Source organism: Oryza sativa, chromosome 3, assembly GCF_034140825.1.
Source record: "Oryza sativa Japonica Group chromosome 3, ASM3414082v1".
Taxonomy (NCBI): Eukaryota; Viridiplantae; Streptophyta; class Magnoliopsida; order Poales; family Poaceae; genus Oryza; species Oryza sativa.
In genome coordinates this window covers 16,094,477-16,166,565 of record NC_089037.1, presented here as the reverse complement: position 1 = coordinate 16,166,565, position 72,089 = coordinate 16,094,477, and the positions used below count along the sequence as shown (strand labels likewise).

Genomic DNA, 72,089 nt, shown 5'->3' with positions numbered 1-72,089 from the left:
ATCTTACTAACCTGGAGATAGTCTATATAGGAAAACGAGGCAATGGATTAGAGAGTTATAGATACCCATATAGACATATTATTGAGGTGGTTTACTATTAATCTAGTCTATTGCTGAGATGTACATGTTTTATAGATAGCACCTTACTTTACTATTGCGGGGGCTCTTACATCCCCAAACTCCATGCACCTATCATATAACCTGAGCGCGTCACCAGGCCACTTCATAGATATATTATAAATTGGTCCCGGTGTCCAATAGTTTGAATGGGGATGTGAACCCATCCAAACTAGCCTATCAAACGTAACTTCTCTCGTTCGTCCTCTAAAAAATTTCAGTTTTATCAGTCCGCTAGATTGAACAAACTAATAAAATTTTGGGTGGAGTACAAGATAGAATATAGATGTCACCGTGATATTCTTCAAGTAACATATATGCATACAAATAATGACACAAAATCAAATTATATATCGTTTATCAAGAGAGTGTAAATTCCAAGTATTATTGATTAATTACGTGGAGGTAATGAGTCATTCACATCGATATATCATGACAATGTTAGTCCAGTGGATAAATCAACGCCTCAGCCACAGACAGGGCTGCTTGTGAAATCACTGATGGGGAAGGAGATGCTGCTGGTGCCGACCTTGAACGTCAGCTGGTTACCAGCATGGTCGACCTGGATAATCGCCTCGAACGCGTACTTAACGTGAACCCTCACACCATTTACCTCGCTGATAGACCCTGACTTGATGAGTCCTCTAAAAATTTTTCAGCTTCTCTCGTTCGTCCTCTAAAAATTTTTCAGCTTTATCAGTCAGATATAGATTGAACAAATTAAAGAGATTTTGGGTGCAGTACAAGATAGAATATAGATGCCATCACTTTTTTTTTTGGTAACATATATGCATGCAAATAATGACACATAATCAAATTATATATCCTTTATCAAGCGAGTGTAAATTCAAAGTATTATTGATTAATTACATGGAGGTAATGAGTCGTTCATATCGATATATATCCTGACAAAGTCAGTCCAGTGGATATATAAATCTAGCCTCAGCCACAGACGGGGCTGCTTGTGAAATCACTGATGAGGAAGGAGATGCTGCTGGTCGACCTGGACAATCGCCTGAAACAAATACTTCACCTGAACCCTCACACCATTTATCTCGCTGATAGACCCTGACTTGATGAGTCCCACGAATTTGCTGTCAAAGCGAAACTTGTACGGCGAGCCTCCGACGGTGACGGCAAAGTTGCACTCGCTAGGCAAGGTCACCTCAAGGTGGCCATCAGGGTGGAGCACGTACGACGTCACTCCTTGTGGGATGAGACCACGTGGCAGATTGTTCTGTTGGAGGACATCGTACACCGTCGCTGAGGACACCGTATGAAGAATGGAAGCCACGAGGACGATAAGGAGGAGACGATGGGCCATGGAGCTAAGCTACCTGGTACCTTAATTTCTCTGTCTATCTCTAATAGCAGAAATGAACAAGTGTAATATTGTGACTAGAGCAATTCTACGGTGCTTGAGGAGGTACCATGAGGTACCAAATTTTTAGTGTAAATTTTGGTACCTCATGGTACCTCATAGTATCTAGGTAACATGAGGTACCAAATTTACAATAGAAAAAATGGTACTTCATGGTACCTTCTCAAGGACCGTAAAATTGCTCTTGTGACTATGAAAAATGAACTCGGTCTGATTGGATAATGCATTAGAAAGGCATGCAGACATGCATATATATAGCTGACTCGCGGCCACAATTACCATCCAAATCCCAGAAACACCGCTATTTGATAGCGTTTCTTTATTAAAGAATCACAAATAATTACAAAGAATAACCATCGTTTATTCTGCCTATTTAACTTTCATTCAAATCATTGATCACATATACAAAGCTTGATATACGGCACACCTATCCTATTGACTTTATATTTTTCTGCCTAATAAATTTTCACTCAAAACATGGATCACATATAGAAATTAAAGCTAGACATACGCGCCAAATTAACTTTGTATCAAAACGTTTATCTCTCTCTCTCTCTCTCTCTCTCTCTCTCTCTCACACACACACACACACACACACACACACACACACACACACACACACACACACACACACACATATATATATATATATATATATATATATATATATATATATATATATATATATATATATATATATATCATACTATAAAATTATAACCCACTAATTCTAAAGCTCAACATGCAAACATGCCACCTCATCATCTACTAGCAATAATTACATACAAAACTTATGCAAGCATGCAACATCATTTATAATTCATTGAATTCTACAAATCAACATGCAATCATATTTCTTCATATTATTTTTCACAATATTTTTTACATATATCCATCATTTTTATAATACTTAACATATATTCATCCATGCGTATAATCAAGGGAAAATTTGAACCATGCCACACAAATTTATAATCAAAGTGCGGGATATCATATTTTATCTACAATCTCATACAAAATCAACTAAATTTATTTCTCTCTTAACATAGTTTGACAAACCAGTTAATAACTAATTTTTTTTACTTTTAGCTTGATTAATAAAAAATATTAAAAGTTAATTAGTAATTTCCATATCAAAGTACGGGGAATCACTTAGTGTGTGTGTCTATATACATATGTGCGCAGACACGTTTTATAAATGTTTTGATACAAAGTTAATTTGGCTCGTACGTATATCAAGCTTTAATTTCCATACGTGATCCATGTTTTGAATGAAAATTAATTAGGAGGAAAAATATAAAGTCAATAGTAGGTGTGACTGTATATCAAGCTTTTATATGTGATCAATGATTTGAATGAAGGTTAACTAGGCAGAATAAACGATGGTTATTCTTCGTAATTATTTGTGATTCTTTAATATAAAAACGCTATCAAATAGCGTTGTTTCTGCGATTTGGATGGTAACTTTGGCCAGCGAGTCGGCTATACATGCATGTCTCCATGCTCTTTCTGGTGCATTATCCAATCAGACCTAGTTCATTTTTCATAGTCACAATATTACACTAGCTTGTTCATTTCTGCTATTAGAGATAGACAGAGAAATTAAGGTACCAGGTAGCTTAACTCCATGGCCCATCGTCTCCTCCTTATCGTCCTCGCGGCTTCCATTCTTCATACGGCGTCCTCAGCGACGGTGTACGATGTCCTGCAACAGAACAATCTGCCACGTGGTCTCATCCCACAAGGAGTGACGTCGTACGTGCTCCACCCTGATGGCCACCTTGAGGTGACCTTGCCTGGCGAGTGCAACTTCGCCATCACCGTCGGAGGCTCGCCGTACAAGTTTCGCTTTGACAGCAAATTCGTGGGACTCATCAAGTCAGGGTCTATCAGCGAGATAAAAGGTGTGAGGGTTTAGGTGAAGTATTTGTTTCAGGCAATTGTCCAGGTCGACCAAGCTGGTAACCAGCTGACGTTCAATGTCGGAACCAGCAGCATCTCCTTCCCCATCAGTGATTTCACAAGCAGCCCCGTCTGTGGCTGAGGCTAGATTTATATATCCATTGGACTGACTTTGTCAGGATATATATCGATATGAACGACTCATTACCTCCACGTAATTAATCAATAGTACTTTGAATTTACACTCGCTTGATAAAGGATATATAATTTGATTATGTGTTATTATTTGCATGCATATATGTTACCTGAAGAATATAGTGATGACATCTATATTTTATCTTGTACTGCACCCAAAATCTCTTTAATTTGTTCAATCTATATCTGACTGATAAAGCTGAAAAATTTTAGAGGACGAACGAGAGAAGTTAGGCCTCATAGGCTAGTCTGGAGAGGTTCATGTCCCCATTCGGTCTACTAGACACTAGACACTGAGACCAATATATCTATGAAGTGGCCAGGTGATGCCCTCAGTTTAGATGATAGGCGTGGAGTTAGGGGTGTGTGGTTAGCTGCCTAATAATGGCCCGTCCTAGTTATAGGGTTCACATACCTACTATGTGTGGGCTTTTGCCGGGATATTAGTAATTGAAATGACTTGACTGGTCAAGCGTATGAGTGTGCATGGCTTGTAAGTAAAGCGGATACATCTACATAGTGTAAACTATTCAAATAGTTGTTCACTAATATTGATAATGTTGAAGAGGAAGAGCTTTCTTGTATATTACTTGCGGTGGCAAGCTGAGTACTTTTATTATCTTTCATTCACTAACCATATCAACATCGTGTATATAATTTCGTGTACGTGTGTACCTAGCATTATTTATATTGTAACAACCCGCCCTCCAAAACTGTGCAGCCTAGCTCATCTGACGGGCGGATTCACCTACACATACCACCTCATTTACGCTTTCGTCTTCGCTTCACGTAAAAGGGTTTACCTGAGAGTGATATGGTTAATTTGAGGGAAAGCCCTTATATGTTGGTTCCACCCTTCTTAAACTAGCAATGTGGTATTAATATGTGCACACAATTCTCATTGGTTACACATGCATCATCCTAATTGGCCCAGATATGTCACATATATCTAGTTACTTAATTAGCGCATAATAATATTATAAGAAGTGCCTCCACACATGTTAAAATACCTCAAGAAAATGATTTTATATATGAAGCAAATTTAGTGTTGAAAGCATACCTCATATGAAGCAAATTCTAGACAATGTTTAAATTCATGTAGAAAGAGTCTCTACAATTTAGAACTATCTATTCTAAAATAATTTGAAAATATTCTCTCTAAGAATGTGCCTCGATCTACATGAGGTTTTTTACCTGCCCAGCACAAATTTGTGACGCGATTTTACCAGCAGCCCTGTGTTCAGCAGAAGCTCTGATCGATCATACTCCGAGTTTCTGATCATGATACATGCATGCACATTTGTATTTTCTATCACTTTCGTACATTATGCGTAACAACACACCTTCCCGAACCACATAGCCCAACTCATCCGACGGTTGAGCGCACTTACACATATCATCCCACTTACGTTTTCATCCTTATTTCATATAAAAAGGTTAACTAGCAATGATATATATATATATATGTATATCTATATATATACATATATATATATGTATATCTATATATACATATATATACATACATATATATATACACACACATATATATATACATATATATATATATATATATATATATATATATATATATATATATATATATATATATATATATATATATATATATATATGTGTGTGCATGGTTGAAGTGACAAGCCTTATAAATTGACTCTACCTTGCTAAATTAGCATTGTACTACTAAGCATGCACACACAACTCTCATGGGCAACATGTACATGCTACATCTAGATCTAGCTAGGATGTCACATTCTGCTTTTTCAACATGTATTGCAAATGCTACCTCTCTTATATGTGCATCCTAGTTTGTCCGTTGACGTACTTCGATGTTGAGTAATAATAATTCAGGGATTGCAAAAAATTATGGCGCCATAATTTTCATTTAATTTCTGTTACTTTTTCCTATGAGACTGCCATATCTTTCATATATGTAAGTATGCTTATATTCTCCTATCTCCTCTTTTAAGTACATAATAAATTACTTTTAATACTAATTATCTTTATACTAGTAGATAGTGCCTATCTATTAGAAAAATCACAATATAAATATTGAAACTGACAGTATAATTATAATTACTATTATAGTGTAAGTTTTGAAATTTACAGTGTAATTCCTCCGTTCCACAATGTAAGTCATTCTAGTATTTTTCGTATTCATATGGATGTTATAACGAATTTATATAGATGTATATGTCTAGATTCATTAATATCAATATGAATGTGGGAAATGCTAAAATGACTTACATTGTGAAACGGATGGAGTAGTTACTTACTACCACAGTTATAAATACTAATTAATTTATAGTGAAAAAATAATTTGATTACTTTCTTTGAAAAATAGAGCACCACGGATATAGCTACTCCCAAATAATTTTTCTTTTTTTAAAATCATTTCAAGTGGGCGGCGGAACCGTGGTTATGCTTGTTTCAGCTATTGATGGCCAGCTTAGAGCATGCCCAACAGATTACTTATTCTATTCCCTATCCTTTAATTAAAGAAATTTTAACCAAAATTCTCATCCAACAGATTCCCTAACCAACATCCCAATAATCCATGTTCCCATATCCGTATATGTCGTTACTCATTTGCAGGGAACCATTTTTTCTTCCCAATCACGATCGTCGCTGCCTCGCGCGTGTAGGGGGAAAATTGTTCCCGCGCTCCTTTTCTCGCCCTCCTCGCCAGTCGCCAGCAACAAAATTCCTCTTTCTCCCAGGCGTCGGTAGCGGCTTTCCAGGCGGCGAAGCAACGGCCAACCCCTTCCTCGCAGGCGTCGTCGACTGAGTTCCACGCGGAGATGCAGCGGTCGTCCCCTTCCTCTCGGTCACAGGGGTCGGCGTCGGTGTTGCTCCAGGCAGCGATGTAGCGGCCATGCCCTTCCTCTCAGGCGCAGGCGCCGGCGTTGCTCCAAGCGGCGATGCAGCCGCCGTCCTCTTCCTCGCAGGCGTCGGCGGCGGTGTTGTTCCAGGGGGCGCCCGCACGTCGACCACCGCCTCCTCGATTTGGGGCCGACGGCCCTCTGCGCCCCGCACCGCCGCCTCACCGTTGTCTCGGTCTGCCTCATCCTCAACCTCCCTACTCCGGTGTGCAGGCGACAGAGTCCATGGAGGGACATGCTCCATGGGAGACACTGAATCCCCTCTCACACGAAGCTCCTGGCGTTGATTTCTCCACAGCTTATTCTGTGGTGATGAAGAATTCCTCCATAGGAGCAATTTCGGTAAGGCTGTCCCTGATTCGTTCGATGTTTAGATTAATTTTCAGAGTGTTGCAGCCTGATCTGATGTCCATTCTGTGACTGACTTCCTCGGCTAGAAATTCAGGAATTCAGGATTCAGAACACTTAGAGGAAAATGTCAGAAAGTCTGAAATTTGTACTGTATTGAATGAAAGTTTGAAATATGCAGGATATGCTCTAAATTTGAAAGTCTGAACACTTAGAGGAAATCAGGTTTCAGAACATTTAGTAATGAAGGATATGCTCTAAATGTATGGTATGCTCTGAAAATCTGAAATATGCTGTGTCAAATATTTTTTCTATGTCAAATGTACTCCCAAAGTCTGAAATATGCTCTGAAAGTCTGAAATATTTTTCTCTCATCACAACATCTTTGAAATATGCTCTGAATTTTTGCATTAAGATAATGTTGTTAGATAATTTGACAGATAATGCAACAAGATGCAATCCATAGTCTATTTTTCAAGATAAAAGAACCACCTGCTTTTGCCAATCAGACTTTCAGTTTCATGAAAGCTGCAACTGCAGAATTCTAAGTACAACAGCATAGGTTCAATAGGATTATAATAACTTGTACAGTTCATAGCTCTAAGTACAACAGCTGCTTAATTGAAGTGATCATCTGCATTTAGTATGCCTCACTTTTTAGATTAGCAGATGAACAACCACATGCTTGTGCCAAATATTGAAAATAGTGTCTGAAAGATTCAATTTCAGTATGTATGTGCCACTGACATACATACTAACAAGGTTCACTGTCACTGATTAATTACTGCATGACCTATAATAGATTCACCATGCTTTGGAACTTCATCATCGTCAAACTCTTCGTGCACTATATCAACCGCCGAAGAAATAAATTCTTCGTCACCATCCGATGAAAACTCATCCAATAGCATTTGAAGGAGGGTGCTTCGACGACTCATCTCCTCTTTTTGTTTGCCACGGGGTTGGAGCGTTTACCACAGGGATGAAGTGCAATGGAGGGAACTAATGGCAGGAATAGAACAATAATCAATCTGCAAAATTAATTATCAGATCAAACTTAATATTTTCCAACAATATATATCCACATATCAAAATACAGACATAGAGATTGACTACGGCACAAGAGATCAATGGGATTTGCTAACGATTACCTCCTTGATGACACGAATTGCTACGGCATCTCCTTGGTGTTCCGTTTTTTAACAAATCACAGCAGTCAGGACACTGGTTGACTGGCTGGTGATGATGGCGCTAGGTCACGGCGGCGTAGGTCCGGGGAGGAAGAAGTCGATCGGCGCTGGTGCGGGAGGGAGAAGACGTGCACAAGTACCGAACTGGGCCCCACCTTGCTTACGTGGCAAACTAACAAATGATAGGGAATTGATTTTTGGGCATCTCTTGGAGGAGGGGGTCATTGTTGGGCCCAATTTTTATTTTGGTATTCCTAATTCAGATTTTTTGGGAATCAATTATTGGGTGATTGTTGGGCATGCTCTGAAAATAACCAATTTGTTTTAGTGCCCAAACAATAACTGCTTCAGTAGCAGTTGTTGCCCGGACTATTTTGTTGTTATTTGTAGGAGGATGTGAGATGAGATGAGATGAGATGGCGTGCAGGTGCAATACATGGCTTGTGGAAAATTGGAAAGATTTAGGCAGGATGGATGGGTTACCCATCAAACTGTGCTTATGTGAGGGTTTTGGCCCCAATTTCCCCTAAAAACTGGGCCAAGTCTCTTCTTCTTAAATAAAAACAGGCACTCCTGGTCGGCTGGTTCTCTTCTAAGGTTTTCTTAAAAAAAAAAGTTGCCTGGCGGGGATACGAAATTCCCAAAATTTCAAACCAAAATTTCGAGCCCTCCGTGCATCTACAAATTAAGATCAAAGCTGCAATAGCCAACTACGTACTACAGCGCCATGCATATGTATACCAGTATCGAAGCAAACGAAAGGAAAGCTATAGCACCGTTCAGTCACACGAGAAAAAGAACGAGGCACTCGAGAATGCATGCAGTATCATATACCTGAAATGACACAAAGCAAAATGCAACCACTATTTCTTGCCTAAATGGATCACGGCCTAAATGGATCATCACGGTTGGTTTTGCTTGCTGGATGTGGAAGCTATATTGGCGTTATGCATGGCCTGCTCATGTTGGATTTGGATGCACACAACATCCAACTTGGTTTTACCCAAGTTTCTGTGAGAGCTCCGCTTCAAATTAGAGCTTTACCTGCTGGATCCGACTGAACAGAAACCTGCCAACCTACGTACGTGTTAGTGCTTTTGTATACTTTGGGATCAGATGCTCTCTAGGGTCTAGCTATCTATGGCGTCAATCGTTTCTAAAGCGAAAGAAAATGAGGAAAACTAAAGCCATGCATGGCCAAAAACGACAAAAGTTAAATTTTGCCAAGAATATATATAGCTTGGTGGCGCGCTGATGCTGTGCTCCTTCCCTCCCTTCTTGATGCTGTGCTCTTTCCCTTTTTCATGAAAAGAGGTTTCTCAAAGCAATAGTTGGCTTTAATGTCTGATGAATACTTATACTCTTATAGTGGTATAAATTAATTAATTTCAAGGCCATCTTAATATTCAAACGCCACGCCACTGCTTACTTAGAGATTTATAGCCACGCCACTGCATCGACGCACTAACATGTGAAGCACAAGGATGTGCTTCTATGCTCCTCACTTAAAAAAAAAACCTGCATGAATATTAAAGCTCATGAATGGTTTAGATTAGAAGTGGCTTAATTAACAGAGTAAAAGTCATTATGTTATCCAACCAAACCTAACACGAACATACTCTATCAGCCGATGAGGAGTTACAAATCGATGACTCTCGGCGATCGCGCTCGCCTTTCCTCCACCGTTGCGTCGCCCGCATTCTAATTGTACCGTGCCGCCCACCTTCTTCCTCCTTGCCACACCGCTCGTCTCGTTAATCTACCGCGGCGTGCTCCCTGCCTTCGTCCACCTCTGATTCTTCTAACCTCTACCCATATCTCATTTCTTTGATTTGGCAAAAAGCTGGGAGGTTATAAGCAGCAGCCTAAACATGGATGCCAATCAAACGGCGGATTACGGAGAGGAATGATAGGATTTTCAATCAACAACAAAGGCCCTGGGTCGAAGTGGCAAAGGTTATGGCCGCCGATGCTGAACTTTGGCGCCTGGCAAACGCGGCGGTGCCGGAACTAACCCTGCCTAGCATGTTCCCCCGGTCGCAGAATCTGGTTGGAGATTAGGCCCTAAGCACTTTCAATCTCCTGTACCCTGTTCCCTTCTTGTTTTTTTTCGCTTTTGGTTCCTTTGTATATAAACTTTACTCCTCTTAATAAAATGATGCGCTGCTTGCGTATTAAAAAAAAAATCAAACGGCGGATTGAGGTGCTACACATGTGTATCAGCAACAGAGGATGATATGATTGCTGTTTTGGAATCATTGAGCGCCTTCTTTTCTTCTCTTGTACTTGTGATCGAATGCGGCAACAGGCTCGCGGGACGCTGCGTCAAGAACTCAAGATTGAATGCCCGCGATACGGCCGCGGTAACTACCTCAACGATGAAATTGCCCTTCCTAATAACGTTTAGTCTGTTAATCACCTTTTAATCTAGAACATTCACCATTTTAACATTCGTGCGATTTTTTTCATGAGTAGGCTTAGCATAGAAGCACATTTCTTAAAATAATGTATCACAAAACTATATATTTAACACTAAATTTTTCATAGAACTGCATATTTAAAATGGAGTGCCACAAAACTTAGAGATGGCAACGGGTCGGGTCGGGCATGGGTAGAGCAAAACCATGCCTGAACCCATGCCCGTCGTCGCCCGCCCAAACCCTATCCACTAGGGTTAGCGGGCAAAACTCTGTGCCCGTACCCATGCTCGACAGGCACGGGTATATCGACGGGTACCCAATAGATCTCACATGAATAATAATTCGAAAGATATATAATTTAACAAAGAGAAATAAAATTAACAATTTACCAAATTATTAGTTATCAACACTAATTTGAATTACATCATAACTTATTATTAGTTAGTATCACAAATGAGCTAAGAGAAAGGGATATAAGAATGAAGAGATAAGTCGAAATTAGCTAATACATATGTATCGGATTGGGCATGGGTTACCCACAGGCAAAAAATGAAACCCAGTTGTTGCCCATGATATCTACGGGTTTCGGGCGGACGTGTCCACAGATAAAAAATCACACCCACGTCTATACCCATTGGGTCGGGTATCCACGGATAACCAGACTCATGGGCAAAATTGCCATCCCTAACAAAACTATAGGTCGTAACAAAGTTATCATAAAAATATACTCCCTTTGTTTCAAAATATAACAACTTTTAGCTCTCAAGATTTGTCTCAAAATATAACAACTTCTCCACCAACATTCTCTTTCCAACCAATCATAACCCTCCACCATTTACTTTTCCCACCTATCTTCACTACTTATCCAATCACAACCCTACATCACTCACTTCTACCTACTTTCTTAATAACCGTATCCAACCCTATAACTTCTTATATTCTAGGACGGAGAGACTAGGTTTAATGTCAATCTAATCATAAAACTTGGACATTTATAGCTCAAACATCACATGAGTGTTAAGGATTTAAATCCCAAAATGTTTAGTTATAACGGTGCGGTGTGATGCCGGCACTGTGTCCTTTTCAAACATACACGTCCAGGTTAATTAACTAACAAGGAGAAACTTTTCAGGGAATGGTAATGGTACTGTGCCCTTTTGCCACGAGCTCGCTCAAACTCACACACACGCTAATCAGCTCAACTCTTACAGCCTACTTATACCTCTGGATGGACAATGGACGACGCCACGAGCTCGCTCTCACACGCGCCATCAGCCCCCAAGTCTCTGAGAATGGCGACGCTTGCTCTCTGCGTCCTCACCCTGCTCCAGCTTAGCGGCGGCGGCGTCGCTGCCATCTCCGGCGGGACCAACGACGGCTCCGAGCGCTGGGGATACGTCCAAGTCCGGCCGAGTACGCGCGCGATCGACCGGTTTCTTCCATTCCGTAAACCGTCACGTTCCTAGCTCTCTCACTCTCTCCTAACTCCTCTATTGCGTTTGCAGAGGCGCACCTGTTCTGGTGGTACTACAGGAGCCCGCATCGTGCGTCGTCGCCGGGGAAGCCATGGCCGACCATCCTCTGGCTTCAGGGCGGCCCGGTACGTACTGCTTCTTAGCTCTAACTAAGTACTCCCTCTGTCTCTAAATATTTGACGCCGTTAATTTTTTTAAACATGTTTAACCATTTATCTTATTTAAAAACTTTTGTGAAATATATAAAACTATATGTATACATAAAAATATATTTAACGATAAATCAAATGGTAGAAAAAGAATTAATAATTACTTAATTTTTTTTAATAAGGCGAGCGGTCAAACACATTTAAAAATGTCAACGGCGTTAAATATTTAGGGACGGAGGGTGTAGCTAGCTTGTAGTTTGCATTTCGTTTCAGCTGTTTGCAGAGAGTAATTAGGGCATGTTCAAAGGTAGAGCTCGGTGTGGTCTCTCTCTATACTCCACATCAGCGAAGAAACTCCTACCTACAAAGAACTGTCTCTTTAACCAACTCTCTATTAATACAAGGTAATAAATAGCTAATAAATTCATTGCATGTAATCAAATGTAAATTTCAGCAGCACATATATTTGTATTTCTTCTCTATAGAACTAACGCTACATCGTGCTATCATAACCATATAAAAGAAGACGATGTGCATCCTACCAGCACACACATCCGAAATTATTATTTAATCAAATGATAAGCTAAATTACATTATTTCATTACATAAAGTAGTTCTACTTTTTCCCAAAACGCTGCCATATATGTGCAACTAAATCTTTCTTGAGTTGCATATGTTTCGCACGATCACGAATAGATGAATTTCTTCGTAATACCGCAGCAAAGCAAGGGTTGGGGTCAGATGAGTTCCTCACTTCAGGTGGTAGAACGAACGATGCTCCTGGGTTCTCATTTAAATCCAAAGGAATTTCAGCCATTTCCTGTTCATCTTCAACTATCATATTGCGAAGAATAACACAAGCTTCCATTATATTGATAACATCGCCCTGCCTCCACATCCGAGCTAGACGACAAACGATGTTAAAGCGAGACTGCAACACACCGAAGGCTCGCTCAACATCCTTCCTTGTTCCTTCTTCACGAGCTGCATATAATTTATGTTCGTCTGTTTGAGGAAGCTGTATTGTCTTCACGAATGTCGCCCACTCTGGATAAATTCCATCAGCAAGATAGTACCATGTGTTATATTGGTTCCCATTTACACTAAACTGTACACGAGGAGCTTCCCCTCTCAATGCTTCAATGAACAAGGGTGACTTGTTTAACACATTGATGTCATTATTGGATCCTGCAGTAGCAAAAAAATCATGCCATATGCGAAGGTCTTTCGATGCTACCGCTTCAAGAATCATGGTAGGAACTCCCTTGTCACCACGAGTAAATTGGCCACACCATGAGACCGGGCAATTTTTCCATGCCCAATGCATACAATCTATATTTCCTAACATGCCAGGAAAACCACGTGAGTCAGCAACCTGTAGCAATCTTTCAACCTCATCACTCCTAGGAGCTCGTAAGTACTCTTTGCGAAATATTTCAATGACTCCTTCAGCGAATTTTCCCAAACACTCCAAAGCTGTATTAGGACCAATCTTTAATACCTCATCAAGTTGATCCGCAGGAGTTCCATATGCTAGCATACGAATAGCAGCCGTACACTTTTGAAGTGGTGAATGTCCTGCTCTACCAGTGGCATCCAATCTATTAGTAAAATAAGGAGACCATTCACTAAGGGCACTCACAATTCGTAGGAAGAGAGGCTTCCTCATCCGAAACCTCCTACGGAACATCTTATCTGTGTAGATTGGAGACTCGGAGAAGTAGTTGGCCACAAGATCCGCATTGCTAGCTTCACGGTTTCTTGGTATATACCGTCTTGTACCACTTTGATGTAGACGACGAGGTGGCTCAGATGTTATGTTCTCCTTCAACCTGAGAATAATCTGTTCACTATATTCATCCAAAAAGGTTGCTTCAGCTATAAAGTCATCCATGCTGTATATATTCATAGGATGAAAGTTGTCAAGGTCGATGGCGGCATCATCGTCGAGGTCGAGGTCGAGGTCGACGACGGCATCATCGTCGAGGTCGAGGTCGAGGTCGATGTCGGCGTCGACGGCGGCATCATCGTCGAGGTCGAGGTCGATGACAGCATCATCCTCAATGGCAAGGTCAGCGTCGACGACGACATCATCATCGAGGTGGTCGATATTATTGGGAGACATCGTATGGTCTGACAATGTAGAAGATTGGACTTGTTTGTTGGACTCGACATGTACTGGTTCTATCGTTCTAATTTTAAACCACATGTATACAGATATGCAGATAGCATGTTCACACAATAAAGGAAACAAAATCATCATTTATATTAGAATAGGAACATGTATCATTATTTGAGGCAAGGTAAAAGATATAAAAATCACATGGCAATGAATATCATGGTCCAGGTGACATGTTCAGATAGCAACAAAGTGAATTATTACATGTTCATATAACTAGGAAGTAAATTATCCTTGCTTGGCAATGAGATCGACCAGTTGCATGTGCAGCAGCAAATCACATTGCATTCTTCCAATGGCATAGATGTGATCCACATTGAACAGATCTTCCAGATATTATTACCTGACATACTAAAAAAATAGATTCAGTTACATAAATATAAATTTTCAGATTCAGCTTCAGTGAGATAATATATCAATATATACTATTCAAATTCAAAAGATAAACATGCCCAACAATCACAAATTTCAGATTGAATCACTGCTCAATTTCGGATACTGATCTTAAAGTCAGAATTGGAGCTTGTTTTGTTGTCTGCCAAAGTGTCCACTTAGGCAATAATTTTGAAGACACGGAGCTCAATATTACTTCTACATAATAGGGAATAGAATAACAGTCCTATAGCAAGCTTAAAGAAACACTGCTCCATACAGCAAGCTATTAACATTATAGCCTATATTATCATTTCAGCAACTTGAAGAGATATCATCTAGAACATGCCCACATTTCAGGTTCAATGAAATCATATATAATCAAATCACATTTCAGGTCACATGATATGTAGATTAATATGTAATCTAGGTCATAATCAATTAAATCATTTCCAGTAAATTATTAACTAACCTCAAGATAAGTCCGGAAACAAGATCTTCCTCAAACACCTTATGGCAGTGACATGCTCGGCTCTAATGTCATCAGCCATCCCAGTTGTGTCCTGTGCGAGTAGACAACTATAGGTCTCGAACATCTTGGCATCCTTATTTTCCTTTGCAACTAATCTATTTTCCCGTGCAGCAAGTTGAGAAAGCTTTGATGATTGAACCTGACGAGTAGATAACTTCTTGCATTTCCATCATCTTCATGCATCTTGTGTGAATATCAGATTGGACTTGGTCTAACTTGTCTATCTCTTCAGCATCAGAAATATCGTTCAACTTTCCCATGCTTTCACGTGCAGCCCTTTTAGCAGCCTTTTGTCCGATTGGCCATGGGGTTTCTTCAACATCTGAAGGTCCTGATGCTTGCCCAAGCATCTCTCTGTTATCAGACGACTTCCTTTTACGATCTCTCTTGAGTGCATCATTATATGCATTCCACTTAGGCTGATCACAGCATGCGTACCATACATCTATTAGGACGAACCGTCCTAATTTTTTCTTATCAGCCTCATAGAACTTATGGGCCATGTCAATCCACATTTAGTTCAGAGTAACCACTAGTATATGTGCGCTTAGCCTTCAACCAACAGCCTTGGAACAGATCCGTCCGAGTGTTGAGTTTGTGCCACCGCTCCTTGGCTTGCTTTGGGCTTCTCCATCTATTCTGTGGTGTGGTTTTATTGTATTCTGTAGCAACATCTCCCCAATATTTTTCAGCCTTCTTATCATTCCCATTAATTAGGTCCATTGAATTGTTCAACCAAGCGCTCATCTACAAAGATAACAAAAGAAAGTGTAATTATGCACACAGATTCACAATGCGAATCAAGTAAAATTTGCATCATTCTCACTGGTCTGACATCCTCCTCTTGGGTCCAATTTAGCTTCAATTTGGTCCGAGCGACCGCAGTGTCATCATCACTATCAACATTGACATGGTCCTGGTTCCCAGTAAGTGGGGGTGGAGTGGGTGTCGCAAGCGGCATAGAAGCACCATTAGCAAGCGGTGGCGAAGAACCATTAGCATGTAATGGTGTGTAGTGCGAAGACGCGCCGACAAAATTGTAATGTTGAGATATATTTGGCTGATTGTGAAAAAAACTCATGAATCCTCCAGGTGGGTGTGTACCATTTCCCCTGCAAGAAGCTCACAATTTCAGTGCCATAACCAATTGATCATTAAGATAAACCTATAAGAAACAACACACACGTACATGAAGAAACAACATGTAACAACCTCATAATCTGTAAAAACAAATGCCTACTCCCAAAAAATATAGAAACCTTAGTTTGTACAGAGAAATAACATAACATTGGAAATATATGTCTCTTCAGTTTCAGCATGACCAAAGATGTACAATAACATAATCTTTATATACCTATCTGAACAAACAGTAACCTTATGGATTATATACCAATATTTATATGTCAATTTATTTGGACTGCTTTAAACGATGTATTTCAGAAAATCTTGGATTGCTTTACTCATTGTATTTCAGAAAATATATCAAGTCTAGAACATGGCAACCGTTTAATAATTTCATTCAGAGAACAGAAAACTTGCAGAACTGAATCTTCATAAGATAGCAGAGATTATTGCTGGGATTTGTGGTTACCAGCTCTGCATATTTGCATGTGGTGACGACAAATCCGACGTAGTAGCTTTATGTGAGCTTTTGTCCGTCTGCATCCATGAAGGAGATGGGGAAATATGGCTGCCGGTCGTAGCCGCGCTCATCCTAGATGCAGAGAAGGGAGGTATTCCAAGATAGGGAGGGAAGGTACCAGTGGCAGCGGGGGTATCAGTTGAGGTGAAGCGGAAGCCGGAAGTGTTGGTACCGGCAGAGGATGTCTCAGGCACCGATGCCACCTTTGTCCGTCTCCCAGCCATACAGTCAACGCCGATGGAGCGAGTGGTTGAGGAGCAACGTCGGCGGCGAGGTGGAGGGGAAACGTTGGTGGCGAGGTGGACGATCCAAGGCTGCAGTGAGGTGGAGGAGCGTAGCAGCGATGTATTGGACTGGAACCCGATCTGCCGATTTCAGCGTCATATTTGGGGATCGAAGAAATTGGATGGCGCGCATCTCTGCTCCGATTCCCGCCCTCCCGTATCTCGATCCCTCACCCGCGCCAAATTTCTTCCGCGCGCTTTTTTTACATTGGATCTGGAGGCCCAGCTCTGCAGCAAAAACCAATTCTACAATGGTGGGCTCTCCTCAACTCTGCTCGTTTTTTGCGCGAGAGGAGCCGATGCTTCGGCGATGTCACAGATAGCATCGTTGTTTCTCTCTCATCTATCATCTCTCTTCCACGTCATCTTATTTGTCTATGTGGCACTGGAGAGAGCCGGCTAATTAATGCCGTTGTACGTGCCCTTATGATGCATGTCGTCGTCTTCGTGTTGAGCAGGGAGGATCTGGCGTTGGACGCGGCAACTTCTTGGAGATTGGGCCGTTGGACGTCGACCTGAAGCCGCGCAACACGTCATGGCTGAAGAAGGCTGATCTCATATTCGTGGTCGGGCTGGCAGCAGTAGCACTGCCTCTCCTCTCCCTGCTTGTGTTGTTTCTTCTTCGATCGATCGGTCTTTGATCAGCCAGCTCGCTGATAGTATCTTTGATGGTGGGCATGATGCAGGATCATCCTGTGGGCGTCGGCTACAGCTACGCGGACGACCCGAGCGCGCTGGCGACGACGGACTTGCAGGCGGCCAGGGACGCCGCCGAGCTCACATCAAGGCTCTACCCGACGAGATACCCGCCCTGAAGTGTAGCCCGCTGTACCACGTCGGGGAGTCCTACGGCGGCAAGCTCGCTGCCATGATTGGCGTCTCCCTCACCAAGTCCATCCATGCCGGCGACCTCGACCTCACGCTCGGAGGTAGTAATTGTGTTTGTTTGCAGAATAACAAAGTTTAATTTGAGTGCAAACATGCATATATAGAGAGCAGACAAAAAGGAAGTAGAAACCAACACCAAACAGATTAACCTATATGGGACTTCTTGGTTAAACGATCGATTTGCTAATTTTGGGTTGCTTTGGACATTTGTTTATGATTTTGTTCAAAGGACCAAACTTAAATTAGTTGAATATTTCAATTGCCTAAGTAGAAACCAACACAAAGCAGGTTAACCCTCACTGTGGATTACTGAATTTATGAAAAAGTATTGCTGCGACATGCAAAAATATAGAGTTGCTTCCTAAGTATATTTTAGAATAAATTAAAGAAAGGGTTTACAATGATTTCAATGGATGGATAAGGAACGTGTTCGCGTGTCTAAAAATAAGGGGCCCTACTGATTTCTGCGACAAATTAAGGTTTATATTTTTTTTAGTTTATTATTCTAAGAACTTTAAGAATTTTCTCTAGTTTCTTGGAGGATTTGACAACCGGATGTATAGTTTTAAAGCTGCGTGACAGTGGAAATATGGTTTCTCTCTATAGAATCACCAAGATCAATGCCTATAGCTCCCAACATGTATTCATGGAGACAAGTTAAGTTGCTAAATGGGCATTAGACTGTAGTTTATTTATCAAGAGCCAATTTTTGTCACGCGAAGTCCAATTATCAAGAGTATGGTTTATAATTAATCAAACTGAATATAATGAAACACATGACCATTTGACCAATAGGTGAAGTTTATCACACACTTAAACACAACACATTACTAATAGATGGCTTTCTTATTAGAGCAATTTTACAGTTCTTGAGGAGGTACCATGAGGTACCATTTTTTCTATTGTAAATTTGTTACCTCTTGGTACCTAGGTACTATAAGGTATCATGATGTACTAAATTTTACACTAAATTTTTGGTACCTCATGGTACCTCCTCAAGGACCGTAGAATTACTCTTTTTATTATCTGTTTATTGCTCGATGGCAACCCCATTACTGAGATATATGGCTTAATTTCTCCCTCTGTCTTAATCTAGCTACTATTTGATGGCAGGCATATTATATTAGTGGATTGATGATTGATATCTTTATAGTTAATGTGATGCATTAGCTAGCATTGCATAGACAATTGTGACTTGGCAATTGGCAAATATATATAGGGATATATAAGTGAGACAAATGTGGGTTGGGGGGGGGGGGGGGGGAAGGATGATCGAGACACTGTACTTATAGCTGAGTTTTTTTTTTTTTTGACTGAGTGTTACCGTTGGTGGCTGGATACTACAGATCTATGTTTCTCTCTCTAAAGACCATAATTAATTTAAGGCTACATAGGTTTTTTATCCATAATTATGATATTGTAGAATATTCCAATTCTTTTAATGTCCCTTAGAACTCGGACTGTAATATATAGCACAAAAATACCTATATGACAAAATTATTGGGACAACTATCTCACATTCATCAAATCCAACCAATACACCTAGACAAGAAGAATGGAAGAGGGGGGCAGCAGGGGTTGTCCTTGTGGATTGTACTTACCATCAAATCAATGGATACAAATAATGGGATAACGGATTTAAGTTGAACTTCATGGAGTCTTTTTTTTAAAAAAAAAACAAATGATCTTCTCCTTTTCTTGTATAGGCTCAATCCTTCTTGTGATCGAGAATTATGTTTTACATTAGTGAATGAAAATCTGTAATTTTTCCCTTTCTTTTAATATAATATTTTAATTGCGGGGCGTCCCTGCAGTGGTTTGATTAAAAAAAAAATAGTGCTAGATGTTTTGTTTTGTTTTTCTTCTCAGAGTTTATATGACTGTCTATAATTTGGAAGCTAATTTATTATAGGCGGTGAGAGAAGTTTGTAAGAGCGTTCTAGAGGTTGTTTAACGTTATCGTAAGTGAAATGTTTGATTTGATTTAAAGCATACTTATTTGTTGGTTATTTAATTACCAAATATTATATTCAAGTCATTCAGAGGAAGTCACTGACCATGGAATAAAAATTGTTTGAGATACTTATTTGTACACTATTTGTAAAATCATCCAATAATTCAAACAAAGGAACGTACTGCCAATCAATTGACCTAATCGAATTGAAGTGCTAGCCCGAGCATCCCGGTGTGCAAGCATGTTTTTTTTTTTCTCGGGTGAAAGGATCAAACTATATGCCTGATGCATTAGACCAAATCCAAATAAATAGTTGGTTCTCCAACTTAAGGGAAAATTAAGGGTGAGGTTTTTCCTCTCTTTTTTTTCATATTTTCTAAGTATTTTCTCTAATTTACTAATGTGCCATGTGGTGGCTTAATATCGTTTATAGGTATGCTTCATGATGATATAAGAGCATTCGTAGGATGTTTAATAGATTTTTTTACTATATAATAATAATGATAGATAGATAGATAGATAGTTTTTTTACTACCTTGGACAGCTAGTATTAGAGCAGTAAAGATATCCTATATTTGTATTTGTGTACAGACTAATAGTGAGCCTGAAGTAGCTTGGGCCCGAGCCCTACTCATTAAAGAATTTTTTTTAGTGAATTACTAGTACACATATATTTTTCAGATTTTTCTAAACCCTCGTGGCCTAGTACATCCTACTCGTCTGGCCTAGCCCCACACATAGCCTTCCCCAGCTCCCCAGCCAGCCAGCCCAATATGCAGCCCATTACAGCCCAGTAGCAAGCCAAGTCAGTGAGTGTAGATTTGGTATCGGTGAAAAATAATTATAGGTACAGATGTATACACCCCATGAGCTAACCTGCCTCTACCACTGATTAACCAAACAAAGATGTATCAATATAACTGATTAGCTGTGTGTATGTTCATTGCCAATTTATCATGCCTAACAATTTTCTTCCACTTGTCTGGCACACAGGTGTTGTTATCAGGGATGGGTGGATCTCGCCGACGGATTTCTCGGTGAGCAACAAATATACCAACACCAGAACACTACCACACACGTCTATCTATCTCTTTGCTAGCTGCTACTGTATTATTCAGAACTCAAACTGGTTGAATCAATCGCCCTTGCAGCTCACGTACGCACGGCTTCTGGACGACGTGTCGAGGCTCGACGAAAACGCCATCGACGATGCCAACAAGTAAGCTAAGCTACCCCTACTACTAATTAACATTTGCATAGGAGTGCTTTTCTGAATGAATCTGAACGGCTAGCTAGCTCGTCTCTAATCAAATCACATTCTACGCATTAGGTTGGCAGAGAAGGTGAGCGAGCAATCCGCGGCGGGGCAGTTCGCCGCCTCACTGCAGACGTTCACGGGCCTTATCGATCTGATCGACAAAAGTAGTGGCGGCGTTGTAAGTATCTCTCTCTCTCTCTCTATGTGCTCACGTTAATAATACTCGATTTGCTCATGCATTAACATAATGCAAACTAAACTGCAGATATATGAGTTTAGCAGTTTTTTGTGCTTAATTATAACAAATACCAACAAATGTTTAATGGTTTTGCTATTGCAGAATATTTTCAATTTCTTGTTTAACACCAGCGGCGTAGATCTGCGAGTGCTAGCTGCAGAGGACAAACAAAAAGAAGTCCGTGGATCGCCGTTGATGAGGTTTGTCGGGCAGGACTTGTCGGGGTCGTCTGGCCCCAACACGATCGAGGGCATCATGAACGGTGTCATCAAGGAAAAGCTCAAGATCATCCCCAACAACCTCGTGTACGTGAGCGTGAACTAGTTAGATACAGTATTCGATTGTCTCTTCATAGTCAAATTTATCACAGTGAGCTGCAATAATCATACTCTATAAAACTGCAGGTGGCAACTGGCGACGGTCGCTGTTTTCAACGCGCTGGAGAACGAATTCATGAAGCCAGCAATAAACGAGGTAAGCCAACACACAATTCCTTATATTCTCTCAATATGTAATTTTTGGTGCTAACAAGCTAATATATATAGTTTATTAACTTTGTTATTGCAGGTAGATGAGCTATTATCTCTGGGTGTCAACGTCACAGTGTACAATGGGCAAGTGAGTACTACCTAACGTCAAAGCTTCATACGTACAGTCTTTTACGGATAGTTTTTTTTCTAGAAAAAACATTTGTATTAAATGTTAGCTAGGTTAACAGTTACTAATACAAACATACTGTCTTTAACTTGCACTATACGCACACTATCGCACAGAAAATGATTTTAATCTTGAATACTGCTATCTAGAGTACCCTATAGCAAACAACATTTTTTCGAGTACCCGATTTTAATATTAAACACAGCGCTATACGCACACTATTGAGCAGTGCGAGCTGCTTATCTGTGCCATGGGTTTGGTTGGGTATGTTACACGTTCAGCACAATTACACTTTCACGCAACCCAAACAAGTCATCATCAGTCTTGCACAAAGCTAGCAAATCCCAAATAACATGAATACTAGATAAATACCCCGCCGCGTTGCTACGGAAAATTAAGTTGCATAATATGTACAAATAAGATGAAATATGAATATTAAAACTAAAACAAATTGATACTTATGAATTTTGAGGTCTAAAAATGATTGAGATTACTTGGTGTTATGAGAGAAGAAAGAAGAGACAATTTGAACTATAGATCTATCATCCAATGACTAGAGATAATTGGGGTGATGTGGTTTAATGGGAGAAGAGAGAAATATTATTAACTCTTAGTGGGGATGAACTATATATAATTATAGGATTAAACCATAAAACCCGGCAATGAACTACTTATAGTTTCTAATATAAGTTATTAGGTAGGAATAAAAAATGTACTTATATGTTTTATTACTTTTACAAAATATGGCCGGAAAATTTTAATATTTATGAATTTAATTATTTACTGTCAACTTCAATTAGACATTGATAGAAATTAGAGAAAACTAAATTTTAATAATGGTAAAAATTAATAATAATAATAATAATAATAATAATAATAATAATAATAATAATAATATTGTTATATTAATTTTGTGGAAACACTATCGGTGCATTTGCACCCCTATTGGTGGAGCAGTACTTACAGTTTCTAACTAATTATTCTATACAATATGTCTCTCTGTAGCTTGACGTAATATGCTCGTCAATCGGCACAAGGAAGTGGCTCAAAAAGCTCAAGTATTTTTTCCCTCTACCCATTTATTTCATACTTTGACTAGAAAATTCTTACCGAATAATGCATTTTATTTTAGATGGAATGGACTAAATGACTTCTTTAGAGTGCTTAGAGAACCCATGCACTATTTCTGCTATCCCGGTCACGATAGTACTGCCTTCAGGAGGATATACAAGAACCTGCAGTACTATTGGATCCTTGAAGCTGGACACGTGGTAAGATAAAATATATTGATACCACTTCTTCAAATTAAGCTAATGCATCTAATTGTGTCCACTGGTGGAGAAACCCTTTGTAGTCTCGGTTCGTAACCCCCATTTAGTCCCGGTTTCCAAACCGGGACTACCAATCCGGGACTAAAGATCGCTATCTTTAGTCCCGGGTGAAATAACTGGGACTAAAGATCGATCTTTAGTTCCGGTCAACCGGGACTAAAGATCAAGCTAACCTTTTCTTTTTGCATGGCCCTGTTGCTGCATGGTTTATATATGGTTTATATATATATAAACCATGCATATATATGTTTCAGTACATATATATGCATATATAATATATGCATATATATATATTATATTATATTTATATATGTTTCAATACATATGTACATGCATAATATATATGTATTTATACATATATATGTTATGCAAATGCATATGTATATATATATATATATGACCAAAATATATTTACATTATAGAAAATGTGTACACATGCATATAGAAACATATGTAGTCATGTATTAATTACAATCCATTATATGTCCTAGCTAGCTACGATTTCGACGTAGTAGTAGTCGCTAGCTCAGAAGCTAAGGACCTATGAATTGTGTTTCCGTCGTAGTAGAATTCACCCTTGGGATCAAGGATTTGTTCGTTGATGAATCCCATGAGTTGTTCTTGAACCGCCGCGATAAATTCCTTGTGTGTGGTCAGGTTATCCCTCATGCGAATAAACTATATGAATGTATGAAATTGATTAGTAATTAAACAAGAAATCGATACGTAATGAAATTTTGAATTTATTTGTACGTACATCGAGCTCTCTTGTGGTGATGATTTGGCCTGCAAGGCAGTGGCAATACTCTCACACGTAATAGCCGCACAAGTTAGTTCCCTGCTTTTGCTTTGCACACTACAAATAAATGACAAACAACGAGAGATCTAATTAATATACACTTGTATGTATTTGAATCGGAGAAATATAAATGTAGAGCATGTGTACTCACAGGAAATTTGAACTTCCGCCTAAGTCTTTCTCTCCATTTGCCGCGGACCAAATGACGGAACCGATACCAAGCCCTACATGGAGTTTAAAGCTATGATTCGTAGTAGCAATTAACATAACAAGATTTTCTTAATTAACAGAGGAACTTATGACGGTACCTATCTATAAGTTCGAAAACCTTGTCAAACGTAGACTCTTTTTTATCCATTGAGTCATATACGTTGACGGTGCAGGCCGACAGGTCGAAGAGTAAAAGCACCCAGTGGAATCTGCAATGTGCGTGGGATGCATTACATTTGAAACACTTAGCAAGTTCGTACGGGAATGAAATTTGGTATAGGAAGACAGTAAAATTAAACTAACTCTGTGTTGTACGGCAACAGTATGAACGTCTTGTAATGCTGCGCCTTCAGGAGATGGATGAGATTGTCCTCTATGGCTTGTGGATATTGGTCGAGCATTGCGACGTTTACTTTCCGAGGGTCAATGAATCCAGTATCGAAAACCCCCCGCCGTCGAGCCGTTTGAATCTCCATTCTACAACGATAAAAGGGAGTATATTATTTTCTATAGTCTACTTATATACAATGACCTAATTAGTTAAAGGAGACGTAGTAAAAAATCTAACTGAACGATATACTTACAAAATCCAGCAACTCATAATAGAGACGTCGAGGGCGTCCAGCTAGTATAGTTCGTAGATTCCCTTGAAATTGATCCAGAGAATGTCATCTCCTTGCAAGAAGTCTGTGTCCCTGATCCTCGCTCCAATCATCTCTCTACCGGTGGCGCTCATCTCCATGTACAGCTGATGGAACTTGTACATTTGTGTGGGTAGGGACTGCAGCAGCTCAGGCTTGACAAGCGGTTTACCGAGTTCGTACATGTATTTCACTTCCGCCTTTTCGATTGGTGCGACTCCTAGCAATTGATCTGTAGTTAGACTGGTGTCAGTAATAAATTCTTCTGTCGTCATTTCTTTACCGGTCACCAACGGCTCGATCTCCTGGTTTGGTTGCTCTCCAAGCTGAGGGACTGGTTTGGACTTTCCAGAAGATGCTTTCTTCAGCGTTCGCTCATAGTCCGATAGCTTAATGGCCTCCTTGGCAGGTGCAGACATACCCCTGAAGAAGTTCATGACACTCAGGTCTATAGGAATCTTCTTTTCTGGACTTCGAGGCTTGAATTGTCTCTAGACTTCTGATGCCACGTAAGCGTCAAGCTCCTCTTGCGTGCAATCGTACCCCGGGTCCTTGTTCTTGGCGGCGTCAATTTTCGCCTTCTTCGTTGCCCTTCTGTGGGTACGCGGTGGAGCTTGAGGGGCCCTTGACTTTGAAGGTGCCGGAAGAGGAGCTTGCGGAGGAGTCGGTGTAGGAGACCGAGGAGGAGTCGGTGCAGGAGCCTGCGGAGGAGTCGGTGCAGGAGCCTGAGGTGGAGACGGTGCTGGAGCATGAGGAGGAGACGGTGCAGCATCCTGAGGAGGAGATGGCGGAGCCGGAGGAGATGGTGCACGAGACGCCGCTTGTCGCCCAGGGAGGATGATGTACCGCCTGCGCCATAGAATAATGGCATGGCTTGTGTCTCGTAGATGCGTCTCACCGTCTCCTCCAGGGTAATCCAGCTCGAGGTCCTCGTACACGCCTTCGACCAACTCAACTTCGACCTTGGAGTATCCTGCTGGAATTGGCCTGCAGTGGTAAGTACCTGAAGGGTCCGTTGGGATGGCCATGCCCGACGCCACCTTCATGTGGTGAGAGGTTATTTATTAGTAATCAACATATATAAGCAGCAACTAGCGGAATGGCCAAATCTAAAATATATAAACTACGAACTTACCTTTATTGATAAGTTCTTGAAAGGAATATGCAGCTCACATGGTGTCCGCTGAGTGATGTCATCAATGGGGCAGGTGGATTCGTCCTGGGTTTGCATGGCGTCCATGCTTTGTGATCCTACCTGCCCCATTGAGGCGCAGCTACTACGGTTTCCTAACGGGCTCACCATTGCAGGAGGAATGGTCGGCTAGGGATCATTGGACCGATGTGCGGCCATGCGTTCATCAACCTTCCTTGCCACCTCCTCTTGCATGCTGAGCTCGTAGCTCGATACCCTGAACTCAAGATCTACAATCTTCGCCTCGGTATCTCTCTTGCTCCTCATCCGACTCCTGTACGTGTGGATGTCCTCCTTAACCCAATCTTCCAAGGAATCACCTCTTTCCCTCGTGTTCGTCCTGGATGCTCTGGAGTCTGCAGGGTGAGTGACAGCTCGTCCCTCTCTCTGTTCGGTCGGAACGTGCCCTGAGAAGGGGCTTCCACTGCGTCTGTTAGTCGACGCGCAGCCTCTCGTATCTGATCGCCGAAGACCAGTGAGCCATCTGCTGGGTTGAGAGTTCCACTGTGAGCATAGTACCAGAACTTTGATCGTTCCGGCCAATTAGCGGTGGCCGGTTCGATACCCCTCTCAAGCAAGCTAACCTCCATCTCCTCCCACTTCGGCATCGCAACGCTATAGCCGCCTGACCCCAAGTGGTGATGGTACTTCTTCTTGGCGGCATTTTCTTTGTTTCTTTCCATCATCGCCTGCCCTTGTTCACCTGTCTTATATGCAACGAACTCGTCCCAGTGATTCCTTAGCTTTGGGAATGTGTCGAAGTTCGGTGTCTGCCCCATCAGCAAGTCTGTGCGCTGGTGGCATCGAATCCATCGTCGAGACGTCGATGCATGCAGTTTGTCCACCTGCCGGCGGCGTGATTCCATCGACATGAGCAGCTTTTGCACCATTGGGATATTCCCAGGTGATTGATTCCCGTTTTTCTCTCATTCTGTATTTCTTGCAGATTGATCAAGGATTGATCTCTCTTTCTTTTTATTGCAGATCGATCAAGGTATAAGCTCCTCTCTTTCTTTTTATCGCAGATCGATCAAGGTATAAGCTAGCATGCAGGTCGCCAGCAGCGTCGTGATCCATCGGCATCGATGGCAGCGATTAGATCGATGTCCACAGCCATATTGCGCGCAGCCCATCGGCAAAGCCGAAGGCGACGACCAATCCATCGGCGAAAAGCGGTGCTGGAGACATCACAGCACCCGCTTACAGCATCGGCAACAGCGAGCCCCCTCGAAGGCTCCAACCGAATATCACGGCAGATCATCCAACGAATATATATACCAGGATTTGCCTGGTAGAAACACAAGCTTTTCTTCAGATTATAGTATCAGTATGTGCACATCAGCACATGTATCGATCTAGTTTCCTGCACATGCATCATCATCTCTTCTTAATTATACTCCATTAATCTCTTCCTGATTAGTGATTACTATATACTACTACGAGATCAACTAATTTCACATTATTTGCCAATATTACATACTACTATGAAAAGTGTGTATATATGCAATAGTTAGGAACAAACCCAACGAGTATAGTCGAGTATGGCCAGTTTTGGAAATACATGCTGCTCTTCTGAAGCTTTCAAAATTTTGGAAATACATGCCGCTCAATTTTCTGAATCTTTGAAAATGCATGTATACTGATACTTTTGCATCTCATGAATGCAGCCGGTACTCTGTACAGCTACTGTGTAAAATCAAAATAGATAACAAAGTTTCCAATTAATCATGTTGGGATTTCTGACACTTCCTTCCACTCTATGTCCATCCGGCACTGAAACATGCCGACGACGGCGATGCCGTCTTCTCTATGTATCTAGGATTGATGATTCTTGTTTTCTCATAATCTTAGTTGTAGTATCTAGTTGTATCTTTGTACTGGCTTCTTACTTTGACCGAGTACTCAATGGTTACATAAAGTTCTTGTCATCAGTATGATTACATACTGCTTGTTCTTCTAAAGCAGTATGTCTGTTTTTTTTTATATACTGTTTTTTACATCCCTGATATATTGACTGGTATATAATGTTCTTTTTAATCGCTGATGCTAGTACTACTATGTAAAAAGTAGTATATACTCATTCCAAAAAAAAATCAGTATATACTCATTCAAAAAAAATCAGTATATACTCATTCAAAAAAAAACAGTACATACTCATTCCGAGAAAAATCAGTATATACTCATTCCAAAAAAAATCAGTATATACTCACTCCGAGAAAAATCAGTATATATTCATTCGGTCGTTCCAGCGGTATATACTGCACGTACCAATAAAGAGAAATAATCACTATATACTCATTAATTCTGAAGTAAGTATATACTGCTGCTAACAAAAAGAAGTATACATTGCTACAACAAAAATATAAGCTGGTACTCCTAACTATGTACTGCTAATACATAAAAAAATAGTATATACGACCGCTCATCACTAGAAATAGTATATATACTGCGGCCTTAAAAACAGTATATATTGTTGCTAATTAGAAAATGGGGATATCCAGGTGCGTTCAAATTTGAAAGCAAATGCATGCCAACACTCTTCTTATCTGCATCAAATCCGGTGTGTAGCTATGTCACATGCATGCAGTGATTTCGAATCTAATATTTTTATCTTTTTTATGGCTAATTTAAATGCTAATAGATCATCAATTAATAAAAGGGAGTACATACACCTGAGTGTACAGAAGAGCAGAAGAGCCGTCCTATATATATATATACATACATATATACATACATACATATATATACATACATACATACATACATATATACATACATACATACATACATATATATATATACATATATATATATACATATATATATATACATATATATATATACATACATATATATATATATACATATATATATATACATATATATATATATATATATATATATATATATATATATATATATATATATATATATATATATATATATATATATACTGTTCGTGGTGAGAGACATACAGCAAATTAACTGATCATGTCCCTCTCTGTTCGTCCTCTGATATCGAATGTGATCGATCGAGCTGATGGATGGATCTTTGACAACAATGGCGCATGCAGGACCACCCGGTGGGTGTGGGCTACAGCCACGCCGACGACCGGAGCGGGCGGGCTCGCGACAACAGACGTGCAGGCAGCCGCCGACGCCACTGAGCTTGTCAAGGCCCTGGCCACCAGGATTCTTCCCGACCTCAAGAGCAGCCCGCTGTTCATCGTGGGGCAAGCGTACGGCGGCAAGCTCGCCGCCATGATCGGCGCCTCGCTTGCCAAGCCCATCCGCGCCGGTGACATCGACCTCACTCTCGGAGGTAATTCCGTAATTATGAAAGATCCCCCAACAAATTAATTAACATATGCGACAACTCTACTTTGCATGTACATTTATTTTGTGTTCGTTAACTACATCTTCTACGGACAGGCGTTGTGATCGGGAATGGCTGGATCTCGCCGGCTGATTTCTCGGTAAGCAAATATACGTACATGAACACCAGACCATCGTCTTCTTGTGAGGCCTTAACAAAAGAAATTACAATCTGTAGTAGTTCTCATCAGATCGGAAATTCCCATGAACAAAAAAAATAGCGTTTTAACATGTGGACAAGTTGATGACTACAATTTATAAATAAAATTTTCTAATTGATTTAACTCCAGTTTAATATTTTTGAATATAGAACATTTGAATTGAACTACCGTTCATTAGTTTGGACCATGGTTCATAAGATGTTCTCCACGTGTTATAGTCATCGGATGGAATATCCACCTATGTTACTATACGTCATGACCTCTAAGAGTGGATGCCGCCAGCTAATTAGAGGATAGCGATGGCACGGCGAATAATTCAGTACATATATGCATGCTTAAAAAATTAAGGCTAAGAGGCTCTCGCTATGGCCCAACCTTAGCTGGTCAGTAAATATGGATTGGATTATTTGTTCACAGTTATAGATGTATTAGTGTATAAAAATATAGATGTGGGTTCAGTACATATATGCTTACAAATTTACCACACTTCCACATATGCTCAGAACACTGTAAAATAAATAATCTTTTAATTATGCCTACAACTCATGTTCAACATGTGCTCTAGAACATTGTACAAATTTACAAGGCTATTTTCCGCATATGTTAAAGAACATTGTAAAGAAATAGTTTTCTAATTAAGATGCTCTAATTGTCATCGAACACTTGTATTCGTGGCCCACGGGTAAATTAACTAAACTTTTTGTGTCCTAAAAGAAAACCACTGCAAGAATTCCTAGAGAGATGAAAATAATGGAAATGTTATTAGCGAGTCCGGCATGGCTGGCATGAATAGGAACAGGGATCATCTGGTAGCTCATTTGGCATACCAGCGAATATTACTAGAGCAAAAAACTTCCCAGCGTATGCCAGTAGTGTAGTAATCTAGCATGTGAAGTGCCAAATCCAGAAAAAGAAATAGAAATGGTTAAGATTAACAATCCCGCTTATAATAAAATAAGTCCTGCATTCGTACTCCTTTTGGTTATATTTACTTTGGACTAGTCTCCGAATGCTAGTCCTGGGGAACTGATCATTTTCTTAGTGGCAAACAGTAAGAGACGGTTGTACATTTGTCAAATGTTCATGAATGATGAATGTAATCTTTTAGACTTTTACTGGAAGGGATACTGCGATAAGTTACTTTAAGTTTAGCTTAGTGATCAGAGTACCAATCAGGGTAACTGCGAGAGTTATGCAAAAGGGTTGTGCTCTGTCACAGCTGATCATATTCATAAGTAGTCTTCATAACACCAAACAGAGCAATAAGCATTGTTAGTTATTCTAGTGAACAAGATGTCATGGCAACAGATAACAACTAACTTTATAGGTTTATATGGTTTGACAATTCAGTTCTTGATGCATAGAGAACAATATGCTCTACTTTCACTTTCACCTTCACTTTCACTTACACAACAATGAAAAACAAATTGGGCCAGAAATCTAATGTTGGTAGTCGCTTTCATACTTTCAACTTCACTTTCACTATAGCTTTAGGTTTGGCAATTCGCTTTCACTTTATAGAGTAGTCGTGCTCTGCTCTATTCAGATATGTCTTTTTACATAGCATTTCCTCTTCCTTAGTTCCTTATAAGTAAACAATTCCGATCCACATCATGTAAATTAAACATACAAGATTCAGAACGTGGAACCATAAACTTCTGATCGATCAGAAAACAAACATACTACCGTAGCTAATGGAACTACATTGTGTGAAAAATCCGCTCAAGTACCTGGGCACGATCAAACGCATACTCAATGTTGGAGTATTGGGATGCTTTGACGTACGATATACTCCCTCCGTTTTAAAATGTTTAACGCCGTTGACTCTTTAGCACATGTTTGGCCGTTCGTCTTATTAAAAAAATTTATAAAATATGTAAAACTATATGTGTACATGAAAATATATTAAACAATGAATCAAATGATATAAAAAGATTAAATAATTACTTAAATTTTTTTAATAAGACGAATAGTCAAACACATACTAAAAAGTTAACGGCGTCAAACATTTTGAAACGGAGGGAGTAAGTATATTTCTCGATTGGTAAATAATGCAACTGCTCTGTCGACTCTTGCAGCTCACCTACGCGCGGATGTTGTCCGACGTGTCGTGGCTGGACGGCAACGCCATCGACGACGTCAACAAGTAAGTTAATTACCGCTAGCTAATTAATCTCTCGAAATACGTTGGCTCCTAGCTGGCTCTGAGTAAACTGAGCATTTGGATATCTCTAATCACATGCTCCTTCACCTTGATCTCAGGATGGCAGGGAAGGTGAAGGAGCAAACCGCGGCGGGGCAGTTCGCCACCTCGCTGCAGACATTCACGGACCTTCTGTACCTGATCGACTCCAAGAGTGATAGCGTCGTAAGTGTACTACAACCATTATTTAACTTATTAATCGCTTTTATTTCTAGTATCCACATCTCCCTTTGCTGTCGTGCGCATTACAGTAATACAAGCAATGGAAGTGCCAATGAATTACCGCAATGCAAACTGGAGTTTATATTTGTACAGGGATAGATGTTGCAGAGATTCTGCTTGCAACTGGAGTAGCTAGCACCAACAGTAGTCACTCACACACACTGGCTTCTGGTTTGCAGAACATGTTCAACTACATGACTGGCACCGGCATGGGCATGATGCTAATAACGGGCGGCAACACACCGGAAGCTGCTCGTCGCCATTGACGAGGTATCTCGGCAGGGACATCTCAACGATCATGAACGGCGTCATCAAGCGGAAGCTCAAGATAATCCCCAAGGACCTTGTGTGAGTTACCTAGCTGCTAGCTTCTGTTTTGCACTTGTCAAAATCGTATTCATTCTGCTCGCTGCTGTAATCAATTCCAACATAACTTTGTGCATATTCTGAACTTCAGGTGGCAACAGTTTTCGCTTGATGTCTACGAGGCGATGAAAAACGATTTCATGAGGCCAGCCATCAACGTGGTAAGGGAACAGATATCTCTAATGAAATGTATATGAGTTCTTCAATTCACTGGTGCTAGGCTAATTTAATTCTGCTGTTTTAGGTGGATGAACTGTTATCTCTCGGTGTCAACGTCACATTGTATAATGGACAGGTGAGTAATAATTACACTATTTCGTAGCTCTATGTACACTTACGACTGTGCAGTAAATTTTTGTGTTGTTTTAGGAATTAAATTTTGAATTATTGTAAAAAAATATTCAGTTAGATTTGTCCGGAATAAAAAAAAACAATGCCACTAGTGGCAATGAACAGCCCTAAGCCCCTAACTAGCATGGCTCAGCTCAATTGATTAATTCTAAGTGATTATTTTCGTACAATTTCTCTTACAATTTGCTGTCTGAAGCTCGACGTCCTGTGCTCATCAACTGGAACACAAGAGTGGCTGAAAAAGCTTAAGTAAGGGTTTGTCCTCTGCCCATTTTTACAAACTCAAGCTTTTTCTGCCAGAAGAATTCTCACTTTAAGCTGCATTTCAGATGGGATGGGCTGAACAACTTCTTTGGCCTATAGAGGAAACCACTGCATTTCTGCCTCCCCTACTATATTCCCAATGGCTTCGTGAAGGCACACAAAAACTTACAGCACTATTCGATCCTTCAAGCTGGACAAGCGGTAAGAATATATATATATATTGATCTGATGCGACTTGTACAAATTAAGCTAATGCGTCTAACCGTGTGTTTTTGGAATTTGTAGGTGCCGGTTGACCAACCCTGCACTGTATTGCACATGATAGGCGCTATCATGCAATCCCCAGACGTTTGATTAGTCACAAAAAGTAGAAGTACAGCCAAGCGTGATATCTTGGCCTCTAGTATCTGAAATAAGAACTTCAACTCGTGTGTGATGAACAGTAGTAGTATTACTATTAGTGTTGATTTGGATGTAACTGAATTTGGCTTGTGTTTCTTTTTTTAAGTTCACTATGAATTCGGTTTGTTCTGTTATATATTCTTGTGGTCTTGGCAAGGGCGATAATTAAGCTCGGAGCTTTGCATTGCTTTTCTACCCGTTGGGCGCTCGAGCTATAGCCATGCATCCGGCTCCCTGATGGTGATGATCCCTGCAGCTTCTCCAGCAGCTGGTGCTTAATTAATTGTTGCCGGATATGGTGGCGAATCGATCGGCGGATCGGAGGTTTGCGCCACGGCGATCGACGATGCCAAAACCTTTGTTCAGATCTAGATCTAATCAGCACAATATCGTCAAGAGGACGAGGAAAGAAACGAATTAAGAAGTTGTGTGCATGATTCGTACCTCTCTTGCTGAACCTGATCAGTGCCTCAGTGGCGATTGTTGCACACGAATCCTACTAGCACTCACTCACTTTACTCTCATGCACATGCACCACTACTCGTGGTTGCACGTACGTAGACTACTTGTAGTTGCTATGCGACAATATGGTCTATGGTCTATCAGTCTCTGTGGATGCCATGTTTATGCATCTGCATCCACATGTGTGTTGCTTTTGTTATTTGCTTTTTCTCTATTGGAATGAACACTATTGCTTTCTAGAAAGCAGTGATGATTACTTTCTATCTTGCAAAACCACTCACATTGAATCTGTGATTTGGACGTAACCCGCCAGCGAGCCGGCTGCTCCTATATATGTGTGTGCGCTCTCACAACCTCTCCTGCACCCACAGATCAGGCTCATTCTCATAGTCATTTTGTACTTGCTCATTTTTGTAACTAGAGATAGAGAAAGTAAGGTATAAGAGCTAGCTAGCGTAATACTAGCTCATTAGCAGCATCTCCTTTGTTGTTGTTCTAGTAGCTCCATTCCGTACTTGTTCTTCTTAGTTTCAACTAGACTATACTTCTTCGTTCCCACAAAAAAATCAACCTAGTATTGAAGGTAATATTTTCTAGTATAACGAATCTGGACAGGCTGTCCATATTCGTTGTAATAGGAAATGTCACCTTAATACTAGGCTGGTTTTCTTTGGTCGGAGGGAAGAAGACAGTATAGTTATACTAGGAAATGTCATTTTCAATACTAGGTTGGTTTATATGGGATGGAGAGAGCAGAGTCCAAACTACCATGGCTAACTAGCAGCTGAGTTGAATCCTCGTCGTCCTCCTCCTAATCCCAATGCTGCATGCGGCCTCGTCTGCATCAACGGTGTACGACGTGTTGGAGAAAAAAGCCCTGATCCCCCGGGCGTGAAGTCTTTCGTGCTTCACCCATGACGGCCACATGGAGGGGTTAGCCTCCCCGGTGAGTGTAACATCGTTGTTACCGTACGTCGCCGGTAAGAAATACAGGATCCATTTCGACAGCGTCGTCTTCATCGGGCCTCGTCAAGCCTGCAGGGTCCATCAGCGAGCTGAACGGCGCTAGGGTCCAGGTAACGTCGACATTGAAGGCGATCTTCCATGTCGATCGACGTACCGCTCCGGCAACAATCTCACGTTCAAGTTCGGCGACAACACTACTGCCTCTTAATTTTCCCGTCAGCGACTTCACCAACAGCCCCGCCTGCAACTGAGCTCGTCGTCTCACGTCCATGCAGCATGGCCAGATGGCCTCTTGATGATATATTTCCTCCGTTTCAAAATATTTGACACCGTTGACTTTTTAATACGTATTTAACCATTCGTCTTATTCAAAAAAATTTAAGTAATTATTTATTCTTTTCATATCATTTGATTTATTGTTAAATATACTTTCATGTACACATATAGTTTTACATATTTCATAAATTTTTTTAATAAGACGAACGGTCAAACATGTGCTAAAGAGTCAACGGTGTCAAACATTTTGAAATGGAGGGAGTATGTACTACGGCATCCAACTCGTGTCTACGTCATGTACGTGCTAGCTTATACTCCTTCCGTCCCATAAAAAGTCAACTTCTAGAGATGAACTTAGATAAGCATTTATCCAGATTCATACCTAGAAGTTATCTTATTTTTGGACGGAGGGTGTATATATATCTGCGTTTATTTTATAGATCCACTGATGTGTTAAGTAGTAAGAGGATGTATGTGTGCTAATAATTAATATATATGACTTTGTCCGTCGTCTTAAAATGATTTGGTTTTTTGTGTGCATTACGTAATTAACCTCCGTGCTTGGATAATTAAGGCAGCGCAGTTCATGTACCATATCCTAGCCTGCCTATCGGATCGATACTCCTTTCTACTATATATATGACTCGACTATATTTTTTAGGATATTATATTCTATTATCTAAATATATACTCCCTCCATTTCAAAATGTTTGACACCGTTGACTTTCTAGCACATGTTTGACCGTTCGTCTTATTCAAAAAATTTTATGAAATATGTAAAACTATATGTGTACATGAAAGTATATTTAACAATGAATCAAATGATATGAAAAGAATAAATAATTACTTAAATTTTTTGAATAGGGCGAATGTTCAAACACGTACTAAAAAGTCAACGGTGTCAAACATTTTGAAACAGAGAGAGTATATATATATAACTCGAGCTGATCAAACGAAAATTTAGATTTAGATAAAGTTTTTGATGCAACGTTAAGACTGCTGTCATTTAACGGCAAGCTTATTAGAATATTTTTTATTTATTATATAAAATATTAAAGATAGAAGTTTAACTTTTCCCAAGTTTAACAGGACAGTGTTGATTAATTTTAAGTCATGCCTTCCCCGAAAAAAAAAATTAAGTCATGCCTTTGACAAGAAAACCAAACACACATAGAGGAAGAAGTAAAAGGGAGAGATGGATCAAGCTAGTAAATTGGTTAGGGATGGCAATTTTGGCCACGGGTCCGGGTATACCCGATCCAATGGGCACGGACGTGGGTGTGATTTTTTGCCTGCCGAAACCCGTAGACATTGTGGGCAATAGCCGGGTTTCATTTTTTGCCTGTGGGTAACCCATGCCCGACCCGATACATATGTATTAGCTAATTTCGACTTATCTCTTAATTCTTATACTCCTTTCTCTTGGTTCATTTGTGATACTAACTAATAATAAGTTGTGATATAATTCAAATTATTGTTGATAACTGATAATTTGGTAAATTGTTGATTTTATTTCTCTTTGTTAAATTATATATCTTTCGAGTTATTATTCATGTGAGATCCATTGAGTACCCGCCAGGTATACCCGTGCCCGTCGGGCATGGGTACGGGTACAGAGTTTTGCCCGCTAACTCTAGTGGGTAGGGTTTGGGCGGGCGACGACGGGCATGGGTTCGGGCATGGTTTTGCTCTACCCGTGCCCGACCTAACCCATTGCCATCCCTAAAATTGGTTTATCTCCTCGCATGCATAGAATCAGGCCGGGGCCTCCCCCGATCTCTATCGCCGTATATTGGCACTGGCCATAGTGACGAGCTAGCACTACTACGGAACCAGTCATCCATAAAGGGCCGAGACCCTCATATGTGTCGGAAAAGTTGTCAATGATTATTGGTCACTGATGTGAAATCCACATTCACATTCACTTACATTTCACATACACATATATACATTTTACATTCACATATTGAACCGACATTATTATCACATTTCACATTCAAATTCACCAATTTATTACCTTTTCTCATTACCAAAACGTTGAAGCATCTTCTAGTGACAACCATGCATATTAACCGCGACCTGTGAAATAAGTATGCAAAATGCGAAAGAAGTTATAAATATATTACTTACTAATATAAATGTTGACAAGCGTACATAGATAAAATAAACATAATCAAATAGTAATTGTTTTCCAACATTAAAAGTGACTTAATCATATTTTTCACACAAATATGATTAACTGATCTACGATAAATCATCTAGTACGGTAGGTGCCCTTCAAAGATATAATTTCTTGTAGGGTAAAGTCAGCCAATTCTTCTCTAATATTGGCGAAGTTGTGCTCTGGAGTGTTGAAAAAAACATTCTGAAAGAGAGGCGTCAAGTTAATACATATCTTACTGTCACACCCTGATAAATCCATCCCGAATTAAAAATAACTTTTTAAAAGGAATAATAGAAATTTATTAAAAGTCTAAAAGAAATCTCAAACACTAAAATAAATCCAAGAAAAATTCGAATTGGGCTTGGAGTATTTTCTTAAATTCTCCATGCTCTAAATTGGTTTCACAATTTTCACTTGAATTTTCATAGCATAATAAAAATAATTTAAATGCAAAAAGACCAAATTCATAGTGAATTAAAATGAAAAATCTAAAAATAATTCTCTCCTTCTCTTTGGGCCATTTTCGGCCCAAAGTACTCCTCTCCCTCAGCCCGTGGGCGAAGTCTGCTCTTTCTCCTCCCTCCTCCTCCTCTCTCCCCCGGCCCATCCTTTTCATCAAGCTGGCCCACCCTCCTTCCCTCTCCCCCTTGGGCCGCCTCGGCCCAGGTCCTCACCTCCTCGCTCGGGCGTGGCCCAGCCGGCCAGGGAGGAGGCGTCGTCGTCTTCCTCCAGCCGCCGCCTGTTCATCTCTCACTGCCAAACTCAAGCGCCGCCGGCATGCCGATCTCAATAGAATACCAAAAATCGGTTCCTCTCCTTCTCCTCATCAATTCCCCCGCGTTTTCCCCTCTTAATTTGGCCTTGAATCGTCGAATTTAATCTCCGGTGAACCGCCGCCATTGATGGCCGACGCCCCCACCGTCTCCGGCGTCGTTCTCCTTCCCCGGCGCCTTTCCTCCTCCCCAAGCTGCTATAAAAGAGAGTCCGACCCCCTCCTCTCTTCCTAGCCGCCGCGCCGCCTTCTTCTCGCACCGCGGCCGTCGCGCAACTCCGGCGGCCCCTCGCCGGTGGTCGGGACCTCCTCGGAGCCCGGCGTCGCCACCATCCGCTTTGCAACAACCTCCTCTTCCCCGGCCTCGCCTCCGTTTCTCCTGGAGACCGCCGGAAACTCGTCCTTGTTGGTGAGCAGCGGTGACATCGCCATCATCCTCGTCCTCCGGCAACCCTCCCTACTCGCCGGAGCACTGCCTCGCTGCGCCGTCGCTGCTGTCCGCTGCACCTCGGCGTCTTCATCCTCGGTCACGTCTCCTCACTGCCCGAAGACCCCAGGAACACCCACCCAGGGTTTACGATTCTAACGAAATCCGCCCGGATTTCATGAAATTTCGACGTTTCGACGAGGCTCGAAAGTAGAAACCGTCTGAGATTTCGAGAAGTTTCATCCAAATTCAAATTTGAATTGATAAAAAAAGAAAAAAAATAAAATAAAATCTTATAAATACTATGATATTCATAATACCTATTGGGAAATAATTTTTTGAAAAAAATATGTATTGTGTGTATTTACTGAAACCTACATCAGGAAAGAAAAGAATAAAGAATTAAAAAAAGGAAAACAAATCACTGATCAAAATTTCGATGATTTCGATCGGAATTTCGCCAAAACCGACCGGTTTTGATAACTTGTCGGCAAACTCAGAGAATTTGTATTCAAATTTTGGTTTATAAAATTTGTTCGGAATTTACCGATTTTCCACCGAATTTCGCGAAATTCCGAATTCCACCAGCGCCCAAAACGGAAGGGCCTGTCGGAATCGTAAACCCTGCACCCACCCCAACACCATCGCCTTCCTCCGGTCGTTGTTCCCGCCATGACGAAGAGTTGCCCATCATCATCATCTTCGAGTCCGCAGCGCCAAGCCCGTCGTCCTCCGCCTCTTTGCCAAGCCTGAAGATCGCCGAAGCCATCCCCTCGTCGTCGGCCCATTCATCATCCTCCTCCATTCGTCGTCGTCGCGCCAAGGTCGTCAATGCCTCAACGGTCACTGCCGTTGTTCCCTCGCCGCGCCGTGCCCGTGGTGAGAACCCACCCCTTGCTGCCCTCTCCTCGTCTTCCCCATGGCCGCCACATGGTTCCCTACATGTGCAGCCCGAGTTGTATTCCTGTGAGGCCCGCTTGTCAGCCTCTTATTTCGGTTGACACGTAGGGTCTCCCTTCATCCTTCCCATGGATAGTCTCTTTGGACCTGGTCCATGGTGAACTAGCCGTCTGACTCTTGGGTCCCGGTTGCTAGTTGCTCGATCCTTTCTCTCTCGAGCGATATTACATTAATTTAACGATACAATAATAATTAAACAACTCGGAAATATCCATTTTAATTGCAACTAAAATTTGGATGGTCGTTTCTCGGCCATACGAGCTCTTAATTGACGCTTTTATATTGTTTAATTTATGATATAACTTAAAGAACCTGTGTTTGTTGTTTTTATGTGTTGTTATTGTTTCTTTTTTAGAGTTGTAGCCCTGTTTTGTTGTTCGTGTAGTTGCCGTCGTTTCTGAAGTTCCTGAAGTGCATATCAAGTCATCAGAAGACCTTCTCTTCGAGCAAGGCAAATCATACCATATTCCTTGAACATATTGTATTCCATTATTGCAAAAACTACGTTGTTTCACTTCTATATGCACCGCTTTTATAAATTACATGGAACTCACTATTGCTTATTTAATAGTTAATATTTCTATTATTCTCGTTATATAGTCATGTTGTTGAATTGCTACCCATGCTCTTGTCAGCCTTAGTAAAATGATAAAATGACTAGTATGGCTATGTATATGATGGATTTACTATTGCTTTAGGTTGGGCTTATATATACTTAGATCCAACATAAAACCTCTTTTTATAAATTAGACCGTGGGTGACAACTAAAATATGCAAGAACGATGATTAGGTGGTTGGTTGAGCCTGGACATATGGGAATCTCATTCAAACTCTCTAAACATGTTTTTGGTGGGGCGCGACATGCATGGTTTTGTTAGAAGCACCTCGGCCACTATAAGGACTGGTCTTCGGGCCTCTGTTGTGAAGTATAACAGTGCAACCACAAGTCTAATGGGTAAGGCCTGACTAAATCATCTCAAAACAAAGGCCATCGATATGATAGGTCTGGGGCCAGGGGAGGCCGACTTTGACCTGGCGCATGAGGGGGCCGGTCTCGTCCCGAGGAATCCGGCAACCTTTACCTTGTCGGGGTCCGGAGGGCGGCGAAACCTTAGCGGGTCTTTCTATTTTGGGTTAAGCTAGGTGGATGGTCTTGTCACGATCTTGACTTTTTGGTACCTTTTCGGTATCGCGATGCATGGCTAACATGAAGTCAAGTATTGTGTCTTGTGGGTAAACATGTACACCTCTGATCAGAGTAAAACTATTCGAATAGCCGCGCCCTCAGTTATGGGCAAGCCTAGCAATGTATCCAAGTTAATTTTTTTCTTCTAAGTGAAGGATGGAATTCATGGAACTTTGGACAGGTGATTAACCTAGGTTTAAGACCGGTATGCGTGGGTTCGCAACCGTGATAATATTGCTTAGAAATAGGACCGAGTTGAAACTATGCTTTAAAAACATTAAAATATTGCCCTATTATGCCAACTCTTTGTTCCCCTTTGCATTATAATTCATTTCCTGACATGGCTTGCTGAGTACCGTGGTTATAACCATTCTTGCTCAATCTTTTCCCCCTCTAATCAAAGAAGTTGTTTGAAGAAGAAGTCATAGGTGGAGTCCTGGCTTATACCCCAGTTGAGCGCCTGTGATGATGGAGCCGTAGGCCCGCTAGTCCACTGGTGTTATTCTTTTGTTGCTAGGCCTAATGTGCCGTTGTAATAATGTAAATACTATCATGTTAATTAATAAATATCTGTCTTTTGTATCAAGTTTGTTGTGGTGTACCCCCGGCTTTTCCTGGAACGGGGATTAATACACTAGCATTCGGGAAAGGTATTTTCCGGGCATGACACATACGCAAACCTATTTTTAGGTGAAATACTAATTGCCGGATTATAAACCCATGAACCTCACGATCCAAGGAGGTCACTTTTGTAGTGAGAACCTTCATGCGATGACATACATGAAATCCGCAGGTTTCGCTGGATTGTTGCTTGCATTTGTAGCTATCATGGTGAGCCGCTAGAACAAAATTCGGCAACCTCGGCACCTGCGTCCACTCATACGACAGCGTCGGTATCAGGGAATACTGGCGCTACCTCGGGGGCCACTGGCTCGTTCTCGGGGTCTGCGCAGCAGAAGGAGCAGCAGGCACTGATGCTCTAGTCCAGGGGGAGCACATGGCACCGGCGACCCCACAAAGCACGTCGTTTGTGTCTCCGACCACGACTGCGCATGATGAGGCGTGAAGTTCGACAGCGGTCGACTAGGCGACAGCTGAAGCAGGCAGTCGATCAGAGTCGACGCAAGTGATAGCTGCATCGACTAGACTCAGAACACGTCTCCAAAGTAGGATTAGAAAAGAAAAGGTATACATTGATGTTATGTTAAATGGATTAATTTTACATCTTCTGGTGAACCATGGAGTTTAGAAGAGGCAGTAAATGATAAACATTGGAAGGAGGCCATGGATGCAGAATACATGGCGCTAATGGAGAACAAAACCTAGCATTTGGTTCCTCCTCAAAAAAGAAGGAATGTCATAGATTGTAAATGGGTGTACAAAATGAAAAGAAAGGCAGACGGCGGTGGCCTAGACAGGTATAAAGCTCGACTGGTTGCAAAGGGCTTCAAACAAAGGTATGAAATTGATTATGAAGACACTTTCAATCCAATTGTTAAAGCTGCCACAATCAGGATAGTTTTGTCTCTTGCTGTTTCTAAAGGTTGGAGTCTTAGACAGCTAGATGTTAAAAATGTTTTCCTTCATGGAGTTTTAGAAGAGGAAGTTTACATGAATCAACCACCAGGGTATGAAAAGAAAAGTTTGTATAATTATGTCTGTAAACTGGATAAAGATCTTTATGGACTGAAACATGCACCTCGAGCTTGGTATTCTAGGTTGAGTGCTAAATAATTGATCTAGGATCTATGTCCTCGAAGGCAAACACGTCACTGATCTTTTATAAGAAAGGACATGTTTCTATATTCCTTTTGATATATGTTGATGATATTATTGTAGCTAGTTCTACACTAGATGCAACTTCAGCACTCTTGCAGGAACTAAGTAAGGATTTTGCATTGAAAGATCTTGGTGACCTACATTACTTCTTGGATATTGAGGTTCACAAAGTAAGAAATGCCATTCTGTTGAGTCAAGAGAAGTATGCATCAGATCTGCTATGGTGAGTTGGTATGCATGAATGTAAACCAGATAGTACTCCTCTATCAACTTCAGAAAAACTTTCAGTAAATGAAGGAGCATTACTTGGGCCTCAGGATTCAACTCAATATAGGAGTGTAGTTGATGCTTTACAATACTTAACACTGACCAGACTAGATACTCTTTTTCAATAAATAAGGCATGTCAATTTTTACATGCTCCAACTTCAACTACTGGGCAGTTGTTAAGAGGATATTAAGATATGTTAAGTATACGGTTAATATGGGCCTAAGGTTTAGTAGAGCATCTTCTTTACTTGTCAATGGTTTTTCAGATGTATATTGGGCAGGGTCTCCAGATGATAGAAGATCCATATGAGGTTTTGTTGTATTCTTGGGACCTAATCTAGTGTCATGGAATGCCAAAAAAAACAAGCAATAGTATCAAGGTCAAGCACTGAAGCTGAATATAAAGCGTTAGCCAATGCAACGGCAGAAATCATGTGGATATAGATGCTGCTACAGGAATTGGGAGTGGAGTCACCTCGAGCAGCTAAATTATGGTGTGATAATCTTGGAGCTAAGTATCTTTCTGCTAATCCAATCTTTCATTCCTGTACAAAACATATAGAAGTTGATTTTCATTTTGTGAGAGAAAGGGTAGCTAGAAAGTTACTTGAGATTGCATATATATCTACTAAAGATCAAGTTGCAGATGGCTTTACAAAGGCTATACCTGTGAGGCAATTAAAGATGTTCAAGAACAATCTTAATCTAGAAAGAGTTAAGATTGAGGAGTGTTAGGCCCTTTTGTTTAGGCTTATAAGCCAACTTATAAGTCGAAAAGTCTAAACCTAAACAAATAAGCAGCTTTTCCATTTAGCTTTTTTGAAGCCATAAGCCACTCTAACACTATTAAGCCAAAAGCTAGGTTGGAGAAACTTTTTTGGCTTATGTGAGGTAGATGTATGACTCAACTACTAAACTTAAGACATTAAATCTACCGGCTTATAAATCATATAAGCCAATAAGCTGACTTAAAAGTCTAGGCCAATAAGTTTAAGCCTAAACAAAGAGGGCCTTAGATAGACTATAATTCTCTTATCATCTCATCTATGGAGATATGCATGGATGGTTGTTGGTTCGGATAGACAGAAGATAGGAATCTAATCCCTTGTAATCAGGATCCCGAACCAACATCACCTCATGCATATATATTTGTAAGCAGGCTCGCATCTGAGTTTTATAATGATCAGTAGCATAATCCAATCTATAGCCAGTTAGATAAATCCCTATGTATTTAACAAATAAATAAACATAAAGTAGCCTCCAAATTTATTACTTCTTACTTTTCATATTATAAGTCGTTGGGTAAAAATCAAACTACTCTAAGTTTGACCAAGTTTGTAGATAAATATAGCAATATTTACAACAGCAAAGTAGTTTTATTAAATTTGTAATTGAATATATTTTTATAATATATTTATCTTGGGTTGAAAATGTTACTGCTTTTTTCTACAAACTTTATTAAACTTGAAGCAATTTAACTTTGACCAAAATAAAAATGAACTTATACTCTGAAACAGAGGAGTATCATGCCTGTAGTTTCTTGACTTGATTCAAAGATTGTACCAAAAAAAAAAGATGAGTAAAACGACAACGATACATGTTGATTCATGTTTGCACGTACAAAGAGAGTTAATTCAGAACTACTCAAATGTAAACCGTCACACAATGATGATACTAAACTATTAGGAGATCTGCAAATTCTGTAGACCCTTCTTCCAACATGCTGATATTGATGTATATAACAGCAACATCTTCTAGACAATTGTACTATTCGGACCACAAAGTTAAAGTTGGACATACCCACCCCAAGTTCATTTGTGTGGTAGGATATAATTCAAAATACTCAGAATGTAAATTGGGTACTAAAACTGAACTTATCTTGCAGCCGCAAGTTGTGGAGATGCCTGTTGACCAGCCATGCACTGCACTCAGCATTATCAGCAGCATAATACGGTCACCAGTTGAGTAAGCAAACAGCACAGCAGATGAGAAGTGTAGTTTACACAATTACCTGCTCTAGGAAAAGGAAAAGATATAGTTGCATGAATACAGCTTGGTGTTTTTTTTTGTCAAAAGAATGTTTTTCTTTTTTTTTTACTAAGGTGGTTGTAACCACACCAAGGATACCACTGAGTTTGGAAGAAATGGTCTGTGATAATTAGACATTTCTGCTATACATACTGAGCGAAAAACTTGACTCGTGCCTGGTCTGGCTAAGCTTCAATTAATGGCAGTTGAATTGAATATTGAGCTTGTTTAGTTTGGAGCCAGTTTTTGCCCAGCCAAAATTTTGGTAGTTCCTCAGCTCTACCTCAGTTGTATCTGAACTCGACAAGTTTTGGTTTTGTATAGACAGAACTGAGGCAGAACTTTGACTAAAGCCTGAACTTGGTTTATCATCTACGGAAGCAAGCAAGAGCTGAAGCGTCCTCAAGAACCTGAAATCCAGTGTCCTCATCTGACAGCCAAACCACGCATACATACATCCTGCAGCTGTGAAGCACCATACATGTCATCTGCACTGGACCCCTGCGCGATTTCAGGCGCGTGCTCTTCACTCTGCCCATACCCTCTCTGAACTGAAGAACACATGCCTTTGCCGAGAGCTGAATGTGCTGCTGCTGAACCTGAATATATGAATCGTGCGCCGCAGAACAAGGCCAGCTGCATGCACGGACAAAGCCACCCCTGCACTGCACCCAGCACCGTCAAGTGGTGTTGCGTGTGTTTCAGCTCAAGCTCGGACTCGGAGACTTCGTCATGGAGCCCCTGCTGTTCTTGTCCATTGTTTTAGCTATATATGCTCTTGCTGCAAGTTACCAAATAGTATATGAGATTATCCTACTGACAAGTTTGTAGTTGTTTCTGCGTTTTTTATTCTTCCCGGCTATACTATAGCTTATGTTCCGTGGTCATCCATGGATACAAGAGGCTACAGTTTTATATGGACAAAAACTAGGACAATCACAAGTGCTGAGTTGTTCCTATGATCCTATCAGAGTATCCATGCAGTTTGGATGGTTCTAACAACCGTTACGAACATTTCAAAAAATAGAAAACGTTACGAACACATTCCTATGCACATGAGGTTGTATATTGTTGAATGAATTGATTTGTTGTGTAACTAACATAGTGTGAGGTCGTGTAAAAAAAAAAGACATAGTGTGAGGTCAGGGATTTATAAAAAAAAAAGAAACTAGGTTTGGAGGAAGAGACATCCATCCAAACAATTCTTAAAAAGAAATTATGAGCGTATTGGGGATTGTACACAGGATCTCAGGATAAACCACACATCATGTGCTTACTGTCACTAGTATGTGTGTGGTGTATGTATACGTCTGTGTTGTAATCGTATGAAAATAATAATATGTGGGGTTATTTTTTCCCCTCAAATTAATGGGTTAGCCGACTAATTACGAAATGACACGTGTCAAGTTACAAACATTGTTCAGTTGTTGCGTAAATTGTTCTAGATAGGATGCCTGTTTATACCATTTCATGCACCGCCGCGAGTTCGCGCTCTTTCTGCTGTATCTGAAGATGGACACACACGCTCTTCCTCTGCTCTGCATCCTCTGCCTCATCACCCTTCTTCAGCTCGACGGCGGCGCTGCCATCTCCGGCGGCACCAACGACGGCTCCGAGCGCTGGGGATACGTCCAAGTCCGGCCAAGTACGCAACGCAACACCCGCGACGCTCTACCCTACCCTACCCTATCCTCTGCTGCTGTGACTCGACTGACTCTTATCATCTTCCTCGACGCGCCGCCGCCGTCGCAGAGGCGCACCTGTTCTGGTGGTACTACAGGAGCCCGCAGCGGGTGTCGTCGCCGGGGGGGAAGCCATGGCCGACCATCCTCTGGCTGCAAGGCGGCCCGGTACACACTTCTCTTCACCTGAATTCTAATCATGTTTGAGCTCAAGAACGCTAATCGATCATGTCGTCGTCGTCGGAGGAGGAGCAGGGAGCGTCGGGCGTCGGGCTCGGCAACTTCCTGGAGGTCGGCCCGCTGGACGGCGACCTGAAGCCGCGCGGCTCGACGTGGCTGCAGAAGGCCGACCTCATCTTCGTGGTCAGGAACACGAACTCCTCGTCGTCGCCATGCTTTCTCTCGATCTCCAACCTCTCTGCTAAATTATCATGGCTGAAGCTGAAGCTCTACGCTCTGCAGGACAACCCGGTGGGGACAGGATACAGCTACGTGGAGGACGACGCGCTGCTCGTCACGACGGACGGCGAGGCGGCGGCGGACCTGGCGGCGCTGCTCAGGGCGCTCGCCGCCAAGGAGATACCCACCCTGCAGAGCAGCCCGCTGTTCCTCGTCGCCGAGTCCTACGGCGGCAAGTACGCCGCCACGCTCGGCGTCTCCCTCGCCCGGGCCATCCGCGCCGGCGGCCTCAAGCTCACGCTCGCCGGCGTGGCGCTCGGCGACAGCTGGATCTCGCCGGAGGATTTCGCGGTCAGTGTCACTCCCTCGCTCTCGCCACTGATCCATTCATGATCGATCTCTCACTCGTCGACAACCATGGCGATCGATGCAGCTGTCGTACGGGCCGCTTCTGCGGCAGGTGTCGAGGCTGGACAGCAATGGCGCCGACAGCGCGAGCAAGTTAGCTTCTGTTCTCGACCAAACATGCATTCTCTCATTCTCTGCGTCGCCATGGCTGCATGACAAGAGCTTCACTTCACTTGACTGACTTCTCTTAAACCCATCTCCAATTGTTCATCGATCGATCAGGAAAGCACAGGTGGTGAAGCAGCGCATCGCATCGGGGCAGTGGAAGCTGGCGCAGTACGCGCTGAGCAGCATGCTCACCTCGATCGTCGCCAGCAGCGGCCACGTGGTAATATAATCTTGAAATTTTCTTCTTCTTCTACCTCGTAATCTGTCCATGAATTTGTTCGTCGTCGATGGTTGTGGTCTGCTTCTAGGACGTGTACAACTTCCTGCTCGACACCGGGATGGACCCGGTCGCCGCCGGCGCTGCTCCGGCGAGGAGCTTCCCGCCGGCGTACTCGGCGTACCTGGACAGCAAGCTGTCCGTCGGAGACTCCATTCGAAGCGTCATGAATGGAGCCATCAAGGAGAAGCTCAAGATCATCCCTAAAGACGTTGTGTGAGTGAGCTTCTTCACTGTTTTTACCACCCCTGATTTTGTTTTTGCCGGACAGAAATTAAACCACGTCTGAAACTTTGGTGATCACTGATCAGAACTCAGAAACCATGAGGTAAAATTCAGTGATCATTGATTAGAACTCGAAGCTGTCATACATGATATGATAGGAATCAGCTCACTGCCTGAAAAACTGCAAATTCGTGAATATGTCCTTTCTCTGAGATAGTCTAAATTCTTCACATCAGAATGTGTCTGGTGGATACGAACAAGATGTTCAGAAAATATACCTTTCATCAGTAGTTCATAGCGTTGCCTGTTCTTGATGATGTGCAGATGGGAGGAGCAGTCCTACACGGTCTACAATGCGCTGATCAATGACTTCATGAAGCCGAGAATTCAGGAGGTGAACCGAACTAGAACCAGATCGCAAATGATGCGTTTCTGGGATTAATTCTTCCTTCGTAAAACTGAAACTTCTTCTGAGATTGCCAGTATCATGATAATTATGCATTGTCATCTCCTGCAGGTCGATGAGCTCCTGTCGTATGGCGTCAATGTGACGGTGTACAATGGACAGGTTAGCTATACAAAACATTATTTTCCATGTGCAACTATTGTTAGTATACTGCACTCGAAACTAGTTCCATAACATTATCAATGAACTTCCATTATGTTACTTAGAATCATACAAGGAAGAGTTAGCCATTAAAAAAAGTGTAACAAAAGAGTATAAAAGGGAGTAACTTCTGAACTCAGAGACGTTAGACTTAGGACTTCTATCCTCTTTGAGTCCGTCCAAAATATGCTGATATTATAGTGAGGCTGTTCCTGAATCACTTTCAAGTTTGAGCAAAGGAAGGAAGCTGCACATGGTTTGCTGCTTCGGTTCAACTTTCTAGTGTCGATGAGCTGCTTCTCCTCGTCCGTTTCTTGGGCCTCGTTTGGAATCTAGCCATGGCGTGACATCTTCTTCAGGCCATGACAATGCCTGGATACAGGCGTCTGCTTTCTGATACCATACCATACTTTTATTTTTCTTTATTTTCTCCTCTCTTTTTTTTGTGAAATGTAATCCATGCGTTAGACTTGCATGGGAGATTGGCTCTTCTGCTGCTTCGTCATGCCGTGAACAACCAGAAGATAATGCTTAGTACTAGACAAATAATAATAATAATAATAATAATAATAATAATAATAATAATAATAATAATAATAATAATAATAATAATAATAATAATAATAATAATTGTTTGGTTAAACAAAGGTAGCAACAATGATAAGTATCAGTAGAACAATGTGTTTAGGGATGATATTGACAAAATGTTTTCAGTGGATTAATTGGTCATGAGTCCTGACTTGCAAAATTATAATTATTATAGGAAAATATAAATTTGATTAGAACAATGCATTGTTACCACTTGTGGCTCGGAATCACCCCAAGCTGTTATTTCAAGTACTAAATTCAGTATAATTTTCTTCTGTCTGAAGCTCGATGTGATCTGCTCAACGGTTGGTGCAGAAGCATGGGTTCAGAAGCTCAAGTAAGAGTTTTGGTTTCCATTGACCCTTTTGCCAGTTTTTCTCCAAGAAATATAGAAATGTGTCTAAGCTCCTCACTTGATCATTTCTTTCAGATGGGATGGGCTGAAGAACTTCTTGAGATTGCCAAGGCAGCCTCTACATTGTGGCTCTAGTGAAGTCACAAAGGGCTTTGTCAGATCCTACAAAAACCTGCATTTCTACTGGATCCTTGGAGCTGGCCATTTTGTAAGCATTCTTTTGAAAAAAAAAAGTTATTAGACCTTTTATGTTTTGTGTGCTAATTGAAAACTGCACCAATCTGGACTGTAAAATATGAGTGTACACATTTTTTATGCAGGTACCTGTTGATCAGCCCTGCATTGCTCTTGACATGATTGGTAGCATAACGCAATCTTCAGTTCAGTCTCATCCATAGAAGTGGGTCAATACAAAGGATGGAAAGGAAAGAAACTAAACCTAGTTTGCTTTTCATAAGCATATACGAAGGTCTGTTACGTAGAAGCCAATTGCATTGACAGTATTAGCTGGGCATTTTTCTTTGTTATTATAACATTCTGAGTTTACATCATAAATCAAAGAATATGATTATGTCTACTTCTTTATCTGTTACTGAGAAAAATGAATTTATTCTTCAAGATACAGTGTAAAAGACACACTCCTGTGTTAGAGACAAAATCCTACTGATAGACAAGGACAGTTATTCAATTTGTTTGCCAAGGCCAAGGCCACGTTCACTCCTGAAGTCTTGTACCATATTAATTGAAGACAAAGAGAAATATCCACTATCAAGTACTCCGTAGTGTATGGTAGGTCTAGATTATAATGATGAAAATTGATTGCGCATAACTACCAAAGCTATATAAGAAGTACAATTGTACATTTAGAAATAAATGCAAGATTGATATAATAATTTTACATTCTACTTTAATAAATTAGCCTCCAACAAATTATGCATAAAATTTGGCTAGTTTGGTGTTCAATTCCTCGTTCATCCAAACAAACAAAAAATAGTAGGAGAAACAGTAATGAGCCAAAACCATACGAAAAGCTGATATTGAGGACATCATATCTATGGCAGCATGTTACTACCTCGGTCCCAAAAATAAATTTTTTTGGGATGGAGGTAGTACTGTTTTTAAATAGGAGAAATCTCTTATGCAATTCAACTCGTCTTGTGCATACTTGTGTGTAACCGAGTGTCTTCTATCATATGAAGGGATTTCCTTTGGCACTGACCTTCAGCAAAAGATGACGAGTTTTAAATTCAATGATAGATAATAATTGCATCAAATGATATTAGAGCATATTCAGCATTTACCAACTACAGTAGTTGTTAAGCTCTAATCCATGAACTTACAACAATCGCCACAATTTGTAACAATGGTAGTTCACCTCAAGTCCTCAACAATCACCACAATGGTAGCAACGGTACTTTAACCAACTTGGAGTCTTAATCTTAGATATTTTGAATAGTTAACAATTCCATGTTTTGAAATTTATATATGAAGTTGTATTTGTTTCCAACTTTCAATTTAGCATCTTATTAATTTTATTCCAAAATTAATAATTAATTTTTAGCAAGTTGTAACTTAAGTGTGATCTTTTTTTAATCGTAGACATTTATAATTCAAGTTCACCTAGATGATGAACATTTTTTTTCTGCAATTTTCCAATGAGTGTGTTTTTTTCCCTGACATGTTTCAGTATGTATATGTGTCTACATAGATAATTTGGCAGAGGCTGTTTGAGTGGATTCAAAGGCTAGAGTTTAAGGCTCCTTTCGGACGTAGGAACTCCATAGGATTAATAAGAAATCAATTCAATTTGTGCGGAAAATCCTTTAAATTTATTTTTCGAAACTTAAAAACCTCTTAACGAGTCACTCCATGTGTCGACGTTTGATGTCGCAATTATGGTATTTGCATAGTATGGGGATCGCCGGTGCTAGGATATACGCGAGACTGAGATTAAAGAGATGGAGACAGGGATTTTTATACAGGTTCGGGCCCCTGAATTGTCAGGTAATAATCCTACATCCTATTGGCCGAAGCCGGTGTTGCTCTTTATTCACCATAATAACACCAGTACAATATGTGGGGTAGCCTGTTTAACTATTGTCGACATGGCGGTCTGAAGGTCTGACTCGTAGTCGACAACAGGGTAGTCTTCCTCCTCGAATCCGTGCCCGGCGAGATCAGAGATAGCGCTTTCGTCTCTCCTGACAGTATCCGGAGACACCATAGGGGACTAGCCGTGCTTGTCCCTGAAGTCGATATCCGGCGTCTTGTCTTGGCGTATGTTGGCTTGTATGTTGTCCAGTAGATTGTGGTGGGTGTTGATTGTGGTGGTCGTCGATTTGTTGTCCCCCTCTCCTCCTAGGGGTTCTTGTATTTATACCCATAGGTGTCCCCTTGTCCAAGTAGAACTAGGGAAACCAATATGGATAGAATCCGAGTAGTCCTTGTCGTTTCCATGTAGAACTCTGGTTGTTTTTCCTTATGCGGAACTCCTCCTATATCCGTAGGTTGTTCCCGTATAGGACATGGTATGTGGTGGGTCCTGCCGAGATTTAGTCAACTACTATTAGGTATGTGGTATCCATAACCTTGACAGTAGCCCCCGACTTCAATGCAAATGAACGAATTCATATTCTCAAGCGCGCGCAGACCTTGGAGTAACTGTTATCGAGCTCATGTGACCGTTCTCGGTGAGTTCAGAGATAACGTTAGACTTCCTTTGTCAGCCTCGTGCGGGCACCTAAAGGGTTTGTCTGAGTCAATCTCCGACGTCAACCAAGAAAGTACATAGCGTACGACTAAGTCTCCCGTCTTGCTGTAATCGAGAATTTGGATTGAAGTCAAGAAATTTTATCTCGGCGGGTACACCATCTCTTCATTCTGTATTCCTTGTCGAGATCTAGCAACCGTTCTCGAGCGATCGAGAAGGCGTAGAGTCTGCGACGGAGCTTTGTCAACATTTGTCGTACTCGCCTTAGTCGATCTTGGTGTAGAACCGCAGAGACATGGAGCCTTCGTCAATGTCGAATAGAATTTTCCAGTGTTTTGTATATGAGCGTCTTCTCTCTTACCGACTCCGATCAATCAGTTTGTAGAGTCATACACTCTCCCTAGCCCCCAGCCTTGTCATCGGAGAATCATTCTCGAAAGATAAGGCTCTTGAACCTTTGACCTGCCTTGGTTGAATAAGCACTGATCCTAGCCCCCAGCCATGAAGATGAAAAACTCAATTTCCGATTACACGGCTTGGTTAATACGCACGGCGAGAACTCTTACACGACCAGATCTTACATGGTCTTTCATCTCTGAAGGATTCGACAAAGCCTTATCCGCTCTGGGCGTCCCCAGCCGAAGTTCCCTTAGGTTCCTCAGAGGTTTTGTCAAGACGGCGTAAAGGGACATTAGGATAGGTTTCAACGCTAGGTGTCTTTTGTGGTAAGGGATCTCTGGGTAAAACACTTGGCAATCTTGTGCACCTGATATCAACTTTGTTGAAGCAGGGGTAATGGGAGAATCGCTACATCGCTGGTCGAGGACCAGGCAGTAGTCGTAACTCGACCACTTAAAGTGGAAGTAGTGGGAGAAACGCTACATCGCTGGTCGAGGACCAGGCAGTAGTCGTTGAAAGTGTCAATTAGGCCTAGAGGGGGGGTGAATAGGCTAGTTCAAAAAATCAATTAAAAGCGGAAGCAGTAATTTTCGGATATTTCCGAAAATTTCGGATATTTCCGAAAATTTCGGATATATCCGAAAATTTTTGGAGTCAGCACAAATAGCAAAGTAAATCCTAGATCTAGTTGCCTACAACAAGAATATGCTAGCACAAACAGCAACTAGACCTATAGCGGCTCAAACAAGCAAAGCTAGAGGAGAGGGAGGAAGTAAAGTCACCAAAGATGAAGCTCACGAGGTTGTTCCCGAAGTTCGAATCCTTGAGGGGATTCTACTCTCCGTTGAGGATCTCACTAAGAGTCGGGTCTTAGCTAACCCTTTCCTCAAGAGGTTGCACTAAGCACTCCTCCTTCCACTAAGGGTATCTCTTCCCTTTCAGAGGTGAGATCCGACCTTCACAAACTTCTCCCGGCCAACCACAAGTAGATCGGTGGCTCGGGAGCGACACCTAGCCGCCTAGGAGTCCTCAACCTCCAAGAGTAACAAATGAAGCAAAGAACTCCCGGAGATGATGCAAGTGCTCACAAATCTTCACGAAGTCAACAACAAGCACTCACACAAACTCGAATCCACCACTCTCACACACACACCAAATCCAAATCGAACACGGGTGAGAGGGGAAACAAGAAAGCAAGGCTCAAAAGTGCTAGAGAGAGAGCAAGCCAAGGACACAAATGATTGGAATAGAACCAGCAGCCCTCACAAGTGAGGGGAGGGGGCTATTTATAGCTACAGCCCAAATTCTGCCCGTTATGCACAATAATTGAGATTTTCGGATATTCCGAAAAATTTTCGAACATGTCCGAAAATTCCAGCTCAGCACCAACAGCAAAGTCAACGAAAGATTTTTCGGACATTCCGAAATTTTTTCGGATAAGTCCGAAATTTTTCAGCACCAAAACATCGTTCTGGATGTTTTCGGAAAAGACCGAAAATCACTTTCGGATAAGTCCGAAAATACACGGAAGTGACTTTTGCCTTTGCTGAAGTTTTTCGGAAACTCCGAAAATCAATTTCGGAAAAGTCCGAAAATGAACAGAACCATATTTGCGATCACATTCATTTTCGGAAAGTCCGAAAATGTCTTTCGGACATATCCGAAAATTTCCAGAAGCGAAAACTGGTTTTGTGCATTTTTGGAAAGTCCGAAAATGACTTTCGGAAAACTCCGAAAATTTCCAGAACAACTCAAATTGAGAAGAAACACTTTTAAAAATTGATTTTGAGCACTTTGATCACTCCTCATATGTCAATGCATCATCCCTCTTAATAGTGCGGCATTCCTATTGACTCAAACAAAAAGAGAAGTTACAATATACCATTTGTCCTTTGCCGCATCACATCTCATCAACGTATTTGGCGGGATATGCATTATGCTAATTCATTGAGGACATAACAACCTTCACATTTGCTTAAATAAAAATGTTAGTCCTCTCTAATCGCATTGTAATTAATCACCAAAATCATTAGGGGCCTAGATGCACTTTCAGTCGTAACTCGACCACTTAAAGTGGAAGTAGTGGGAGAAACGCTACATCGCTGGTCGAGGACCAGGCAGTAGTCATAACTCGACCACTTAAAGTGGAAGTAGTGGGAGAAACGCTACATCGCTGGTCGAGGACCAGGCAGTAGTCGTGACTCGACCACTTAAAGTGGAAGTAGTGGGAGGTAGTGGGAGAAACGCTACATCGCTGGTCGAGGACCAGGCAGTAGTCGTGACTCGACCACTTAAAGTGGAAGTAGTGGGAGAATCGTTACACCGCTGGTCGAGGACCTGGTGTAGTCTAAACTCGACCACTAGAAGTAAGGGTAGTTGGAGAAACGCTATATCGCTGGTCGAGGACCAGGCAGTAGTCGTAACTCGACCACTTAAAGTGGAAGTGGTGGGAGAAACGCTACATCGCTGGTCGAGGACCAGGCAGTAGTCGTAGCTCGACCACTTTAGGCGAGAGAGATCACTACGCTTTACTGGTTCGAGAACCATGAGTAGGAGTCTCTTAATCACCTATAGGGGCGCTAAAGTTGGTTTATTACATGTGCATATCATGTGGCCAGCATGACTCACATACCCAACTTATAGCATATCCGGATGTCCGCTCGCAATCATGTCGGGTGATCAAACCGACGGCGTTTGCGAGGAATTATCCGTTAACAACCTTTTCTCGAGTAGTCCAACCATGGCCGGTGCTATGAGATAGGTCGTCGATCTTCGTTGGTAAGTTGGGTGCGACGACTCCGCATTTGTCGAGAATGTTCTCAATAGTGGGGTGTACTCGACCACAACCTACTCGAGTGCTCAATTGTTCCTGAAAAATATTTTCTAGAAGGCAGAACATATAGCAGAGAATATCGAATATGTACTCAAAAACTGCATGGATCTTCTAGTATTATCAGGATATAACGAGCAGATGTAAATATCAGGCATTATGTAAACCGTAAACAAGCATGATTTATACAGAAGATAACAGAGCGAGCCCCCAGCGTTAGACCGTAGTTGGTTTAACGTCAGAAACATCCGCGCAATAGATATTGTATAAAAAACATGCTCTAGATAAACATAATAAATTATAGATCTGACAATACTGTATGATCTGAATAGGTACGATAAATTGCAGATAAAATATTATGTACCTTTGTAAATACATGCCGGATGTATCTACGAAATTAGTAGATCAATTTGAAAAACCAATCTACCAATTACCTTATTGCGTACTCGTTCGACATCATATGATCTGACATCTTTTGGTATGCCGCGTATCTAGAGGCTTGGATGATCTCGATAGACCAAGTTGTCGATGACGATGATGGTTCCGATCTGGTCGGAAGATGTACTTCGGTCGGGTTAGATCTCCTCACAGACAAAGTCATCGAGTAGCTTGTTGTTAGAGAATCCATCTCTTGAACCCATCTCGTCGAAATCCTGAAGCACCAAAGTCCCCTACCTGGCGCGCCACTGGCGACGTTTGATGTCGCAATTCTGGTATTTGCATGGTATGGGGATCGTCGGTGCTAGGATATACGCGAGACTGAGGTAAAAGAGATGGAGACAGTGATTTTTATACAGGTTCGGGCCCCTGAATTGTCAGATAATAACCCTACATCCTGTTGGCCGAAGCCGGTGTTGCTCTTTATTCACCATAATAACACCAGTACAATATGTGGGGTAGCCTGTCTAACTGTTGTCGACATGGCGGTCTGAAGGTCTGACTCGTAATCGACAATAGGGTAGTCTTCCTCCTCGAATCCGTGCCCGGCGAGATCAGAGATAGCGCTTTCGTCTCTCCTGACAGTATCCGGAGACACCGTAGGGGACTAGCCGTGCTTGTCCCTGAAGTCGATATCCGGCGTCTTGTCTTGGTGTATGTTGGCTTGTATGTTGTCCCGTAGATTGTGGTGGGTGTTGATTGTGGTGGTTGTCGATTTGTTGTCCCCCTCTCCTCCTAGGGGATCTTGTATTTATACCCATTGGTGTCCCCTTGTCCAAGTAGAACTAGGGAAATCAATATGGATAGAATCCGAGTAGTCCTTGTCGTTTCCATGTAGAACTCTGGGTGTTTTTCCTTATGCGGAACTTCTCCTATATCCGTAGGTTGTTCCCGTATAGGACATGGTATGTGGTGAGTCCTGCTGAGATTTAGTCAACTACTATTATGTGTGTACAGATCCACTACTTAACTGAAAAGATAATGCTCTAAGATATACTCGGATTAATTGCTTAGAGAGTACATGTAGACTATTGGCATTACTCTCTATCCCAAGAATACCTTAAAAATAAATCTGGATATAATGTATGTCTAGATTCATAGGGTTCTTAATTGGATTTTTTTAGATATTATGGGATAGAGGTAGTTGCTCATATATAGCAATAATATTAATTGTTGCCTAAACAAATACTCAGATATTTATTATTTAGGCAGAAATTAAATATTTTTTTTCTTGTACAGTACTCCCTCCGTCCCATAAAAAGGGTAGATTCGTTGTACTATGTATTGTCCCATCGTTGTATAGGTTGGTTTTTTATGTATGACGCCGTTGACTTTTCGACCAACGTTTATTCGTTTTATTCAAAAAATTTTATGCGAATATGAAAATATTTATGTCATGCTTAAAGAACATTTGATGATGAATCAAGTCACAATAAAATAAATTTAATTATATAAATTTTTTGAATAAGACGAATGGTCAAACGTTAAAACAGTCATCAGCGTCGTACATTAAAATATGAAAAACAGTTAATTACTCGGATCAATATTGGTAATAACCACGAAAGAAATCACTGAGTGTATCACGCTTTCCTCCGTCCCCTCCCACAACAAAAGCGTCCCCACGCCCACACACACGCAGCCGCAGAAAACCAAAACCATTTCCCCCATTTCCTCCCCTCCCCTACCCTACCATGGACTTCTCCGGCGGCAGCGGCGGCGGCGGCGTCGCGTCGGGGAGGGTGCAGGCGGAGCGGTGGCTGGAGATCGCCGGGAAGCTCCTCGCGGCGCGGGACCTCGTCGGGTGCAAGCGGTTCGCGGAGCGCGCGGTGGAGGCGGACCCGCTCCTCCCCGGCGCCGACGAGCTCCTCGCCGTCACCGACGTCCTCCTCGCCTCCCAGTCGGTCCTCCCCTCGGGCCAGGCCGACCCGCTCGCCGTCCTCCAGCTCCCCCCGTCCACCAACCCGGCCGACCACGCCGCCGTCTCCCGCGCCTACCGCCGCCTCGCCCTCCTCCTCAGGCAGGACACCAACCCGCACCCGGGCGCCGACGTCGCCCTCAGCCTCGTCCACGACGCCTACGCCATCCTCTCCGATCCCAACCGCCGCCCCCCGCCGCCCGTCGCCGTCGCCGTCCCCCACGCCCATCCAGGCGCCGCGTCCCACCCAGCCGCGCCCGCCGCCGCCGAATCCCCCGAGTTCTGGACGGCTTGCCCGTTCTGCTCCTACGTCCACCAGTACCAGCGCGAGCTCGTGGGGCGCGCGCTCAAGTGCCCCAACGAGTCTTGCCGCAAGGGGTTCGTGGCTATTGAGATCTCCACCCCGCCCACCATCGTGCCGGGCACCGAGATGTACCACTGCGCCTGGGGGTTCTTCCCCCTCGGCTACCCCACCTCCGCCGACCTCAATGGCAACTGGAAGCCATTCTACAAGATGTTCCCCTGGAACAATGCGCCCGCTGGTGGCGCCGGCTCGGGTGGTAGGGGGGGCTATGGTGGCCGTGGTGGAGGCAGCGCTGGTCGGCAGCCGCAGAATGGGAGCGCGCGGGGCGGGTCATCCAGAGGTAGGGTGAAGAAGACGACCGCTCGCAAGAAGGTCGGTGCCGGGCTCAAGAGGCGATCATTCGGCGGCGTGGAGAGCGGCATTGAGCCGATGGATGGGCAGGATGGATGGGGTGAGGGTGAGGAGGGTGGTGATGGACAGGCAGAGGAGGTGAGGGGGATTAACATCAATGAAGAGGCACAGTCTACAGATGGTGCTACCAGGGGACATGTTCACGCAAGGGGGAATGTCAGCGGTGGGGTTGTGGACATGGGCACCTTCCATCTGGATGTCGATCCATCGGAAGATATTTTAGGGAATTTGCAGAACTTGCCCTTCTTGAGGGTTGACAATCTTGGGCGGATGCTGTAATGGGCTATGGCATTTGTTGTGCTGGAGAAATGCTGTATGTTTAGCTGGGTCAAAACAGATGTTTCAGGGACCGACCCTTACCGCTCTTGTTGTCGTTATTGTTCTTGTGGCATTATCTCTTGTTGTAGTAGTAGTTTACCTTGTGTTTCTAGTTACTTAGCTGGCGGTGGAGTCCCATAGAAGTCCTATATGTGAGTTTGTGGTATCTCCAAATTAGCTGGGATATGTATTCTGTCTTAAGCAAACAAACTTGTGGAGTTCTCTCAGGATGAATTTAGTGATTCATGGATGGGCGATCACTTCGGTTTCTTCTAGGGCAATGGCGAGACAAGTCACTGAGAGAAAGTAAGTGAAGCTGTGAGCTGTCTGTCTTTCTGAATATACAAAGCTTCTTTTGTTACAGCCATGCATTTAGCTATTTGATAAGATTGACTTGGTTTTAATTCAATATTCTATTGTGAAGTTAATGCTGTAACGGTTTTTGGTATGCCTGCTTATGATCCAGTGTTAATTAAGAATCTCTATTCGATAGCTATTGATTCTTGTTCACCATGAACCATGAATTCCTGTCGTTGCTATCCATTCAAGTAATTTGTGTGTGGTCTTCCTTTAGAGCTGATAATTTGGTATTATACCTCACAGAAGAATATTGCAGAAATTGTGGTTATCAATATGTTGAAAGAGAACTAACTTACAAGAAGTCTAGTATCCTAGTACATGATTGGCCTAATAATGGTCTGCATCTGGTACATTACAGACCTCAAAATGGTCTTCTTTAGCAAATAGATGATGTTTCAATCATTTGTACTTGTATGATTTGGGTTTGAATTTTTTTTCTCTTCAAAGACTATGGGGCTATTGACCTAGTTTGTTGAACCATCCCGCTATACATAACATGGTGATAAACTGATAGGTCACAGCTACATACATCATATACCAATCTACCTTTGTTTTATTCATCATTCTGGATTCAGCAGTCAAATATGTCGCTCACATTTGAAGTTTGTACTAATAGAATGCAGATTCATAGGTGAAATTTATTAGTGGGAACAAATATTTAATAAATGACATTCTATATCAAAGCAGTAGGCAACCAAATATCATTTATGTTACCATCATTTCTGACCAATCTGTGTGATATTTTGAAATGCTTTTGTAGTTTACTTGACTAACTATTTTCTTAAACAAACATTTTAGATATCTTTGTCGCAGATTTTTGGGGATTACATGGATGATGGATTTGAAATCATTGGCATAGTTATTTAGGATAGCAAATGCCTGAGGATTTCTCTCTTGCTTGATTTGGCTGACTATCAGAAAGCCCATAGTTATTTTGATATCAGTATTTATCACTAAATAAATGAAAACTCCGAAAAATGGAATTGCAGTTAGGTTTAGGTTGATGTGATATATGCTTCTTCTTGTGTAGCATATAGATTGCTCTGAGAGTCGAGTCTGGTGCATAGTCATGATGAGGAATGGTAGAATTGGGTTGGGTTCGTATTGTGTTTTGGTTGAGTAAACTTCTTTGTTGTATTTCTGTTCTATTGCAAGCATGACTATTATAAAGTTGATGTTGAAAGTATGCATTTATTGGTTATTTTTTTAGAACGCATCTTCTGTTACAAAAGTTGCTCCATCTGATTTTTTTTTCCCGCAGCTATCTATTGTCATGCATCAAAAGTAGCAAAGTTTTTGTTAATGTGATCTTAGTTACTTGTGCATTTTACATCTGTAGAGTTCCTTTTGTGGTCAAAGGGGCTCTCAGATTACATGTAATATTTTTACTCATTTCCCAAGCGGATCATTTTGAAATTGGAATAAGTGTTGCATAATTCTTTCAGGCAAAAAAATAAAAAGGAACGATGTGTTATCCCAACCACTTGCTGGAACTGAGGTGCCTCAGCTTTAGAGGGATCAGTAGCCTGTCAACATTTTTTTTTTAATTTTAATGAGGACATTAAGAAATTTCCTCTCCCCAGCCAGCAAGAGAAATATGGACAGCATGTAAAGCACCGCCATTTGCCAAGAGATTCTCACTGTAGTTGCTATGGTGCCCATGTTTGCTATGCTAGCATTTCCAATGTTTCTGTGGTTATTATAGTTGTGCTCATGTGAATGTGTATTTAAGCTTGAAAATTGCAGGTGAGCATATCGGCTGCCAATGATGGATCACAGATTGTCTGAGCGCAGTCCGACTGGCTTCTCCGGCCGTTTGGTCTTTTGCTTGGAACCATTGCTGGATTCATTAATTCATGTTCTATGGTGGGTAAGTATTGATTCATGCTCTATGGTAGGTACTAATTCATGTTTTATGGTGAGTAAAGAGTTGTGGTGTTGTCGAGTCTTTGCTGTATGGTGAGTTGTAGTGTTCTCGAATTCTCTTTGCTGACAACGTGGTATTCTGCCCTTTTTGTGAGAGGGAGGGAGCTGGTATATTCCTAGTGTTGCATGAGACATCTCATTTCCTGGATTACTCTGGAAAGATTCTCGTGTTCCCGTGTGCCTAAATGCTGGCAGGATTTTTCATGTTTTTGAAGTGGGGGCATGAGTCTGAATGCTGCCAATAGTGACTGCACCGATGCAATCGAGTACGATTCATGGACCTTGGATTCGCATGTCATATGACGAGTGGCAACCGGGTTTGAGTGAAAAATCAGTGGCAAAATTTATCCACCAAATTTCATCGTTTTGTAAAGGACACGATCATAAATTATAGAGTAGCATCAAGCACACAACCCAGTTTGTCCAATTGTGTATTGCATCACTTCCTATGCAGCTTGTCTTGATTTCATATTCAAGCATTAAGCACCGGTTCTCCGATGGTACTTCAGATATGGCATTGATACGGGCTATACTATACAGTCGCCGTGGGTTTAGATGATTATCCATTGTCTTTAGCGCTGCGAGGCAATATTGAAGTTGAGCAACCTGTCAATGCTACATTCAGCTACATTCAGTTGTAATTCTAAGCTTCTAGCTCCTGAACTATAATCAGAAGCTCAAGTCCACAGATCATGCTATGGAACTCCAATTACAATGGATTCCTTTACCTTTTTTTTTTCCCATTCACAAAGAACATTACAGAGGTTGCACGATCTCTGGTTCCTCTATACGGACACTTTCCATGTATCAAAAAAAGCAATCATATGAACGACTCCTAAGGGGATCTTTAGATACAGAGCAGAATACCATGCTCATAAACCAAACGAATCACCTCACTCACCAACGCACAAGGGCAAACAATTTTGTTGGTGTGCCATCTGGAAGGATGAACCATGTAGTCGCTGAAATCCGCCAAGCTGCATATTGTCATAAGTAACAGAAGCCCTTTCAATCAAATGCCTTGAATTTTTTTTCCCTCGAAATCTTTGTTGAAAACTGCGGGTCAACATTCTAAATCTGCCCAGTAAAGCCTGCTCGCGCCCTCAGAACTTCAGTGCGTTTACTTCTTTCCATCTGTTCCACCACCCAATCTATGCCAGATTTGATCCCCCTCCTAAGACAAATAACAACGTCAGATCAAAGTAAAAGTATCAAAAACCGTATATGCCTAATGGACAATAACCAGGCCAAAGGGTAATCATTGTGTACAGCAACAAAGTAAAGCTTGAACATGAGCATATAACTCACAATAGTTATTCAACCAGAGGAAAGGTGCAAAATTATGCATGACAACACGTGAAAATTTTCTTCAATTATTACATATTCAGATGAAGTTAACAAAACAGTAGGATTACTGTGCTCACCCATCATAGGCAGATACAGCTTGAAACTTGTACGGCCTCTCATCTAGCTCTTTAAGCTGCAGATATCTAGCTAATTCTTCATCAGTGATGACCCCTGGCAAATCCTGTTGAAAGAAATTCAATAGTACCTTGAAACATGAGATCATGAGATGAATCATCATTGACAAAGCAATTTGATATAAGAATATGAACTTTGAAAACCGTTCAGCATCAATATATAAAAAATAAGTCACAAATGATAATATGACCCATTTATGGAAAAAAAATTGCCACATCAAAGCTAATGGAAGCTGGGAAGAATGAAAATAAATCGTTTGACTAAACTAGAAGGCACAAAATTATTTCCTGCTCACCACCTTTTCAATTTCTGATCTCAATTTATACATGAATTGAAAACTAACTGTCTCAAATATATTATCATGAGAAGCATTTGAAATTATAGCAACAAGGGGAACATACAGTAAGCAAGAACATCAAAACGAGGGCTATTCAGCATACCATTCCAATAAATAAGATACATGAAGAACTAATTGCTACACCACAGAAATGTTCCGCAAATTGTGACAAATGTGTTGAGAAACCTTGACCTATACAGTTACACACCCTCTGATCTAAAATAAGTGCTAAACATATATGTATAGAGTGATTAGGATAGAAAATGATACTACAGATAAGCTGTTGAAACCAGTAATCCAGTATCAAAGTAATTTTATAATTTTCTTGCTAGCAATAGTTTCATAAGTTCTACATTAAACATCAGGAAAAGCCTAACATTCATAAAATCAGGGTCAAGTTGTAACCTTGAAGACCAGGAAAAACCTAAAACATCAAATTTCATAATGGGAGAATATACAAAATTTTCTATTCCCTGCTCATTCAATAATTTAGACAATCAAGAGCTGAGGTTACACTTCTCTTTCTGTATATTTGATAATTCATATTTCAAACATTTTATGGACATATGTTAACTGAAACAACTTGATACTGTTAGATATTTGACTATCATCTTTTTTTAATAGAGATGTCAACTTCATTTGAAGTAGCACAGTTTCTAGCCCAAAGAATCAGTAGCTGTTCCAATGGGTAATAACGCAAAGAAAAATAGTATTTCATAGGTCATTTCAGGAAAGTGTAAGCAAACCATTCACCTGTTTGTTTGCAAATATCAGCAGCGGTGCCCCTTTAAGATCCTCGTGACGAAGAACCTTTTCTGAAGTAAGAACTCAATGTGAGGATCTCTTCTATAATTTCCTTCCATATTTGAAATTGACCAGTATAATAATTGAAAACAAAATAAGCAAAAGAATCAAATACCTAGAGCAGATTTGGCATCTTCAAATGATGATGCAGCGGCAGCATCAATAACATATATTATAGCATGGGCCTCTTGATAATATTTTTCCCAGATTGTGCGAAGTCCAACCTATCAAGCAGACAAGCATGTAAAGTGTGTCAAAAATATGAACCAGGAGAAATGAAAATCTTATATTACTGGGAGAGATAATCACTTGTATAGGCTAAATTTTAGTTTTTTAGTTCCTATTACAAAGGGAAGGTAACACCTCCCAAGTCCCAACAACATGGAATATACAAAGAACACGGTAGGTAGCCAATGGATTCAACAATAGCACAACTACAATGCTTCTCAAATCCTCTATTATCAGGCAACTACATGCATAGCAGTATAGCATATGATTGATCATATGAAAATTGTCCACCCATTCCGAAAATAGATTGAGTTCAAGCATGCTGTTGTTCCAGATTCACAAGGAAGATTCATGATTCAGTGTACACTCACTCTAAGCATATCATTTGATGTTTTACCTCATCAGGAGTTCTAGTTACTAATAAAATCAACTAGATCTTACTCCTCCACTTTCTATTGTATACATTCCACACCTAATACATCTTGAAAATAATATGTAACCAACAAAAAAGAGCTTGACAGCCTACTTAAGGGATAATCGACCACAGCAGACCAAGTTACTCCCAGACTGTTATCTTTAATTAAGATTTTCAGTCTGTAATTCTGTATACCTGACCTCCCAGATCCCAGAAAACAAGCTTTGCATTTGCATCTTCAATACGGCCAATATTAAGTCCAACAGTGGGAACGATGCGATCAGGTGTAAGCCCTTCTCCTTTCAGATAAATCGATTTTATCTTTTCGAGCAAAGTCTATATCATAAAATATAGAAAAAACATGTCAATTTTAGGTTAAAAAATTGTAATTGCTACATTTTAATATGTAAAGCGTTTATATGAAATTGAAGAAGTGCAGCATAAGCACTATAATATGAACATGATAAAAATCAACTTGAAAGATAGTATACCATGTCCATGATGAAAGAAAGTTAACTTAAAAATCCATTATAAGCAATGGTAGAAGATACTAGATACTCCAACAGAACCAGAGTAGTAGTTTGCATGGACACCATCTACATTTCAAATACACTTACCAACGGTCAAGTAATTTCCCATCAATGCAATCAATAAATAGTCTCCCAAAACAAGATTGTGCGGTATGCTACAGAGAACATCATGACAATAAATTGTATTTCAAGATACAGACACTGAGGTACATAACGGTGTACGAATTGGTACATTCAAAGAACTTGACAATGTACAACCATGAGTGCACTTATTTGAAAGGGACGGGAAATCTTTGAATTAATAAATGATCAGACAACTGTGACATAAGGAAGTAGAACACAATATTAAAACTTATAGATATTAACTATTATTTCCAAAACAAACTTGCGAGTTATTACCGTTTTGCCAGCCTTGTCAACACCTAGAATAAGAACATGAAACTCTGTCTTGTTAAAGATGTACTTCCATAGACCATACGCCAGGGAGAACATTGCTCTAGCCCGCTCCGCTGACCAATAAACTGTTGTCTTGACTGACGATCTACAGCCAGTGCACTTCCTGAAAAGTGATAATATGCTAGATATATTCCTTTAACCTAATATCGAGGAAAACCCAAACTACCATATAAAAACTCTAAATCATAAATGTTGCTCCAACAACAACATACATCATGGACCTAGACCATGCATCTCTGGCATGCTTCATCCAAAGAGAAGCCCTGATGAATGCAAACACGCGAATTTTAAGACAATCACCCCTTAATTGATGCCCCACACTCCACGGATAGTAAATTGGATGCCGCCATCAGCATCACAAACTCGCCGACATATGGACTAGAACAAAAAACATGTTGTGGATTTTAGAGCTAGGCATCTTCACCAATCACCAATCTGGCATATTAATTAAACCAGCGTTGCATTGAAATCGCACGGAGATAACCAAAACGGTAAGAGGATCATTTCACCTCCTCTTGTCCCTCCTCAACCCACTTGACTATAAACCCAAGCGCGGCAACGTCGAAGAAGAAAACCCTCACCAGAAAATGCTACTTACGCCAAATCTACCCCAACCACAACTCCACCATGATCAACAACAACAACAACGACATACTAGTCAGTTAGACTGGAGGGACAAGGATTCGGAACGCAGGAGGCCACGAGCTCAACCAAATCCAGCAGCAAAACCGGAGCTGGCCGGTTGTTGCCGGGGGGATCGGTGGGAAGAGGGGCAGCGGATCTGGGTCGCTCACCGGAGAGAGAGAGAGGGAGGGAGTCCCTACTCTCCGCAGGCCGGGCGGCGGGGGGAGAGGGGATCGCTCCCGCGGTTGCGGGCGCCGCCGTCGGTGATGAGCCTCGCGCTCGCGTCGCGAATCCGGTTGGCCTCGCCGGCGATGCTACCAACAAAAGAAGGGCTATATGCGGAGTGGGGTGGGGGGCGGTGCGGATGGATCCGAGGCGAGGGAGAGGCGCGCGTGCATATGACATGTGGGCCCCACTCGCGGCGCGGGAATGGCACGGCACGAGGTTTGGCCTGGTCCGGTCACTCAGGTCAGGCCAGACTGTGGGTGCACTTCCCACCTCCGCGCCTTTGATGCCACGACAATGACAGGCGAGCGGCTCGTTCGATTCGGTGTGTACGCAGGTGGGATCGTATCCGACGGCCACGGGGGAGTGCGACCCTCACCAACCCCACCGCGGTGCGGAAGAGGATCCTCTGACCTAAAGTCAGAGGGGCCCACCTATCAGCGACCCTCTTCGGACATAAAGTCTGCGGCCCATTGATTTTATGTCAGAGGAGCTCCGTCCCCACGGTGCGTATTTTGGAAAATCCTAATCCTAAAGAGAATTTGTATAAATGGTTATTTAAGAGATTGGTTATTTTTGTTAAAAAAAAGTCGGTTTTATTGGAAACTACCCTTGGCTGAGTTTGAGTAGACGGGGATTTAGAAGATTGGAAATATACGCAAAACGAGGAGAGCCATTAGCCCATGATAAATTGAGAATTAACTATTTTAAATTTCAAAAATGGATTAATATGATTCTTTTTAAAGCTACTTTCCTATAGAAAATTTTTGCAAAAAACACATCGTTTAGTAGTTTGAGAAACGTGCACGCGGAAAACGATGTGTTTTCACCCTCAATCTCATCCTATCGTGTGATCTCGCGGTCACCCACTGTTCGTGATAACTGGCGTTCACTACTCATGATCGCACTAGTCCGCGCGTCTTGTGATGGATTGGAGCGAACTCGATTCTCTATAAGCAGAGAATGAAAAATCAGGTTTTGGGAACTCGATTTATTGAGAGAGATGATAGCGAATCCATTGGGAACGGTTTTTGACCACAAATCCCATAAAATCTAGGATTGGTATTGTTGGTGATGCTCTAACATTAAAGAAAAAGATTGACATTCTTGAACACGTGATCACTTGCAGCTAAACTTTATAGCTTTATAGGAATAAGTCTCACTTATCATCCCTCATCTATACACCGAGTTTAATCAGCATACCTAAATCGTAATACTAGAAATCTTCACCATACGGTAGTATGGATGGTTGTTTTGGCTGGCGTGGCATTCCAATCATTTTCTTTTTTAAAAAAAAAAACATGTTGAACCAACATGTAAGTGGACTTCCACCTCTCCCCTCTCTTCCCCTGGAGCTTGCCGGTGGGGAAGGAGGTGCGAGCCTATCCGCGGGAGGTAAAAGGTGGTGGGAGGCCAACGACGAGGGAGCTCCGGTGATCCACGGCAATGGAGGAGAAGAGAAGGGAGGCGACAAAGCTAGCGAGCTCATGTTCTTACGGGCTACAGCTATGGCCCGTCATCGTCTGGGGCTCTCTCGTTGGACTCAGAGCTGCCGAGGAGCTTTGACACCGTGGCGGCGTAGTGGCATGCGAAGTGGCGGGGGAAGGAAACCAGGGCTCCCAACTGACGAGCCTGCCTCACATCACACCCCTGTCACTGGTAGAGGAAGAGCAAGGCCGTGTGACGGCAGCGGGGAAGCAGAGAAGATTTGCAGGCAACTGGACACAAAGGGCATCATCGACCTACAGCGCGGTGGTAGGAGGTATTGCCGCCGTCGTTGTCGAAGCTCGGCTCTTATCTCACCGCGGCAGCCTGTCTCATGTAGGCCTCGGGGTAGGCCACACGAGTGCGGAGCTCGTTGATATAAACCATGGCAGCGCACGAGGAGGGATGCTTTGTCCATGCGGGGCACGAAGGGGGATGATGGCGTGGAGGCCGACACAGTGCCTCGGCGCGTGCACTGCCCACGACGAGCTTGTTAGGATGCCGGATTTGGAGGAAGAGGGAGGGGAGAAACAAGGATGCGGCCTCACCATCGCCCCTCTCTTCTCCATCATCGTGAGCGGGCGTGACAGTGACGGGGCAAGTGATGTGGCACGTCGAGCTTGCCATCGCCGTGGGTGCTATCACCAGCCATCCTCGAGCCGTCTCCACATCCAGGGCACCACTCCATGCCGACGCACTTTTTGGGAGGTGGGAAAGATAGGAGAGTGAGAATGACATGTGGGGCTTATTTTTTTCCACGTAAACAATTAGCCAACATGAATGGACTGGGTCAACTTGCCATGTCATCGAAACCAGCCATATATATTGTCAGAGGGCCTTGTTTAATCCGATTTTGCAAGTTGGGGGTGTAGATTTCTAGTATTGCGGTTTAGGGATGCTCGGACAGAAAGATGAGGGATGGCAAGTGGACATATTCTAGCTTTGAAGTTGCTCGGTTTCAAAATGAGGATTTGCACTAAATTCTTGGGCCGATAGGTTGAAGGCCTAAAATCCAGAGCTAAGTCTATCTCTCAGACGAGCTTTCGTTGCTCGCATCCTCACTACCGGAATCGGGACCGACGCCGCGGGAAGCCGATGAGGGAGGTGAGGCCGGTCGGGAGATCTGCGCCAGCCAAGGTGAGATCCACCGTCTCTTTCGCCCATCTCCATCCGCGAATCAAAGGTTCCTGCCCCAGTGGCAGACATAGGATTTTATAAATGGGGTACGATAAACTAATCTACTTATAAAACAATAAATTATCTAAATAAATATAAAACACAATATATAATAAAAATTGGACTAGAAATAAACTAAATCTTATTTTTATCTCTAGATCTCATTGTAATATATATAGACATGTAATTTATTTGAAAATGAGATAGGGAAATAATATCCCACCCTCCAAAGGGTAATATTGTATTAAGCCATACATTCATCACACCTCATTTAATCCTAGCCATTCATCCATTTCCCTTTCTCAATCCCACCTCTCATAACCCACATCCTAAATAGAATATCATAACTCACTTGAACAATATATATAAAGCATTATGATAATTGGATTCTTAACAAGTGTCGATATCTAATTCATCTATAAAAAAATATAATTATTTATAGCATTCTAGATTATGTTTAACAAAAATATCTTTCCACTTCTTACAAACCTAGTTAGGTACCTTATATAATTACAATATCATTAACAAATATAATAATTATTGTTTACTCATGTAAAAACATAGATGATGTATATTACGGAGCACACACATATGAGTTAGCTGCTAGTATTCATGTGCAAGTACTGGTGCTGATTGTAGCAATATTATTATCAAAAATAAATAAGAATGAGAAAGCGAGAAGAAGATGGAACAACAGAAGAATATAAGGGTAAAGTTTTAGTTTTACACCGTATTAAGACGAAGAACAATTTTGATAATATTAGTATATTATCGATTAATGTGAGTATATACCATACCATGGATGTGAGTAACTTTTCTCCACGTGTGTTTGAGCTAATGACTAAACCTCCTTTTTTTTCTTACCTTCTTTCGAAGTTCTCCTAACGTGTTTGGTTAAAAAATGTTTTGTTTTGAATAAAATAAAGAAACTTTTTTGACTAGATTATTTTTTTAAAAGAATCCAATGTGTGCTGTTGACTTTGTCCCTGTTCTATAATATGGCATTGAGTTTATTAAGTTATACAATATGCCATCGTATTTTGCTTAACCTCTATAATATACCGTCGCCGTCCATTTAGACTTCGTTAGTACTGTATAATTTTGTTCTAATAACTGAAATATCCCCGGGACAGAAATTCCAAAATTTGGCCGAGTATTCCGAAATATCATATTATAAACAAGGCAGAGAAGATATCCATCTCAAACTTTGGAAGTTTTACAATATGATATTTGAATTTTTCGTCCCACGGCTATTTCGGTCATTACAATAAAATTATACAATACTTACGAAAGCTAACTAGACGACGATGGTATGTTATAGAAGTTAAGCAAAGTGCGATGGCATATTAGAACTTGACAAACCTAGTGGCATATTGTAGAATAAGCAATGGCATATTAGAACTTGACAAACCTAGTGGCATATTGTAGAATAAGGACAAAATCAATAACACACGATGGATTCTCTATATATTTAATGGTTGTTTAGTTCATTACCTATCTACTATCGTGCGACATTTTTATAAAAAGTTAAATCTTATACTATAAGTTCATATCTTACACATTAAATTACATACACTTGTAATATAATTTTCAAATTATACAATGCCCTCTGCACATTTTATAGGAGAAATATGAAAAATGATTTATTATTTAAATATGAGAAACAATATTAGTCCAAATTAACGTATATGTAAAAAAATAATATGAAAAAAATTACAGAAATACCTACAATCGTATATCATGCAGTGAGAAAACGATTATGCAGTGAGAAAAGGAGACCACAATCGAATCCCTTATTGTTGAGCAAAATTAATGGCATTAATTTTATCATTTTTTAGCTAAATCTATCTAACCATAATTAATTAGCCCGTGTTAGTAGAAGTCTGCATCTTCATGCGTCAACATATCATAAGACTATTAGTAATAGCCAAGTACACTGACCCAATAATACTTAATATATCATAAGACTATCGGGTAATGGACAACTCATCTTTAATTGTGCTAAAGACTTAGTATATCACAGGAGTATCGGGTAATTGACAACTCATCTTTAATTGTGCTAAAGAAAAAAACTAAATTATAGTTCGTGCTATGTATTCTTAAAAGTTTTCATATTATGTCATGCTTTAACCATTCTTTTCATTTACTGAACAACTAACTTTACATTTCAATTTGGACCACCCTATTTCATCCATCTCTAAGTCCAGTGACTCACCAACCACACACTAACTCTCTCTCTCCATTTTCTTTTTTCCCTCCGACAGTTGGAGAACTGCTAGATCCAACAAGAAGGAGCCTGGATCTAGCATCTCCGCTCTTCATCGGGTCGACTCATGCCTCCGTGAATCCCTACAATAGTGTGCATGACAAGATGGAGAGGAAAAAAAAGGTGGCTCATGGAGTGTAACTAGAAGGTGCGGTTGCGCATGCTAAGACGGAAAGGAGGAACGATGGTGACTCATAAAGAAAGAGCGATGGTGGCGGTGCGTGGACTAACAATTAGTGGTTGCTGGTAGCATGAGGAGTTTTGTCGACACAAATCGCTAATCGAGTTTGTTAATTTTTAGAATGTGGGCCACTAGTCATCATCTATTAACTTATTAAAGGAATAGAAAAAGAAGCCTTCACGTTCGTTCTCACAGCTTAGAAATTCTCATATTAATCGGAGAAAAAGAAAAATAGAGTCCATATGGAAATATAATTTTGAAGTAGTTGAAATTCGGAATTAAAAAAAAGAAATATTGAAAGAGGACACTAGAGTCCATATAGAAATACAATTGAGAAACAATAGAAAATTCAAAATTAAAAATAAGAAATATTAGAAGTAGAGTACATAGTACATATAGAAGTACAATTAAGAATTAATAGAAATTCAGAATTAAAAATAAGAAATATTAGATGTAGAGTATAGAATCCATATAAGAATTTAAAACTAACTAATATTCAGAATAAACATAATAAAATTAAAAGTAGAGTTTAGAGTTCGTATAAAAATACAATTTACAAATAACTAAAATTTGAAATTAAAAAAACAGTCAATATAAGAATACAATTTATAAGTAACTGAAATTCGAAATTAAAAATTAAAGAATATCGAATGATGAGTTTAGAGTCCACATAGAAATACAATTAAAAATAATAAAAATCCAGAATTAAAAATAAATAATATTGGAAGAAGAG

The 72,089-nt window shown here is 41.2% G+C and overlaps 4 protein-coding genes, 1 long non-coding RNA gene and 2 pseudogenes across 12 annotated transcripts; 4 read left to right on the top strand and 3 right to left on the bottom strand.

Annotated features, from left to right (window-relative positions):
- Positions 1 to 11,691: 11,691 nt before the first annotated feature.
- On the top strand, positions 11,692 to 50,113 carry LOC4333028 (serine carboxypeptidase-like 51). Of its 3 annotated transcripts, none has more exons than XM_066308809.1 (12): positions 11,692 to 11,866; positions 11,959 to 12,053; positions 46,825 to 46,932; positions 47,032 to 47,319; positions 47,402 to 47,469; positions 47,599 to 47,704; positions 47,793 to 47,977; positions 48,311 to 48,380; positions 48,504 to 48,554; positions 49,466 to 49,518; positions 49,612 to 49,744; positions 49,857 to 50,113. In XM_066308809.1, the coding sequence occupies exons 1-12, from the start codon at positions 11,746 to 11,748 to the stop codon at positions 49,932 to 49,934; spliced, it is 1,356 nt and encodes a 451-aa protein (XP_066164906.1). In that variant the 5' UTR covers positions 11,692 to 11,745; the 3' UTR covers positions 49,935 to 50,113. The 3 variants fall into 3 exon arrangements, with proteins under 3 accessions (XP_066164906.1, XP_066164907.1, XP_015629248.1); XM_066308810.1 differs by lacking the exons at positions 11,692 to 11,866; positions 11,959 to 12,053 and adding exons at positions 46,325 to 46,532; positions 46,640 to 46,737 and having other exon boundaries at positions 47,599 to 47,701; XM_015773762.3 differs by lacking the exons at positions 11,692 to 11,866; positions 11,959 to 12,053 and adding exons at positions 46,325 to 46,532; positions 46,640 to 46,737.
- On the bottom strand, positions 12,550 to 13,767 carry LOC136355791 (uncharacterized). The gene has a single exon (XM_066308811.1). It carries the CDS (start codon positions 13,765 to 13,767, stop codon positions 12,694 to 12,696), a length of 1,074 nt encoding a protein of 357 aa, XP_066164908.1. The 3' UTR covers positions 12,550 to 12,693.
- On the top strand, positions 17,764 to 22,057 carry LOC112938355 (serine carboxypeptidase-like 51; annotated as a pseudogene).
- LOC112938242 (serine carboxypeptidase-like 51) lies at positions 29,246 to 33,669 on the top strand (annotated as a pseudogene).
- Positions 35,019 to 35,807, bottom strand: LOC136355542 (uncharacterized). Its single transcript, XR_010739810.1, has 3 exons — positions 35,572 to 35,807; positions 35,142 to 35,333; positions 35,019 to 35,095 (listed from the first exon to the last, which is right to left on the bottom strand). It is a non-coding gene; the product is annotated as an uncharacterized lncRNA (long non-coding RNA).
- Positions 50,114 to 57,554: 7,441 nt separating the features above from the next.
- On the top strand, positions 57,555 to 59,222 carry LOC4333027 (uncharacterized). Its single transcript, XM_015775641.3, has one exon. The coding sequence runs from the start codon at positions 57,605 to 57,607 to the stop codon at positions 58,820 to 58,822; it is 1,218 nt and encodes a 405-aa protein (XP_015631127.1). The 5' UTR covers positions 57,555 to 57,604; the 3' UTR covers positions 58,823 to 59,222.
- A 2,634-nt stretch (positions 59,223 to 61,856) lies between these two features.
- LOC4333026 (uncharacterized) lies at positions 61,857 to 66,330 on the bottom strand. 6 transcript variants are annotated; one of them, XM_026023703.2, is made up of 7 exons: positions 66,194 to 66,330; positions 65,343 to 65,520; positions 64,609 to 64,749; positions 63,886 to 63,994; positions 63,720 to 63,781; positions 62,572 to 62,699; positions 61,857 to 62,321 (listed from the first exon to the last, which is right to left on the bottom strand). In XM_026023703.2, the coding sequence occupies exons 2-7, from the start codon at positions 65,433 to 65,435 to the stop codon at positions 62,219 to 62,221; spliced, it is 636 nt and encodes a 211-aa protein (XP_025879488.1). In that variant the 5' UTR covers positions 65,436 to 65,520; positions 66,194 to 66,330; the 3' UTR covers positions 61,857 to 62,218. The 6 variants fall into 6 exon arrangements, with proteins under 6 accessions (XP_025879488.1, XP_066164445.1, XP_025879487.1 ...); XM_066308348.1 differs by having other exon boundaries at positions 62,572 to 62,675; XM_026023702.2 differs by having other exon boundaries at positions 65,343 to 65,502.
- Positions 66,331 to 72,089: the final 5,759 nt, after the last annotated feature.

Coding starts and splice junctions, on each gene's coding strand:
- LOC136355791 (XM_066308811.1), bottom strand. CDS start 13,767: ATGTTCCGTAGGAGGTTTCGGATGAGGAAGCCTCTCTTCCTACGAATT.
- LOC4333028 (XM_015773762.3), top strand. CDS start 46,358: ATGCACCGCCGCGAGTTCGCGCTCTTTCTGCTGTATCTGAAGATGGAC. Junction 46,533..46,639: donor ATACGTCCAAGTCCGGCCAA/GTACGCAACGCA, acceptor CCGCCGTCGCAG/AGGCGCACCTGTTCTGGTGG. Junction 46,738..46,824: donor TCTGGCTGCAAGGCGGCCCG/GTACACACTTCT, acceptor GAGGAGGAGCAG/GGAGCGTCGGGCGTCGGGCT.
- LOC4333027 (XM_015775641.3), top strand. CDS start 57,605: ATGGACTTCTCCGGCGGCAGCGGCGGCGGCGGCGTCGCGTCGGGGAGG.
- LOC4333026 (XM_026023703.2), bottom strand. CDS start 65,435: ATGTTCTCCCTGGCGTATGGTCTATGGAAGTACATCTTTAACAAGACA. Junction 63,782..63,885: donor AGATGCCAAATCTGCTCTAG/GTATTTGATTCT, acceptor TTCTTACTTCAG/AAAAGGTTCTTCGTCACGAG. Junction 62,322..62,571: donor GCTGTATCTGCCTATGATGG/GTGAGCACAGTA, acceptor TATTTGTCTTAG/GAGGGGGATCAAATCTGGCA.